We start from the raw sequence: 72,089 nt of genomic DNA, 5'->3' as shown, positions 1-72,089 counted from the left end.
TTTACCTATAGCTTCCAGTTCTGTCTAGGACAATATAGGTTCGCCTATATTATCCTAGGGCTGATCCCTAGTCTTAGTAGTACGCACTACGCTAGTACGCCCGCGTCTCGCCATTAGGTCAATAGGCTGCGATATAGTTAATAAATACAGGTCGTCTTCTTAACAGAGGGTTGCTGCTATATAGTCGTAGCCTTAGCAGACCACTATATTGTTGGGCCACTACCCCTAAAAAGGGATAAGAATTTAGTACTGTTAGGACGCCGAGGTCCTTAGGGTATATAGTAATATAACAATAGTAGCGGGATGTAAAGAGTATCTGGTTCTTAATAAAGTAGAACTATAGAACTGAATTCTATTGTTCTCTAATACGGGGCAACTACGTTTTGTAGGCGCCTCGCCTGCGCCTCGCCTACGCTAAGCCGGTTACGGCTAGTGCGTCTCTATAGCCTAACATAAAGTCTCTACTACTCTTAGGCATCTTATAGGCTCTACTTTATATACTTTTATTACTCCTCCTATTCCTAGAGGTATCCTTATACTCTTTAGTAGATATCTTTAGACTTCCCAGTAGGATCCTATAACTAATTATACGGCCTTAGCCAGTAATTATTAGGTATGCCATTAAACCCAAATAGTTAAACGCTATAGGCAATCTAGATTAGTGCATACTTATATAATATATATTACTTTAAATTATAAGCGTACTCCGCATATAAAAGTAGCTTATACTAGTTATCTTACTAGTAGTTTAAATATATCTATAGATAAGACTCTAGTTCCTAGTTCTGGCGTTCCGTTTACCTATCCGTCTATAGGTAAAAAGCCGTATTATACTAGTAATCTATCTTTAAATAGAAGCATAGGTCCGACCAGTATTGGCTTATAAAGACGCTGCCCCTATTAGTAATAATAGAGTATAGCTAATCTACTTTAAGAAAGCATTTTTCCTTAATTAGGTTAGCAAGCTCTTATATATTAATCATCTTATTAACGGGAAGGTATTAGACGTACTTTGAAAACCTATTAACAAGTATAAGAACTAAATTGTATATTCGTCCTTAGCTATCTTTAAATAGCGGAAGATCCGTAATAAAGTTTATAGCGTAATGTCGCTATAGCTTACTGGCGGGGGGAACTAATTTAAGTAGACCCCATAGCTTATACCTACGGATCTTATATACTTAACACTTCTTATAATAGCTAATATACTCCTTTACTTCCTAATTAAGCCTTAGCTAATAGTATTTACGCTAAAGTAATTCCACTATCTTTGCTTAACTATAGTAGCCGCCTAAAGGATTATCGTAATTCTTTATAAGAATCTTCTATTATAGATTTGCTTTTTATAGCACCTAAACCTTATTACCTCTATATAGTAGGCCTATTAGGTCTAGTTCCTAATAGTAACGCCTAGCAGCTTCCTTTTCGTTACGTTTCTAGTCTACTTCTATATTAAGGATAGCATAAAAAGCGCCCCTCTATTATACCTTACGGATAAGATCCGTTAACCTTTTAGATAATTCCCGGGTAAAAGCTATTTTGTCCTATACTACTCTAAGTATAAGACTAGATAGTACTATAGATCTTATAACTCTTTAATGCGCGTACGTTAGAAAGGCCGCTATAAGGTTAAAGTCCTTTAGTTATTATAGGGCTCCAAGTTCCAATTACTCTATAGCTTTACTATTAGCTTAAGGGGATAGCTTAGTAATTAGGGATAGTATATTATTAGGTTCTAAGAATATATTAGGGACGTCCTATTTAGGTATATTTGGACCCTTATCGGCAACAGACCGGGTACTAGCCGAAACGTTAGTAGAAACTAATAGGGCTTATACTACCTAAGACTTAGTATATAGAGCTATAGGTATTTAAGCATCCCACACCTAGAGCTTGTTCTGCAATATAGGGAGTAAGATATTTATTATCTATTTTCCTTCTCCCGTTTTAAAGCCTTTAGTATAGTCTGGCCGTCGTAACGGTCTATTAGTAGGGTTGTTTTCCCCTAGCTTATATTTAATCTTAAAATTAAATCACGTAAGCTCCTCTACCTATCTAGCTTATTAAGGTATAAGCTCCTTTATAGTTATAAAGTAGCGTAGATTATAATAATCTAAAAGTATATAAGTGGTATAGCTTACGTGCTTAAGGTAGTGTCACCACTATTTAAAGTAGTTAACTATAGCTAGCAGTTCCTTATCGTGGGTATAATACCTAACTTTAGGTCCCTAGAATTTTCTGCTATAAAATACTATTAGTCTCTAATAGAGCTAGGTAGTGTCTAAATGCCTATTAGATTATAGTAGGATACTAATAAGGGCAAAATTTAATACATTATTAATCATTATTAATGGCTAATTTAGGTTGAAATGCCGTAGTAATAGAGCTTTTATAAACTTTACGCGAAGTTCCTAAAAGGCCTTTTAAACCTTTCCGGGCCATAATTATAGCTTATACTATTTAGTTAGTCCCTTTTTAGTTTTCTTCCTTACCGCATTTAAGCTTTTTACTCCTTAGGTTAGGTCTTGGGAAGCTTTCGTAATATAGTTAGATAGGTATTAGGTAACGTCTAAGTAGTTATAGATAAAGCGCCTATAGAAATTGGCAAAGCTTAGGAATACTTAAATATCCTAGTAGCTCTCTAGCTCCGGCCACTCCTAAATTATCTATACCTATACTAGGTCCATAACTACACCTATAGGCGTTATAATATAACCTAGGAACTCGACCTACTTAATATTAAAGATATACTTTAACGCCTTAGCGTAGAGGCCCTAATTATCTAAACGTTCCAGCACTTCGCGGACGTGTTACTCGTATTAATCCTTATCTTCTAAGTAGATTAAGATATTATCTAAATAGATAATATATATACGGTTAACTAGTCCCCCTAAGGCTCTGTAAATATATAATTAGAATATTACAGGCGCATTGGCTAGCCTAAAAGGCATTACTAAATACTTAAAGTAGCTATATTAGGTCTTAAAAGCGGTATTCTACTTATCCCCTTCTTTAATACGGAGCCTATAGTAGGCGTCTTATAAATCTAGCTTTGTAAAGATCTTTGCCCTAGATAGTTAATCTAGCATTTTACTAACTAGTAGTAGTGGGTAACGGTTCTTAATTATAATCTTATTAAGACCGTAATAGTCTACATATAGCCTTATAGTTCCATCTAGTTTTAGAATAAAGAGGATCGGTGCGCCTAACAGTAACTTACTAGGCCGGATCTACCCCTTTTCTAGTAACCTATTAAGGTACTCCCATAGGATCTTAAGCTCTTTGCGCGAGAGGTTATAAATAAAAAAGTTTGGCAGTTGTTTACCTTCTTTTAGATTAATTACATAATTATATATCAAGTTCTGCGGTAGGACTTTAGCTCTCCTACCCAAAAATACCCTTAGTAAGTCCCTTAGGCCTACTAGAATATTTAACAAATTAGGGTCGCATTTATCCTCCGTATCATTATTAGGTAGATTCTAGAGCTCCCTTAGAATGCTCGCGGGTAGCGTTGTGCGCTATAGTAGTTACTTATATATAGTTGCCACTATACGTTAAACCATTTTATGCGGTAGCCAGTAGAAGGTAGGGAACTCCTTAACGCAGCGTTTAAGGTGCTATAGCATACTCTCCGCATATTGCTTAAGCCAGAATAACCTATAGCGGTTAAAGTATCTTATAAAATCCTTAAGATCGCTACCTCCCTATAATATCTTTACGACCTATCCGGTAGTTCCCTATAGGGTCTTTATTATAAAGGGGTTATCACCTATACTAGGCTCTATACCCATCTTACTATTAAATAGAGGTTAGGTTTAATACTCCTTTAGGTATAGAGCGTATACTATTTTACCTAGGGCTACATTCTCTAGAATATCCTTTAGGCTTATTAGTAATATACACCCTTCCAAATCTTTATCGTTCTACTATTTAAAGGCTCTAGTTTTAAAGCGTATCTTAAGATCTACTTTTATAAGCCAAGGGTATCTAAGAATAAGGTTATAACCTACAAAGTCAGCTACCTAGAAGGGTTGCGGGCCGACTACCTTAGTGTGGTTATACATATCGGCCACTAATACTGTAAGCTTATAGGCACTATATAGTTTAATCTAATGCTTATCTAGGAAGCCTATAATAGGTTTCCGCTACCTTTATAATAGGATAAGTTTATACTCTTTTACCAAATTATATTATATAAGATTGATTTCGGCGCCGCTATTGTATAGTGCTTAGAACTATCGTACCTCACCTATAGGGAGTGTTATTTCTAGCTTAATAGCAATACGGAGAGTCTCTCCTTTTATATCTTGCCCTAGTTGCAGCTAAAAAAGGTCTATAACTAGGGCTTTTCTTTTTTTTAGATTATTAGTGCGGTTATTACCCTACTTATTTTTCCAATAGAATCTACCTCTAAAGTTTTCTCTTAACTTCTTGGAGTGTTTTTATAAAGGTGCTAAATGGGTATTAGGTTAACCCTAGAAGTCTTTCCTATTATTTAAGGTTCCTAACTTTAACCCTTCTAAAGTTCTCTTTAAGAACGGCTTCTTTAAAGGTTAGGTCTACCCTATATTACTACTAGAGTACCTACACTTCTAGTAACCCCCTAGCTTCCTACTAAAAGAGGTCTAGTTCCTTACTATATCTTTAGCGTTTAGAACTGCTTGTTTAAAATCTATATATATAGTAATCCGCGATAGGGCTCCTACGCGCTTTATTTTATTATAAATTACTAGCTTAATTCTAGCCTAGATAAACCCGATCTTCTCCTTCTTATAAATACTACCGTCCTTATTTTTAAAGAGCTCTAAATCTATCTACTAAGTATAAGTTTCTATAAAGTTTATAAACTAGCGGAAGTTATAGCGGTCTAGCTGTATCTTATTCTAGAATAGCTCTGCATTATTATATTATACGATATACAGATTTTAAGTTCATTTCTTTAGGAAGGTTTGCAGCTATAGCTATATAGTAATTTACTCTTTATTAAGCTAATTAAGTATAATCTAGTTTAGCAATTAGTCTTTAATCTTGCTAATAATCTAGCGTATACACTCTTTAGTATTATCTTATATCATTAGCATCTTAAAGAAGTTATCTACCTTACAAACCCAATCGTCTAACTACTAGGCATTAGGTCTATAGCGGAGTTCTAAACTACTAAAGGCCTTAGCCAGTTAGTCCATATCTTTTTTTTATTTATAGCGTAGATAACTCTCTAAGTCTTCTATACCTTCTTAGGTAGGTATTAAGTAGCTCCTAAGAAGCCCTTAGCCTTAACTAGGTTATAAAAAAATTTACCTAGCTTAGATTAGACCCTACTAGATCTAGATTTGCCCTTAAAGGGTTCTAATATATTTATTAGTAGCTTCCTCCCGTATAGCTTCCGAGAGCCTTATAATAGCTTCCTAATATCTATCTTAAAGGAGATCGGTATAGGGCTCTTAACCTTCTAAACTTGGGCCTAGGGAGGCTCCTACTATAGAGGTAGTATTAGTACTAGTAGCTAGTATAGGCTTCCTAACAGGGCTTAGGTCTTAAGTTAGTAATTAGCTTAAATTATCTAAAAGGGTAGGCCTGCTTAGCTTATAAGCAGTTTATATACCGCTACTATACCAATTATAGGCCGGTAGTCTTCTGGGAGGGTTCTAGTTAGTTCCCTAGTTAAACGCGTTAGTATATTCCTCTAGCATTTCTAGCTTAGGAGAAAATCTTAAAGTTGCCTCTAGCGCTTAATCTTTTAATTAGCCTAGGTAGGGCTAAAGGGGTTCTAGCTACTTTTTAGTAGTATTATAACTATTATAGAGGGTATTTATATTTTCCTTAGTGTTACTAGTAACTATAGGTATATAAGAGTCTTCAAGCTCTTAAAGTATCTAGGTATTAAGGCTTATTCGGCCATCTTACTCAGAGGGTTATATTATCGCAATCTCTCGCTATTAAAGGGACCTTCCTGCCTTTACGCGACAGCTTTCTATAAGGTATCCGTAGAGTTTCCGTTTAGGTCGTCGCGAGATTTTAAGGGAGGATAGTAGTTATAAATAAAAGATATAAATAAACAATCTGGTCCTTAAAGCCAACTACCCTTCTAAAAAAAAGTAAAAAGGATTTGAATATAAGGGGATTTTATAGACAGGGGGCTATAAGGATATGATTAGAATAAAATAGATTAGTAAGAGAGACAAATCCTTAAGGAGGTAAGGCCTTTGGGATTGTGGAGACTATATACTACGGGCACGTGCCTCTGGCACGTAACCGGCAACTATTTAAGGGGCGTCCGGGGGTTGTCCTAAGGGCAACCTAAAGTGTTTATAATAATATCCCTTATAACTAACTCCTAGTAGAACGGCATCTCTAAATCTACTAGAAACAAATACTACACTAAAAGGACTTTAAGACGATATCCTAGATATAATTAAAGCAATTCCTACCTAGCTAAGTTCCCTAAAACTATTTAATAGAGTAACTAATATAGCTCCACGAGCTAATAAAGTCTTAGCTAAACCTTCTGCCAACCTTATCCTATTAGAAGGATTTAAACGAATTTAATATTAAGCGTATGCGATAGCACTAGCCAATCTATCTACCCTATTTAGTTACTACGCTAGATTTATTATAGGACTAGTAAAGGACATTAACCGAACTAGATCCTTATCTCTATATTAGGACAATCTTCCTCCTAAACTAAAGAACCTTAAAGAACTAAGAAAGTATCCTTTAACTACTAGCTTTTAAAAGGCTATAGAAAAAGAATATAACGACCTAAAGCGCTAAGGGATATTTAAGACTGTACTAAAAGCAGAAGTAAGCAATAAGCAGATCCTTTTACTAAAATAGGTCTTTAAATATAAGCCTAATAGCGACGGTTACCTATAAAAGCTTAAAGCTAGACTGTGTGTCTGCGAAGACTTATAGATTACCGAAGAAGAGACCTATGCAGTAACCCTAGCTGCTCGAATATTCCGTGCACTTATGGCTATAGCAGCTGCATTTAATTTGGAAATTCGACAGTATAACGCTATAAACGTATTTATAAACGCCAAGCTTAATAAGCTAGTTTACTACTACTACCTAAAAGGATTTAAATAAGATAAACATGTCCTAGAGCTACTTATAGCGCTATATAGATTAAAAATCTCACCACTACTTTAGTATAAAGAGCTTACTAGTACCTTAGCTAAATTTGGATTGAAACTAGTACTAGGCACTAACTACCTATTTACTAACGGACGACTTATTATCTTCTTCTACGTAGACAATATCGCCGTTCTATTTGCTAAAAAGGACCTTTAAAGATTTAAAGAATTTGAAGCTAAACTACTATACTAATACGAGATCCATATACTAGGAGACCTACAGTAGTTCCTAGGAATTTAAATCGAACGAGATCGACTAAGTTAAAAGCTCTGGCTTTGCTAAGATTCCTATATTAAAAAGATAGCCAATTAATTTAATATTTAACTAGGTAGATTTCCTAAGTTATTACTTCCTACTAAAGAACTAATTCCGTCTAACTAGCAGACGAACCCTTAAAGGACACTAGCCTACTAGTAGCGAGTAGGGTTGCTTATATACCTTACCGTATAGAAGACCTAATATTGCTAAGATATATTCTAAACTGGCCGAATTCCTTACTAATTTAAATTAAAAGCACCTTAATACGGCAAACTAAGCTATTACCTACTGCCTTAGAATAAAATTGACAGCTATTAAATATTCTAGTAAAGTATTTAGAGTATATATCTACTTTAAAAACCCTAAAGGAGAAGACATCGCCTTTTACAGAGCATTTAATATAGTATTTACGGATTATAAAGAGATTAGACGGAGCTCTTAAGGATACCTATTTATGCTATTTAAAGGGCTAATTAATTGGAAGGCGACCCTATAGCAATTAGTAACTCGATTAATTACTAAAGCAGAACTTCTCTCCCTATCTATTATTGCTATTGAGATTATCTAGTGGCAACGATTCTTTAAGGCAGTCGGCTTCAATTTAGAACGCGAATTTACCCTACTATACGATAATATGCAAACCGTACGCCTATTAAGACAGGACACACCAAAACCTGATACTAAGCTTTAATATATCGACGTTTATTAGCACTAGCTTATACAGAAAGTCTAAGACAAAAAGATTAACGTTTAATAGGTTTCTACGGCCAAAATGCCTGCCGACGGTCTTACTAAAATCTTACCTCGTTAAAAGCATGAAGTATGGATAAAGCAGTTGAATTTGGTGGATATTTAACATTAGATCAATTGATTCGCAATATCCGCAATATCCGCGATATTTGTAATATCCGTTATGGTTACCCCATTCTTTTACTACTCTTAAATTGTATCTAAATTTCCTATGTTGGTATAGTTTTGACCTTCATTTTTCTACAGCTTTAACTGCACTGTTAAATCTAGGGGTGTGTGTAACCGACTACCGGTACTATGCCGGAACGCCTATATATTACCTACGTATCGACTGCGTATTAACTGCGTATCACTTATATATTACGCTGTTTTAGTTATAAAGTAGTCTCCCCTTTTATCTTATTACCAACACCTTCCTTATATATTTATATTACTTGATTTCCATAGATCTATAATTAAGTTGTTTTTGCAATTCTTCCTATATTGCAAAGCTTATAGATTCTAATATTTAGCTATTACTTAAGAATATATATTTAAATAGGTAAAAACTTAAGCCCTTAGAAATAAGGATATAAAAAGTATAGCGAAGTTCCTTTATAAAGACGTTATTTACTAATAGGGAGTATTTAGACAGCTCTCTATAGTTAGTAAAGAAGAGAATGCTAATATTACCGCTACGCTTGTAGAGCCCTATAATATAAAAAGGGTTATAGCTTTTGTATATTACCTATAGGAGTAAGACTTTATAGAGCGAGGTTATATACCTATAATAAACGCTTTGGCGAAGATAGATAGCTTATAGCTAGATAATCTTTATACCGTCTTATAGGCTAATAAAATAACTATTAAGCGATTTATAGAAATAACGCTAGTAAGAGTTATATATGGGTATAAGCATATCCTTTTTATTAAACTCTATATATATACTTAGTAAATACTACCTTAGTAAATGGTCCGGACTACTATAAAGCTATTAGCACTTTATATAATATAGTTTAACTAAAGAGACGTAGATATATAAAAGGCTATAGCGTATATAAGACGACTAAGGGTAGTAAATAAGGAGTATTTTAATACTATCTATTATATTCGCTAGGATAGATTTAAGATTTAAGATATAGTTATACTCTATAATATATAGCTTAAGTAAGACTATTTTAGTAGTTATAAGTTAGATCTAAAATAGCTAGGCCCGTTCCGTGTATATAAAAGTCACCCTTATAAAGGATAGTACTTAATTATTACGGGATACTCCTATAATACCTTATATACGTCTACCTATTTTTACTAACTTAGTAACTAGAGACTAACTATAAGATAGCAATCTAATAGTAATCTACGGCAATTTAACAGCAGCTTACTATATTCTGCTATATTTTACTAAGTTCTACTAAGTTCTACTAAATCCTATTAAGTTTTGCTAGGACTACTACCTAAATCCTACCTTACTCTATATATATATTAACTAAGCAACTAAGTCCACAATATATACCCTTTTCTTCCCGTTTTCCTACCTTCTTTCCTTATATAACGTCTTAACTTCTTATATAGTTTATATATATAGCTTAATAATATCTACCTTGCTATATATTATTGCCGCTTATACTTACTCCGTAATACTATATTGCGTTAACTTTATATACTACCTCTAAAATATAGAACGACCCTAAAGCCCCTATAACGGCTGCTAGTATTATATCCGCACTCTAAGAATAACTAGTAGAAATATAAAAGTCTTTTATAGACGCCCTTATATAAAACTAAGCTACTTTAAATTAATAATAAGCCGAATAAAAAGCACGATACTAGTGATTAATTAAGGACTTCTAAGAAGAAATCCGTATACTTAAGATGTCTATATTAGGGCCTTAAGACTAAATACTATCCCTAAAGATAAATACGTAGAACGTAAGCCTTAAACCTATAATAGCTGCCTACCCTAAATTAACTACTATACTATAATAATCTGAACGGCTACCTAACCCTTTAGTATTTACTAGTAAACGGTAAGAGCTCTAATTATTTCTAAGCTAGCTTAAGAATAAGCTAACTAGTAACGCTAACTATTACCTAACTAAAGCTAACTAACTCTGTTACGCCCTAAGTTAACTAAGAGAAGAGATAGCTAATTTTATTAAACCCCTCTAACCGAACTTAGTATAAAGCCTAGTTATACTTCTTAAAGCTATATATAGTAACCCAAACCGCTAAGCCACTACTTAAAAAAGATAAACTATATAGCTTAAAGAACGGAAAGTTTCCTAGTATACTTCTCTGAATTTAACTATTACGTAAGGGAGACTAGCTAAAATGACTCTGCACTAGTTAACAGCCTTATTAAATTTTTAAGCCCTAAACTAAAACCCTCCCTAATAGGCATAGACCTAGTTAGAGCCCTTAATGTATACGTAAACGTTATTAATAAATAGTATAATAATATACTACGCCTAATACTAAAGCCCGCCCCCTAATATAATATAGTAACTCTATAAACGTTTATTAAGTTATTATCTTAGCCTAAGCACCCTAATGCCATAAATATTAATACTAGAACCCTAGAGTATACCTTATTAGGGTCCCCTAAATAAGAAAAATATATTAAGCTAAGCCTTTACTTTAAGTATGGAAGTAAGGACTATATCTTAAAATACTACCTTATCTCCTTACCTACACCCTAAAATAATTTACAAATAGCTAATATTAGGAACTATTTATCGCGCCTAACTTTAAGCTATTAATTATAGCCCTCCTTATCTAGTTCCAGCCTTTTATTTAGTAAGTACTATTTATAAGAACGAAAATCTAACTAACGTCTTATAAGAACCCCGCCCTAATTACCTTTAAAAGGAAAATTTTAGAGCTAAGTCGCTCCTTAGGACGGCTCTATTATAAAATCTTATTAAACGTATTTAACGTTATAAACTTTAAGTCTTAAGACTATAGTATAACTATTAACTACCGCCTCTGGCAGAATAGTTAAGAGTTTAATATTTAAATCCTAATTAATATAGAAGCTAGCAGCATAGGATTTATTAATAAGATCTTTGTATAAGATAATAGTTTTACCCTAACCCCCTTTAACCAGCATATTAACGTATTTAGATTTAATAGTAAACGTACTATTTTAGGCCGTATTACTTATATAGTAGCCCTAAGACTTTAATACCTAAACTATAAAGAACTAATTAAGCTCTTTTTTACTATCTTAGGTTACCTAGTAATTCTTAAATAATCCTAGATAAAGCTATATAAGGTAACTATTAATTAAAACAACCTTAAGCTTTTATTAACTGCCTCCCGTTATAAGTAGGAGTGCCTTATAATATATTATCCTAACCCTAAGCTAAAATTTAGGAAATCCACTAAAATCTATTAGCCTAAGATTTTTACTAATATCTACCTTATATTTAAGGAATTTACCAGATTTTACTAACCTAGGAATTCTACTAAATTCTATTAATATAAAATTTCTACTAATATCTACTAAGGATCCGAAAACTCTACTAAATTCTATAAGTTATTACTAAGCACTATACTACCCTAAGCTGAGTAAAAGCTTAAGCTTAATACACAAAAATACTAGGGGAACTAGTATTCTACTATAAAAAGGATTCTTAAAAAACCCAAACCTAAATCTAATACTAACTCTATACCTAATATTAAACCTAAACCTAAATATAAAACTATAGATAATCTAAGTAAGCTCGGCACCTTAAATATCCGTCTAATTAAAGCTATCCCGCTAGCGTAACTTGCTAAGAAATCCGAATATATAATCTTCGCTATTACTATAGCTAATATTAAGAAGGCCTTAGTACTGAAGAAGTATACTAACCCTACTATAAAGGTACTAGTAGAGTACTATACCCGCCTAGAGGTATTTTTATAGAAGAAAGCTAATAAGCTACTATAATACTAATTATATAACTATAAGATTATACTTAAAGAAGGAAAGCAGCCTAGAGTTAGACCCCTATACGGGATATCCTAAAACGAACTCTAAGTGCTATAAAGTATTTAGATAAGAACCTAAGTAAAGGATTTATTAGAGTAAGCTTATTGCTTATAGCCGTATTAGTAATCTTTGTTAAGAAACCTAGTAGCGGCTTACGCTTCTATATAAACTACTAAGCTCTTAATGCCGTTACTATTAAGAACTAATATCCGATCCTATTAATATAGAAGACACTAAACTAACTAAGTAAGGCTCGCTACTATACGAAGCTTAATATTATCTCTATATTTAACCTCCTCTATATAGCAAAAGGAGATAAATAGCTTACTGTATTCTATACACGGTATAGATTATTTAAATACTTAGTAATACTATTTAGCCTTATAAATACTCCAAGCTTGTTTTAATATTACGTAAATAATACCATACGTCCCTACCTAGACATCTTCTATACTACTTATATTAATGACATTATAATATATAGTAATAACCTAACTAAATATTAGAAATATATTAACCTTATTTTATAAGCCCTATACGGAGCTAGTTTATAATTAGATATAGATAAATATAAGTTCTATAAAACGGAAGTTCTATACTTTAGACTTCTTATTTTTATAAACAGTATATAAGTAGACCTAAAGAAAGTTAAAGTAATTATAAACTAGTAAGGACCTAAGAACGTTAAGGATATAAGAGCCTTTATAGGATTTACTAATTTTTACTAACGGTTTATTAATAACTTCTCCGCCCTAGTTTTACCCCTTATTACTCTAATCTAAAATAATAAAGCTTTTATCTTTAATAAAGAATATAAGAAGGCCTTTACTTATCTAAAGGTTATATTTACTGCTATACCTATACTTTAACACTTTAACTTAAAACGAATAAGTATTATAAAAGCCGACTTATCTAATTATATTACTAGAGGCATTCTGTTTTAATATAACAAAGAAGGAGTATTATACCCTATAGTATACTTCTTAAAGCGACTAAGCCCTGCTAAATATAATTATAAGATCTATAATAAAGAATTACTAGCTATTATTAGATATTTTAAGCAATAGCGACCCAAACTAGACGGCGCCGGATTTCCAATTAAGGTCCTTAGCGACTATAAGAACCTACAGTACTTTATAACCACGAAATAGCTAAGTTATTATTAGGCCTACTAGTTAGAATATTTATTACGCTTCTAATTCTTAATTATATACTACCTAGGCGTTTAAGGTTAGAAGCCTAATACCCTAACCTAATGCTTATAAGACGCGCCAGCCCTAAAAAAAGCGCGCTCTTACTAAAATTAGACCCTACTTCGCCCTAAACTATTTAACCCTCCCACTAAAGATCTTATAGTATACGTCCTTAAAATAACTAATTAATTAATTAAATAAATTATAGTTAACGAATACTTAAATAATAAGTTTATTTAAGAGATGCTTAATCTAATATAAGATAGTATTAGATGCTTTAAAAAGATTTCTTTAAGTAAATATAAAGCTTGCGGAAACCGCTTATATTACTAGAACTACCTAGTTATACCTAACTATAATAAACTTAAGCTTAAGCTCCTTAAACATATATATAATCTACTAGTAGCCAGCTACCTAGGCTAAGGAAAAACCCTAAAACTGCTTTAATGGGAATACTATTAGCCGAATATATATAATATAATATAAAGGTATATCTCTAGCTGCTATATCTACTAATAAGCTAAAGCTTTATATAAGATGTATAACAGCCTCCTAAAGCTACTACCTATTCTAGACTAAAGATAGAAGGATATCTTAATTAACTTTATTGTTAACCCCCCTATAAGTAAAGGCTGTATAAATATTATAGTAGTTATAGACCAACTATCTAAGATAAGGCACTTAATCGCCTGCCCTAATATATTAACGCCTACTATTACCTAATTATTTCTAAATTACGTACAGAAACTCTATAGACTCCCTAAAACAATTATCTCTAATAGAGGCAGCTAGTTTATCTTTATATTTTAGAAAGAACTAACTACCTAACTCTATATTAAAGTACTACTATTTACTATATATTATCTAAAAATAGATAGTTAAATAGAATATATAAACGCTATAATAGAATAGTATATCCGGATATATACGTTATTTATAAGATAACTAGATTAACTGGCTTATATTTACTAAGTTTACTATAAATAATTCCGCCTTAAAAACTATAAAGGTCTCCATATTTCTGGCTAACTACGGCTAGTATTTATAAATGGGGTTTAAACCCTTTAACAATATTCCTTACCCTACTTATTACGCCTTATAAGTTATAAAAGTAAATAAATTTGTAAAGAAGATAGAAGAATTATAACAGTTTCTTACTAATAAAATAATATAGGCTTAATCTATCTATAAAGCCGCAGCGAATAAGAAATAAACCTTAGTACTAGCCTATTAAATTAGTAACTTTATCTAGCTAAATATAAGGAATCTAAACATAAAATAACCTATTAAGAAGCTTAATTAAAAGAACGCTGGCCCTTATAAGGTTTAGAAGGTTATCTCCTCCTATGCTTACTAACTAAAGCTCCCTAATACGGTTAAAATCCACCCTATATTCTACACGTTAGTCCTCTACCCTATTACTTCTATATTAAACGCCCTACCTAAATAAATATAAGACCCTCCCCTACTAGTTAAAGTAAATAGTAAGAACGAGTACTTTATTATAAGAATTAATAATATTAAGTATAATAAACGGAAACGCTAATATATATATCTTATAAAATAGAGAGGCTTTATTAAGCCTTTATAGGAACCCATTAACTTTATAGGACTTATATAAACTATAGAAGACTTTTATAAACTCCACCTAGAACTACTATAGCCCTATCTCGCAGAAGCTTAAGTTTAAAGGGGGGTACTATTATGGGACACCCCTGTAATACCTTATATATATCTACCTGTTTCTACTAACTTAGCAACTAAAGACCGACCATAAGACGGCAATTTAATAGCAATCTGCGGCAATCTAACGGTAACTTACTATATTTTACTATATTCTACTAAGTTCTACTAAGTTTTACTAAATCCTACTAAGTTTTGCTAGGACCACTACTTAAATCCTACTCTGCTCTGTGTATGTGTTAACTAAGTAACTAAGTTTATAATATATACCCTTTCTTCCCGTTTTCCTACCTTCCTTTCTTATATAACGTCTTAACTTCTTACACAGTATATATATATAGCTTAATAATATCTACCTTACTATATATTATCGTCGCTTATACTTACTCCGTAATATTAATTAAGAATTTTAGCGGCACGCTATTCCGCAATTAAACTCTAGGGAATAAATTAAAGAAGTTTTATTAATAATAGATATCTAAAGTCCGCTAAAAGGACCGGCTTAACTGGTTAGGCGGAACTATATTATAAAAAATAACAGTAGAGCTAGAGCCTAAGGAAGATATATAAAATCTACTAATATTACAACGCCGTATAGTTTAAAAAGTGCGCATTTTAAAAAGATTGTTTAACAGAACTAAGCATAAGATATTTAACTAGGGGATAGTTAAGATTTAAGGTAAAATAGGAGGTATAGATAACAGCCGTATACTCTGTCTATTTATTTACCGTGTTTTTTAAAGCTCTTTTTATTACGCTTTTTTATTTACTTTTTTTAGTTATAGGAATCTAATGCGTGCCAATAGTAAGATAAGGGTAGAAGAATATTTGTGTATAACTATCTAGTATTATTTACTATAAAGATATTAGTTCCGCTTACCGCCTTTACTAAGCTTATAGCGATTTTCTATACCGGGCATAGAAAATTATAATTGGTCTATTTAATAATTAGAGCCGGTAAAACTCTACATCACTACCTAGATTTAATAGACCATTTAAATTAGGAAACCCTATTTAAAACCTTACCTTTTCGCCCTTAATAAACCTTAAAGATAGCTATAATTAATTAAAGCATTAACTAAGTAGAATTAATAATAGTATACTTATTATATCTTTATCTAGTAACCCGCTAGTACTATATAAAGGAGCTAAGTAATAGATTAGTAACGTCCTTATAGAGGTTAGAAGCTTCGCGGTTAATTAGCGCTAGGTAGTACTTATCCAAATCTATAATAAGATTTTGCTCTTACAAAAAAAAACTACGCAGATACTACTAATATAGTAGTTAATTTTATTAACTATAATAATAGACTACAAGCATCTTTAGGAAAAGACGTGTTTATATCAATCTTTAAGGATATCTTTAACATTAGTAAAATAGCTAAAGATTAAAGAAACTGGTATAATAAAGCTAAAGAGACCATCTAAAAGGCCTAGGAATAAGATGTTTTTAGTAGGCCGCTTAAATACGTAGTCTCTTATAACTTCCTATTCGCTATCTAAAAGCTCGCAGTTTACCTATTTTTTAAGGTTATAGTAAGAGTTAATAAAGCTCTAATCGAGAGGCTTAATTATCTAGAACGCGGTATTAAGACTACTACTTAATTATAAGCAGCCAATTTCGCGCTCGCGTCTATAAAGTTAGAAAGGGCAATATTAGACCAGGTAGTAAATAAGCATAGTTTAAAAAGATACTTAATTGGCTTCCTTATTCTATATAAGGACCTATTGCTAAGAAGTAGGAGACTGGCTACTATAGGACTAGAAGTCACTAATATCGTAATTAAATAAATAGGAAAAAGCTTAGCTCTTACACTATAAATATATTTACGATATACTTCTAACGTAATAAATCTCTTAGCTTTTTAGCTATCAATACCGATTTAAAAAGGAGGTAGTAGTATTATACCAAGCCCGTCCTAATAAGGATCAACTATATTAGTTAACTCGCCTTTATTATCTATAAATAAGAGCATTCTCGCAGCTACAACGCCTATTGGCTTACCCCCACAGCTACTAGTATCTTCGTTAAAAAGACATCTAAAAAAAAGGCTAATAATTACTTACCTAGAAGTAGGAGGGCTAGGAGTAGAATTAATGTTTAATAAGAATATTATTAAGCCGGGAGATAATATAAAGTATATTAAGGAGGCTATAGGCATTATAGCAGTACTCTATATAAAACGAGGATATAACTATAAGAAAACGTACCGGTATATCTTAAGGTGTCCCTAAACCAAACTATTAAAATTAAACCAATAGAGATTATAAAGCTCTTACGCAGATAATATAGGGCAGCTAGTTCTAATCTAGAGATATATAAGGACTACTAGATGCATAATTAAGTAATAAAAGGACGTATAGGTTTAGTGATAAAGGGTTTAAATTATACCGCACTATATTATAGACTCCGTTTAATATATTACGCTTATAACTACCTTAGTACTATAAAGACTAATCCTACTACGTACTCCTAGTTTAGAAAGGCTTATAAACCTCTAGTTCTATCTAATTCCTTAGGACTGTATAAATTTATTTATAATTTAGCGCTAAGGTTTTCCTATAACAGAGAGGCTTTGCTTAATTAGATAATATTACTAAAAAACTAAGAAGTATAGCAGTAAGAAAGATCTATAATTTTAAACGTATTTAAATAGTAGTAGGATTCTAATATCTTAGTAATAATTAATAAGGAAATATATATATATACCGCTATTATTAACATCTAATTAATAGGCGGCTAAATTATAGCTAGTTAAGAATAATGGTCTATAGTCTCTTTTTTTTCTTTTTTCTATATATATCTATTGTATTATACTATGTACAATACTGTGCATATAGCCTTAGACTATGGCGCTATAGTTCTATATACATAAATCCTTTTTAGGTAGCTTAATATATACTAGTAGCTATATCCTAGTAGTTTATAAACTTTTAAACTAGGAGTTTATAGTTCCTTAGTAAACCCTAAGTTCCTATAACTACTAGGGAATAAGAAAATAGTAAAAAAAACTATAAGAAATCCTAATACCTGTCCCTATCCTTTTGCAATTTATTTCTATTCTTTCTCTCTTATATCTTTTTAAGAGCTTAGTAGGAGTTGCCTCCTTCTAGAATCCTATCTATTTTATTCTTCCATAAAATCCTCTTTATATACTAGTTTAGCTACTTTAAGAGTCTTACAGTCTTTACTATTAGTAAAGTGTTTTTCTTTATAATTAATGTAAAAAGGGGTAGTATGCTAGTAAGGCTTGCCTATTATTATATAGGTAGGACAGGAATAGTCTTTAGATAAATATATAGCCGCATAGAATCTATAGGCCCTAGTAGAGCACCTATCTCCTATATAGCCAAATTTTTGGCAACTCGTACACTGCGTAGTAGGAGAGACTTTAAGGTATTTTACTACCTTAGTAGCTGTACCTACAATTAATATCTCTTTTTGCTTAAGGATTTCTTATCTTTTTTCTTTATTTTCTATAGTAAAAACTATAGAGCCAAATCTAGTCTATAGATTGTGTTTTTTTACTAGATAAGATCTATCTAGGTAATCCTTATATCCTTATAGAATTAAAGGTCTTAATTTCTTCCTTTAGGAGCTTAAAGCCTCCTTCTCCTAGAAAAGGTAGAGTAGGAACCCTATAGGCTATAATTTAAACCTATAGTTTTAGTTTTTATTCTTTTTAAAAGGTAAAGTAGTTATACTAGATCTCCTTATATTTAACTAAGAAATCTATATTATACTCTTCTGTAGTTATAAGGAGAATAATTTATTTTCCTCTTGTTTTAGCTATAAACGCTAAAACTAGCTTTTTTACTTACAATTTTAATGTAAATAGTTAATTAACTTTATTTCGTATAGAGAAGGTATTTAGGGGTTAGTCCTTTTAGTCTATAATTGGGACTAGCTTCCTTTCTTATAGCTGCTTTTTCTTACTTCTAGTAGAAGTTAAAGGGGCAGGAGATAGTAGTAAGGATAAAGAAGAAGGAAGTCCTTCTTTAGCCTCTCTATATAAGTTTCTTTAGTAGGGGTTACCTCCTTACAGAGAGCTCTTACTTCTTCAACTAGTCTTTTTAGGACTTCTTTTATCTTTTCTTTTCCTTTTATAAAGGGATTTTTTTTCCTACTAGGAGACTACGTGTATAGACCTTTAGCTATTAACTTATTCTTTTTTTTTCTTCTTCTTCTTCTGGCTTTTTATAGGCCTGGATTAGGCTTTCTAAGGCCTTTTATAGGTGTTATTCTAGAGAAAGGAAAGGGAAGGATATACTAGGTATACCAGCCGTAAAAGTTATAAGTTTTATTATCTTTTTTGCAGGTTTTTGGTTTTCTTTTTTAGCAGAAGACTAAGGATATCCTCTTTTTTCTCCTGTCCCAAATAGGCTAGGAGAAGGAGAAGGGGCAGAAAAAGTAAATATAGACTTATTATTACTTATTTCTATAGGAGGTTGTTTTTTTTATACCTATTAGGCTTCGGCATCTTATAGGGGAGTTCCCTAGTTTTTACTATCCTTATACCCTTTTTCCTTTCTAATCCTACTAGAAGATTTCTAGGGAGATTAGGCTAAAAGGTAGTAGCAAAACTAGCTCCTATTTTATAGTTTTGGTATTAGGGGTACGGAAGTCGCTAATATAGCCAATTACACCTGCCTAATTAGGCAGTTTGGCTTACCGCCAACCGGCAGAATATGAATTTTAACGCCAGACGCATTAAATTCGTTCTTAAAGCTTTAAATAAAATGCTATATATATATATTTGGTTAATTAGTTAATATGCTAGCTAATTAGAAGGTATTAAGCTCTGCGCTAGCGTAGCTTCCTGCCCTATAGAGGCTTAGGAACGTCCTCTACTGGTTAAATATAGCCCTCTCTATATTTAAGTCACTGCCGCCTTCCTACCTTCTTTAGAATCTTCTATATAGAGCCTTAGTATAGTAGAGCCTCTGGCGAAGGATCTATATAAGGCTCTACAGAGCTTAATTTAACGTTAATTGTCCTACTAGTAGAGGCCTTAGTAGAGGCTCTGCCCTTATCTATAACCCTATTAGATATAGTAGAGTCCTTCTTCCTTACCCACTTCCTTTTTAGATTATTAATTGTCTTCTACCTAATATTTATATCCTTCTGGTATTCTTTCTCCTGCTACTACTTCTGCTGCTTTTCCTGCTGCTGCTATTCCTACTGCCGCTCCTACTGCTACCTAATTTAAGGCTCTACAAAGCTAATTTTAAACGCTGCCTTTTTTATATTCCGGCCCTTTATATCTAGTTAATTCTAGATTAATCGCGGCTAAGGAAGAGGAGGAGGCTTAATAGGTGGTAGAGGCTTAAATGGAGGCTTAAGGGAGAAAGCTTTTGATTAAGTGGGCGGCTAGAGGGGGTCCCATTTATTGCGACATCGGCGGCAAAGCTTTAGATCTTAATCGTTGTGTAGAGGTTTTAAATTAATTAAATCGTAAGGTAGATAAGGGCCTATTTATATAAGCTCTAGAAGCTCTAGTGGCTCGGGCTTCCTTAATAGAGGCTTATTCTTATTAACTTAATTAAGGCTTAAAAGTACCTGCTGTTACATATAAGTAATTATTTAACGGCGATATCGATCTAGCTTCTTAAGCGCCTTCCAATCTCGTGCACAGTTAGCAGCGCCTTCGCAATAGTCGTTCCATCCTTTATAGCAAATAACCTCTTAAATATAACGTGGAATTCGCTTAATCTAAGCTTAAATTCGCCACTGTTTAAGCTCCTCTTACGCCTTCTACTAAGCTTGCTTAGCTTCTACTCGGTTCCTAAATACTCCCTTCTTTATAGTAACTTGCTTTAGGTAGTTCCAGTATAGTTCTATTATATTTAAATCCGGTAAATTACCTAGCTAAAGCAATTATTAAAGGCTAGCTGCGTTAAAATAGATGTGCTAGTGCTTTAATAAGTAAGCTAGAGCTTTATCTTCTTATATAAGCGTATCTAGACAATTAATCTAGTACTTAATAGCGAATGGGATAAGGATTGGAAGGAGGATTTTAGTAAGATAGCGATACCAATTAATACCGCCTTTTTAGAGTTTCGCTTAAAGGCTCCATTCTCCTTATTTATATGGAAGCTTAGCTTCCTGCCTAGCTTATTATAAAGGCCCAGTCGTTATAGGCTAGTGGTAAGCTCCTACGCCTCTTAAAGCTCTAGCTCTATTGCCTTATTTATTATCTTAAGTTCTAGCTTTAACGCCTTCTTCTTATTTGCTGTTTTAGGCCTCCAGATATAGTATAGACCTTTCCAGTTATATAAGAAACCGCCCTAGAATATAAATTTGGTAGCCTTTATAAATTAAGGATAAATAGACGACTTCTTAACACGTTCCTTAGCTAAGCGCCAGAGCTAATATCCACCTTTCCTATAGTGTAGAATAACGCCTATTTTATTAGTCTAGATAACGTTTTTCTAATCGTTAATTGTCTAATTTTAATACCGGAGAGCGAACTAAAGACGAGCTTCCTTTATCGCGGGTAAGAGATAGGGCTTTTTAGTTAGCTTTGTCTTTCTATATCCATGTAGCTTTGTCTTTCTATATCCATGACGTTATAGAACTCGCTATACGGTTTAGGCTAAATAGCTATATTCAGCAGTAATATAGGCGTAAAACTTTTCTCTACCGTATTAATTGTAGGTAACTTTTTTAAGGATTTACTGCTTAAATTTATAGGTAACTTTAAGCTTTCTACTAGCCCGAGGAGCGTTAATAATATAGCCGTTAAGAACAAGAGGATTTGTAGTAGGATTCCAGCCGCGATTAAGAGCGTGTCATTTAATTTAAGTAATATTTTGGATATGCTCTATTATAGCTCCTATAGCCTTTATAGCTAGGGATTACGCCCTAATTATGAGCTAGTAGAAGACCATAATTAATATAGGGATTTAAAAGCTTTAGAGTTACTTATAGGCTATTTTTATATAGATAATAGGGCTCTGGTGGCGTTTATTAGTATAATAGCGGGGTTAAAGCTGCAGAAGTTATTTTGCTGGTTAGCGGTAAGCCAAACTGCCTAATTAGGCAGGTGCAATTGGCTATATTAGCGACTTCCGTAGTAATAGTAGTTTTAGTATTTCTATTCGTGCCTCGCTTATAAGCTAGGGCCACCCTTAAAGAAATTTTTCTGTTAGGAAAAGGGGGTAAAACGACAAATAAATCCACCTCTAGCTCCCTAGGTAGTAGGAATTAGGTCTTAAAAGTTAGAAAATCGATTGTTTTTAATGGTAAGATGGGTATGCGTAAGTTTTAGAGTGTGGCGCTACCTTTTGGTAAGGTTATATATGCGGTAAAGGTTTGTCTATAGTCTCTACTAACAGCTAATAAAACAAGATCCTTAGTATTATTGTCTTTATTATACTCTTTAGTCTAATAGCTAGTGGCAACTTATTTTCTACCCTTATTATAAAAAATTCGCGATTAAAGGAGACTCTATAGCTTTCCGCCATATTAATATTAATATTCCCTTACTTCTAAAAAGTAAATATAGAGCTAATATAATCTAAGGGAGCGTTTCTCTAAATAATAAGACTAAGAATAAATATATAATTATTCTACCTAGTATATATTATTACTTAAAATTATAATAGGCAGATTTTAAAGCGTAAGGATTAACTAAGGGCGACGGATTCGTATATAAAATCTTAAACTATAACTAGACTGCTAAGGACGTAGAGAAATATATAAACTAACTAGGTAGCTTAGCTATATAAAAAAGGAAATATACGTATAACTATGCCTTACTTTCCTTATAGAGTAAGTAGACCTTTAACTAGGACCTAACGAATAATACTACTATAGTTTGTTAGTATTTAAGACAATTATAATAACCTTAACGTTATAGAAGGAGGAACCTAGGTAGGGCTAGTAAAGGCTTACTAAGACTTAAAAGCGCTACCCCATATACTATCTAAATATACTAATCTTTATAGCGTAATCATATACCGCTTCCCTACTATAGTTAAACTTATAGCTGCTAGCGCCTTATCTAACGCCCTTTTAGGTAGACGATAATAGGATTCTTTAGCGGTAATTTAAGTGTAATAAAGCCTTGTAGCAGGTACTATGGTAAACTTATTAATAGGCTAGGTATATAGGTATAGAATAGTTAACAACGTAATAACAACTAGTGGAGTGGTTGCCTAACAGATTAACTCTAATTATATTCTAAGATTCACTATAAAGGAGAGAACTATCTAGGTAGGGACTATGGTCCTTTAAATACACAACTATACTCCTAAGAAATCCCCTTTATACGTAAGGTACGTATTATACATATTATATATACATTCCCTTTATATACTATATATACTACGTATAACGTTATATAACCTTAATTACTATTCCTTATTATATAGCTCTATCGGCTCTATCCTAGACCATACCTAAATTAACTAACTAGCTTCTTCTAACTCTTCTCTAAGTAGTCGTAATATTATACTTAAAGCGTCTATAACACTATCTCCCTCCTCTTTATCTTTATCCTTAAAGATCCTAAATATCTCTAAGTTATTTACTAAAGGTATAATGTCCGTCTAATTAATTTGGTTAATATTATTGCTTATTATACCTAAAGCTCCTTCCTCTTTATAGGCGTAACGTTATACTCGCACTATTACTGCAATATTATCTCTTAGTAAGATTATACCGTCTCTATATTCTTATTGTTTAAAAGAAGGGTTAGTTTATATTATATTAGCAAACCTATTTTCGCGATAACCGTCCTCTTGCTTAGAGTGCACTAAAGTGAATATTTGTTTATCCTATAACGTTCGCTCTATCTTTAATGCTAAATATATATAACCTATTACTCTTAATAGTCGTCTAGTTCCCTAATTAATTTATCTTAGGGTCTTATATTTAATCTACTACTACGTAGCTAAATAGTAAACTGTCTTAGGCTCTTACTAAGCTAGAATATTCTTATAATATAGAGCAGAAGGCTCTTAAGGCCTATATCGCGGCGTCTGCTCAGTTACTCCGTCTTAAAAAAGTTTATAAAAAGGTCCGTTTTAAGGAGTAGAAACTTATAAAATAAGGTTTATAGAAACTTAGCAATAAAAAAACAGATTCTCTTCTAACCAAAAAGGAAATAGATCTAAGTAGCTCGGCAACTGCTCTTCTTAGGTCCCCCTTAGGTAACTCATTCTTTAGCAATCCTTCTTTATTAATACTGCCTAACCTAATCTCTTCTAATACTCCTATACCTTTTCTATAGCGTTCTTTAGATTCTCTAATAGTTCCTAAGTAGTCTTATTATAGCCTATCCACTTAACTTCGTACTATATTTTATCGTTAATGTCCTTATAACTAATAATCTTTAAAACTTACCATTTATCTTCTTCTTGTCCTCTATACGTATCTACTTTGTAAACTAGTAGCTTAATATTCCTATATACTAGCTCTAGCATTATAATATACTATATAGGGTAGATCTTTATTTTAGCTAGTAGGTTTAACTTAAACGTAACTAGTAAAATCCTCTATATAATTTTAAAGGGTCCTAGTCTAACGTAGTCCAACTTCTTACTTAATTGTTAATTCTTAAAATTTTTATATAGTAGCTATACTTTATCTCCCTCCTTAAGATCTAGTCCCTTAGATCTCTCAGCATTATAGTACTTTTTTATTCTTTTTTATACTTTCTTTACTAATTCTATAAGGTCTATATAAAGATTTATTAACGTCTTTATTCTTTCTTTAGCTATACTACTTATCTTCTTCGCTTATTAAAGTGATAATAATATTCTTAACTTATATCCATAATTTGCCTTAAATAGTAATATACCTATTCCTTCCTATAGTGTTGCATTATATATAAACTATATAACTAGTAATAACAATACCCAATTATTCTATATATAGTTAATATAATGCCTTAAATACTGCTCTAGCGTCTAATTCAGTCTTTCTATTTAACTGTCTATCTGCGGGTAGTATACAGTAGAAGTTACTACTTAAACTCTTTACTCCGCTAAAAATACCTCCTAGAATACTGTTACAAATCTTAAATCTCTATCCGATATAATTTTGCTTAGTACTCCATATCTTATAAATACTTCTTTAATATAGATTTTAATAACATCCTCTACTAAGATTTCTTCTATACATGCTATAAAGTAGCCCCACTTAGTTAACTTTTTTTTAATTTTTTTTATATCCATTGTATTATACTACGTACAATACTGCGCATACAGCCTCTAGGCTATGGCGCTATAGTCCTATATACATGAATCCCTTAGGGCAGCTTAACATGTACTAGTAACTAAGTAGACACTCTGGCCCGTTTTAAATGCTAGGGGAGTTTCGTCCTGGTATTTTGCTCTCTAATATTTAGTTTGCACCAAGGAAATAAAGAAATCCTAGCTCTTTTATCTATTTCTGCCGTATTCCGCCGTTCCTAGAGTAGAAAAAGCGCTCTAAAAGATAGATTTAGTAATAGTTTTGCATATAAAAACAAAGGGCTTTATATAGTTTGCCAGCTTGGAGATAACTACCAGTTATTCCTATACGACTTTTTTCGGTAATGTAACCCATTTCTTCTCCTTGCTTAAGAATAGGTAGGGAATTAGTAATTAATAGCTACTCTCCCCAAAAGTAGGCTACTAATAGTATTTTATAAGGGCGAACCTTGCTATATAAACCCACCCTAGTAGGAAAAATTTTCACAAGGTTGTCTTGTATAGGGTATAAACACCAATTCGCCTATACACCTTATATTTTACGTGCTAAAGTAACACGGGCCGGCCCTCTTCCCCCCCTGCTGTAGCTACCCTATCTGCGCATCTGCAGTACGCCTATAGTGCGGTGTTGTGTGGTATATTGTAGCGGTAGTGGTGGTGGTAGTGGTGGCGGTAGTGATAGAGGTCGTCTGCAGCGTGACGGCTGTAGACAGGTTGTGGAGGTCGTCTGCAGCGCGATGGCTGTAGACAGGTTGTGGTAGAGGTCGTCTGCAGCTTGACGGCTGTAGACAGGTTGTGGTAGAGGTCGTCTGCAGCGCGATGGCTGTAGACAGGTGATGGTAGAGGTCGTCTGCAGAGCGATGGCTGTAGACAGGTGATGGTGGAGGTCGTCTGCAGCGTGATGGCTGTAGACAGGTTGTAGTAGAGGTTGTGATGTGTCCGGTATTTGGCGTCCGGTGACGTGTCTTTAGGGGCTGTATAGTCAGCGGCGCCATAGCGACGACGACGGAGGAGCGAAGGGGGAGACGACTCTTAGTTAACTTATCTACTATTACTAAGATTATATCGTGATCTTATCCGGTAATAGGGTCTCTTAACTTTAGTAACTTAATAATAAAGTCCTATAATATAACCTCCTATAGTCTCTTTAGTATTTTAATAGGTTATAGCCCTTTATACGGCTTATACCTTATTAGTTTATTCCTTTAACAATCTAAACACTCTTTTATTACTTTTCTTACAATATTCTAGATTCTATTAATAATATATTCCTTTTAAAGTCTTAAGACTAAGCCTATTGCTCCATTATGTCCTTAAGTTATTCCCTTATAGAAATTTTCTATAAAATACTCTGCTATGCTTCTTAGGATATACTTCACCTCTCTATGCTTATATAGTATCTCTTCTTCTAGATATTCCAACTGTTCCTCTAGCTATACTTTAAAGATTCTTTATACCTAAAAGCTCTCTAGTGTCTTATAGACTCTTCCTAGTTCGTTATCCTCTTAAGTTGCTACTAGTTTAGGGTAGTTATATCTAATTAACCCGTCTTTATCTCTGCGTAGCATTACTCCTAATAGCTTCTTATTGTTTTACAGTTTAGCTTTTCTGCTAAGTGCGTCTACCCTTATATTCTTAGTTCCTTTAGTATACTAAATCTTAAAATAGTATTCTGTAAGTATCTCTGCCTATCTAACTTATCTTTAGTTAAGTTCTTTTATTATTAGGAACCCCATTAGGTTCTTATAATCCGTCTTAACTATAAATAGTTTCTCTACGCCTTATAAGAATGCTCTCTATTCCTTTAGTACTGCAACTATACCTAACAACTCTTTATTATAGACATTATAGTTTAACTCTAGTGGTGTTATCTTTTTACTATAGTATACTACTAGGTGTTATACATCCTTATACTTTTATAGCAAGCATACTCCTAATATATAGTCTAATACGTCCGTTTTTACAACCATATCTAGTCCTAGTTAATAAATCTTAAGGATTAGCTCCTGGGTAAACAACTTCTTAAGTTCTTTAAATAACTTCCTTTATTCGTCTCCCTATACCTATAGTTCCTCTTTCTTTATAAGCCTAGTAAATGGTTTAATATTCTTTAACTATTATACTATAAACCTTCTATAGTAGTTGCAAAACCCTAAAAATAACCTTAACTATATTACATTCTCTAGTTCTTACTAACTCACTATAGCTTTAATCTTCTTTAAGTCTATACTAATATAACCTAGTTTAATAATAAATCTAATAAAATCGGTCTTTCTTATAAAGAACTCGTATTTCTCAATTACTACTTATATCTATTCTTCCTATAGTCTCCCTAAAACCCATTTAACATATTCCCCGTATTCTTCCTTAGTTATTAAGTAGATAATAATATTGTTAAGGTATACCATAATAAACTCATTAAGGTGTTCTCCTAATACACTATTAATTCTTTTCTAAAATATTACGGGTGTATTTATTAATCCGAATTATATAACTAATAGTTTATATAGCCCTTCTCTTAACCTAAAAGCTGCCTTTTATTTATCGCCTTTCTTAATTCTAATCTAATGGTACGCCTATCTCAGATCTATCTTTATAAAGATTTACACATTACCTATCCAATCCTAGATTTCGCTAATTAAGGGTAAAGGATACCTATTCTTCCGAGTAATGCTATTTAACTATTTATAGTTAATACATAGCCTAAGTTTTCCGTTCTTCTTTAGTATAAATAGTACTAGATATCCTACTAATGACTATAATAGTCTAATATATCCCTTTTATAAGTTCTCTTAGACAAACTCTTTAAGTGCGCTTACCTCCTCTTAAGTAAGCTTATAGGTTAAAAAGAACCTTAAACTTATTCCTAGTTCTAACTCTATTTTATAATCCCATACTATATTCTACCAGCTTTTTACTTTTTAGTAACCATAGTTTCTTGCCATACTTATGGTATCTTTTTAGTATATAACTTAAGCCTCGCTTAGTCTCTTTATATATCGCTCCAACTTAGTACTATACTAACTTAGTACTATACTAACTTAGTTTGCTATCGCATTTTACAGCGTTAAGTTTCTCTAATATCGACTTAGCCTGTAATCTAATTAATCTTTAGATTGTATTCCTATAACTAAGGCATACCTAATACTGCCTTATCCCGTCCTAATAGTAGGATATTAAAAGACATCTTAATTTATCTTCCTTTAATGGTTAGCTAAATAGGTCCTATTTTAAGATTAATAATCCCTCCTCTATAGGTTATTAGATCTCCTAAAATTGTAACTAATAGGTAAGGTTGTACCTTCTATTTATATAGTAATCCCATTCTCTTAACTACTATTAGTAAGATATGGTTCCTTATTACTCTACTATCTATTAGCGCTTTAAACTGTTAATCTTACTATTTAACTTATAAATTTAAGTATTGTCCTTAAATTCCTTTAAGGGTCTAAGGGTCTACTACTAGCTCCCTCTAGTTCTATAGGCCTCCACTTTTCCTAACTATTAGCTATTTAATCCTGCTGTATTTAGCTTATCCTTTAACTAATACCTAGTTTGCTTTTTATTTTAATATACTATAGACATATATTCTCTAGGTATTCCCACCACTATTATCCGTCTAAGCATTTTTCCGTAAGAAATCTTCCTGGTTAAAGTATTAAATCTTCTTCTTCTTAGATTTCTACTAGATGCCAGCTATATATATACTTAGTATTTCTATACTATTGCTTATCTGGCGCCCAATATATCCTTATAGGGTATTTCCAATTCTTTTCTTTTAGATTCTTATATATTTTATATATATTATCTACGCATATAATCCATAATAGCGTATAGTATACTAAGTGCTTCGGGTTAACTCTTAATTCGTCTTTATTTTTAAGTTTAAACCTTTACCGTGTTAATCTAAACGTTGTGACTTTATTCACAAGTACTAAGATACATCTTTCGCTCCTTTAATCCTCCAATTATTCCTCTAGATCCTTTAATGTTATAATTAAGGCTCCTTTAATATAAGTTATGGCCTTCTCTATAATAGGGTAGTTCTAGATAACTCGCTTATCCAACTACATATAGAAATCTTCCTACTTATTATTGTATCGCTATCTATACTACTTTTAATATAGCTATTAGAGTATATACGGCTTATCCGTAAGAAAGTATCTTCTTATTACTATATTATAATAGCCTTTTATATATTATTCTTTAAACCTAGTAGGGATCCCTAAATCCTCTTTGTTTTCCAGTTTAATAAGCTACTTAGCTTTTAGTATGCCTACTCTAGGCCTATTAGTAATTCTTTATACTAGTGCTCTGTCCCTTATACGTCCTAATATACTAAATCTCTTATCTAGTTTCTATTCTTGCTATGCGATAATTCTCTACCGGAATTCTTCTATAGTTTCTTTTAGTTTACGTCTCGCGCTTAGATCCTTAAAGTCTTCTTACTTCTTAATCTTAGTATTAACATTTCGATCCTATTGCTAGATTCTATTCGCAATTTCTTTAGTAGTCCTTATTTATTTCTAAAAATCTTAGTTTTATAGGATTCTTAATCCTAAGCTTACTTCTATCTTAAGCTTCGCTCTAGCCTTAGTCTAACTAGGCTTTACTAGTGTTTTCATCTTATTTTAAGAGTCTTAAATCTCACTTATCTTATCTTAAGAGTCTTATATTCTTTAGAAACTTTGTCCTAAGCTTATTTATATATTACTAAACTAAGCCGTTACTCTACTCTATTAGTTATCGTCTGTTATAGGTCTTTAAGCTTACCTTATCTTATCTTAAGAATCTTAAGCCTTTGGCCTTTTACCTTTATTAAGTACCGAAGTGGTTTACTATCCTACTTCTCCTATATCTCGCGAAGCGATAGATATCATATCTAGTGAGGTCTTAATCCCAACTAATATTCCTTATTCTATAGTAGAATTATTCTTTACCTCTTATATAACATCTCTAAAGTCTATATACTTCTAGTAAGCTACTCTTATTACCTTATTATCATAAAATGTTTCGCCTATATTAAGTTTATCGTCTTTAAAATCCGATCTATAATCTAGTTTATTAGTTCCTCTATATTCTACAGTTTTTGGCTTTTATAGCTAATAGCTTACGCTATACTTAGCGTCTTTATAAATTTAGTATACATTATTGTAACAAAACGTAAAACTTTTAATTAAACATTCCTTTGTTCCTTATAGCATATTATTATCCCTTTATATATATATATCGTCTACTAGTCTTATTCCTTTTACTACGTAGTAATTCTAACTACTCTTATAGTCTTTAACGTAATAACCCTATTTTTCGCAATTTATGTAAGCTCCTTCTTTAACCCATTTTTCTTACTATAGAGTCCGCCTAAACGTCTTCTACTATTATAATTCCTAGTTTAGCCTCTACTCCTTAGACCTTTAATCACTTAATCCTTATCCTCTAGGTTTCCATAATTTCTTATTCCATTTTCTAGATTGTTTAGTACTACTTAGGTCTATTAGCTCTACGCTATACTATAGTTTTTAACTTTAACTTTATCGTTATGTGCCCTATACCTTATATAACTATAGAACTCTATCCTAACCCTTCTTAGTCTACTCTCTTTAGTAAATCCTATTATTAATTTTAATTACTTAATTAATTAAATTCCTAAGAGTGTCCGCATCTTCTATCAGAATAATTACGTCCTAGACTTTTACCTTAAGTCCCTATTTATACTGTGCTATAAGCGCCTTATCGTTTTATTTAACCTATATTACCAATATTTAAAACTGCGTTATATACTCAATTGCTGAAGTTCTCTATACTAGGTTTTAAAGCTTTCTTTCTACTATTATAGTTGCCTCTGGGTCTCTAAATATCTATATTAACCGTTCCGCGAACCTATTTTAACTTAAGAACATATATCGGACTTCTTAATTAGTAGTTATTATCCCATATTCTTGTATTTCCATAAGGTAAGATTTAAACCACTTAAGTGCTCTTCCCGTTAAGAATAATCCTATATAAGTGACTTAATCTATAGGCGTTCCTAGTTTAACTCCTTCTTATATAACCTTAAAGTGCATTTACGTAAGGAATTCCTTAAGTTTCAACTTTTCTTCTAAAAATCGCTTAATTAAGGGTAACTTAACCTTAGCTGCTCCGATCCCACTAATCCTTTCTTTAAGTATCTTATTATTGTCCGTTAATTAATTAACTATTTCCTATAGTTATCTAACGATAACTAACTAAAAGTCAGTGTCTTCTACTATACTAGTATCGTTACCTAATCTTAATATAGTTGCTGCCGTTAACGGCATTATAGCTAGTGCTTTTAGTGGCATATTATTTAACTTCTTTTACTATAACCTTAGTAGTAAATATATAACGAAGCCTTATAATAGGTACTACGGTGAACTTGTTAATAGGCTAGGTATATAGGTATAGAATAGTTAACAATGTAATAATAACTAGTGGAGTGGTTGCCTAACAGATTAACTCTAATTATATTCTAAGATTTACTACAAAGGAGAGAACTATCTAGGTAGGGACTATAGTCCTTTAAATACACAACCATACTCCTAAGAAATCCCCTTTATATATAAGGTACGTATTATACGTATTATATATACGTTCCCTTTATATACTGCGTACACTACGTACAATATTATATAACCTTAGTTACTATTCCTTATTACATAGCTCTATCGGCTCCATCCTAGACCGTGCCTAAATTAACTAACTAGCTTCTTCCGACTCTTCTCCAAGTAGTTGTAATATTGTACTTAAAGCGTCCATAACATTAAGATTATAACCTCCTTTTTAATAGTAATGGGAATGAAGTTAGGAAATAGATATATTTCTACCGTTTTAGAGCTATTAAAAACTATAAGGATGTGTTCTATCTTATATACATAACTAAAATAGAGCGCTTTAATAGCCGCTTATACTTCTACTACATTAGTAATAGAATTAATCCTTTAACTATTACAATAAACCTAAGTAAGGTACCCTCTATTATTACAGAAGGCTAAAGTTATATAAAGTTACCTAAAGAGTTATAGGATAGAATTAAGTAGATAGAAAGATATAAAAAAACTATTAGTCTAATACCTCTTATACTGCTTAAACAGGCGGATAAGAGCGGTCTCATTTAACCAGAATAGAGTCTCCTTATTTACTATCTTAGGTTTATAGTAAGGGTAAGGAGCGTATACGGTTACCTACTACGCCGTTATTTTAAAGATAGGGAAGTATAAGGAGTAAGGAGTTTTAGAAGTTGTTAAGGGATAATAACTTAGGTAGGGGAGGTATATAGTAGTGTAATTTAGCCCCCTAGATTTAATATCTAGATTAGGTATAGCTTTAGGTAAGCCTAGGCCTTTTATAAGTTATATAGATTAGTTTAAAGCCCTAAAGTCCTTAATAACTTACTTAGGAAAAAATAGACCTATAGTTTTCCTTTAATATACTCTTTTCTTTTCTTCTTACCAATTGCTTTTTTACCAGCTAACTAACTACACCGTGACTTCCTATCTGCGTCAGGAAAAAATTTACCAGCATTTTTACAGCATTTGGCGGCATTTAGCGGCCAAATGCGCAATCTACGCACTATAATATATAGCGTATAGTATTGACTTAGGTACAGCATACTGCCATATCTAATAACGCGGTGCAGCATACTGCCGCATCTAATAACGCGATATAGTATACTGCCGTATCTAATAACGTAGTATAGCATACTGCTGTATCTAATAACGTAGTATAGCATACTGCCGTATCTAGTAATGCGGTATAAGTATACTACCGAATCTAATAACGCGGTATAGTATTCTACCGTATTTAATAATACGGTATAGCATACTGCTATATCTAATAATATAATATAGTATACTACCGTATTTAATAACGCGGTGTAAATATACTACTATATCTAATAACGTGGTGTAGCTAATTATGTATTTATAGCTACCCAAATAAGTAGTGCCTTTATTCTATTAAGCTCTCTCTATACTTAATATATAATTAATATATAATACCCCCCTTACGCATTCTATATATCTGACTTACTTTAAATAATAGATAAGCGTTGCTCTTCCCGCGTACTTAATAGTATTTACTTAGTTTACGTAGTTAGTAGTATTTACCCATTCCGCGTAATTAGTATACTTTACTTAGTCTACGCAGTTAGTACCCTTTACTTATTCTATACAGTTAATATTCTTTACTTATTCTACGCGCCTAGTACACACTATATAAAGAATATATTTTAACCTAATAGTAGTATAATATAACCTTAATACGCCTAATAACGCCCTTTAGTTAACCTGCTATTTTAAGTTTAATATTTATATAAGTCCCGCTATAATAGTAGTACTACACCATTAAACCCCTAATTGTCTTTATTTTTGCTATTATTTTCCCTATTTATCCCACTGCCTTCTTTACTCTTATCCTTTTTATTACTATTTGTCTGTATAAGTAGAGGTTGTAAATCGTATTACGCGTAAAGCGTATGCGGCAGGGACCGCATGGCGTAGCGTAGGTCACCTGACTGCCTACGGCCCGATAGATAGCCCGACCTTTACTACCCCTTTCTTTTCTCTTTTGGTAGACGACAATAAGACACGAATAAAACCCAAAGAACCAGAACTACTTATTGCAATTGCAGTACCCCCGGGTGATACCCACACTGATCAGTGATATCACAGATCAGAATCCGGTGTTTATTACGAAGAGAGGAGACACACGCGATCGCTCCTACCAAGGCCCGTCGATCACGTCGCGTTTGCTAAGGAGAACCCTTCCTACCAAGGCCCTGGGAACTCAAAGAACCGACTCCTACCAAGGCTTGTTTTGGGTTCGCGTCCATCACGCAAATTTACCACTGACAGGGAGAACCCTTCCTACCAAGGCCCCTGGGAACTTAAAGAACTGGCTCCTACCCAAGGCTTCGTCCCGGTTCGCGTCCATTACGCAAATTAATACCCAGTACGACCTCTTTACTGAGCGCCAGTACACCCTACAACCCAGCAGCTTCAGCAGCACCCCCTACCTCTACTACAATCTACACCCGTTATGTCCAACACAGGAACCCAACGTCTAAACTTGGGCCAACGGAATAACCCTAACCACGGAGACCACTGCGGAAGGATATCACTAACTATATTGACTTTAAATATAAAGAGTTATACCAAGTATAACCTTTAAGGATAAGAGCTTATGGGAATTTACCAAGAGGACTTTGATAATTTTACGGTGCAGACATTTAAAGACGCCGACAGGTCTGAACTTAAGGGACTTAAACAACTACTCCGACGTAATAGAGTATGGGTCTTTAATTATAAAGAGCAAGTCAGTACCACAAGCACTGTACGACGTCGCTCAGAGTGAGGGCCGTACGGAATGGTCAGATGAAGAAATTAGACTATTCATTTAGTACTGAAGGCCTTTTAATTTATATGTCATTAACCGCCGTCTTAATTACGTCCATTAACTCTGATGTCGTCTGCCACCCCAGCTTCAGCTGTCTTAAATAACCTTCCTCGCCGAGCTCCCCTTGCCTATAAACGTTATAGCTCCGCCTACCAAACGTTACGGCTCGGCTGCACAAGCTCCGCCTACACAAGCTCCCGTCCGCGCAAGCTTCCGTCCACCCACAGCTCCGCCCGCGCAAGCTCTGTCCGCGCAAGCTCCGCCCCCACAAGCCTCGTCCGCGCAAGCTCCGTCTACGCAAGCCCGTCCGCACAAGCTCCGCCTGCACAAGCTCCGCCTGCACAAGCTCCGTCCGCGCAAGCTCCGTCCACACAAGCTCCGCCCGCGCAAGCTCCTGTCCGCATAAGCTCCGCCTACGCAAGCCCCGTCCGCGCAAGCTCCGTCCGCGCAAGCTCCGCCCATAAACGGTCACGGCTCCGCCTATAAACGTCACGGCCCCGCCTACAAATGTTACGGCTCCCTCTGCAAACGTTACGTTCCCTCTACAAACGTTATAGCTCCCTCTACGGAATACCCCTGTGACGCCTTAACCACCTGTTGCATCTATACCCTAGCAACCTAACTAGCAACAGTATAATTTTCAGCAGCCTGCCCAGCAGCAGCAGTACGACCCTCGGCAACCTGGGCCGACAACAGCATACCCTATTGCAATTTTACCCGACAACAGCAACCAGACCCAGGGGGAGGAGGAACAACCTAGATACTTGGACCACCTCAGTAACACCCTGCACGCGCTTACCTGTCTCCCCGCAATATCCGAATGTTCACGATAATCCGCAATATCCGCAATATCCGTAGCGATATCCGCCAATATCCGTAACGATATCCGCAACGTCTGCAATATCCGTAATATTTCGCAATACCCGAGACATTCGCGCGATTACTGGCCCTGTGCGACCTGTTGACCTATATACTTTTCCTTTATACTTCTTACCTTCTTTCCTTTTGTAAATGGTCGCCAGTATCTGTATAAGTAGAGGTTGTAAATCGTATTATGCGTAAAGCGTTATGGGGCAGGGACCGCATGGCGTAGCGTAGGTCACCTGACTGCCTACGGCCCGATAGATAGCCCGACCTTTCTTTCTCTTTTGGTAGACGATAATAAGACACGAATAAAAACCAAGAACCAGAACTACTTATTGCAATTGCAGTACCCCCCGGGTGATACCGACACTATTATTTTCCCTATTTATTCCGCTACCTTCTTTACTTTTATCCTCTTTATTAGCAAATTCTAGTATTACTAGTCTATCTCTACTTTATAGGCGGGCCTTTATATCCTCTAGTATAGCACTATCCGTAATATCTATAACCTTAAACTCGCTGGCGAAAGTATACTATAAGATATAGTAATTAATTCCTGTTTTCTGTTTATTATTACCTTAAATTTATTTAATGCGCGCTTAAATAGCGTTAATATTATAGTTATATAGCATTAAAATTATCTTATTAGTATACTGCGAAAAGGAGACCTTGTATATGGTTTTAGGGTTTATTCTTTATAATAAATATACTAGGCTACCGTTATCCTATTATATTATCTTTATTAGCCCGCATATAATAATTAAAATAGCGCAATATTATAATAGAGGAAATGGTGGTAAAGTACTATAGTATATAGCAAGTATTATGATATAACGTTGCGATGCGATTAATATAATATTATGTGTTTATACTTATAGTATGCGGTTATTAAGTAAACCTATTATTATACTTAGGATCTAGTTCCTCTAGATCTTTTATAATATCCTTAAATAGATTACTAATTGCCTACTAAGTCTATAGTATCTTATCTCTAGTTATATTCCGTATTTTATTAACTTATTATAGAAGTAGCCTACATAACCTTTTATTATACTTAAGTTAGTAGCTCTTCTAGGTATTCTATAGTTACTCCCAACTATATATAATACGCTTTAGTAAGTATAGTAAAAGGCTTCCTATAGATTTACCTATAATTATAGCGTTGGCTTTAAACTTATAAATAACTTATATTCCGCTTCTATAGTCCTTAAAAGTATATTAAATTGCTACGTATATAAGCTATATTATATTAGCTATAATAGGCGAGAAGAGATTAGTACTATTTTTATTAAGGGCAAGTAACCTTAGCCTAGTATTAAAGAATACGCGCTTAATATAACGTGTAATAATTAGCGCCCTAAATCTTGTTTCTCTATCCTAGCCTTAGTTAGTTAGGTATAGTAAAAGGCAGAGTACTAATTAGGCTACTAAGCATAAAGCGGTTATCCTTAAGTAGTTCCGCTACTTCCTTTACTATAGCCTTAGTATCTAGTTTAAGGCAGTAATAGCTCCTAGCAACGGTATTGCGTACTATATTTATTATATAATACTAAAATACGCTAAGCTAGTTATATAGCTAGAAAATTGGTTAGTATAGTACTATTAAATTTAAGGACTACGAACCTTATATACTACTAGCCCTAGTAGCATACTTAATACTCTATAATAGTAATTACCTCTTTCTATATCTGCTTTATTAGTATATTTAGACCGCTTATATTTAGTTCTAGCTAAGGAGAAAGATAGAGCTCTTTAGGCATAGAGCCTGTTATTACTTATATAATAAGACATATCTAAGCGATACCGTATATCTTTATATTAACTAGGCTAAGTAGCTACTTTATATATTATCTAAAGTCATCCTATAGCGGTTGTTTATTTAAGTAATATATACGTTTCTTTTAAGTATAGGTTTTAGATATCTTGCGGTTGCTTAGGGTTTATAGGCTTTCGTCTAACAAGAATAGGACTATCCGTTAGGATAACGTTATTAAAATTAATAATAATAGGTCGTACTATAGCACATTAATAACAGCCTTACCTTTTAATAGAGATAGTTACGGTATAGAGCCTAATATTATCCCCTTTAAGATCTAGATTATCTTAGGAGCTACTACTTAACTTATAGCGTCTTTATTTACTTTTCTATGAGATAGGTAAAGGATAAGTATATTAGTTTAGTAAAACTATTTAGCTTTTGCATACACCTTACTTTCCTAAAAGATACTAGATAGTCTAGAGTCTTATATCTAATATACTTTAAATAACGACCTAGTTAACTTTTATAATATAAATTAGGTATTTTTTACTAAGTATATAAAAAGGAGCTTTAATAAACTTATAATAATAAGTTAGGAGGGCGGCCTAACTGTTTATTAGGCTTTATAACGGGGCAATTAAATTGCCTTGCTATAGTATAGGGTTCTACTTTACGTAATATTTTTTCTATACCGCATAGAAGCCTAATTCTTCGCGATATTTACCTACTCTTAAGGTAGATAGTACAGTATATAGGATATAAAGGGTAGCTAGCGCGTAGAGGGTAATATATAATAGTATTATATTTTAGTTTATTATAGTTACAGTAATCTACCCCTTTATTATAATCTGGCGCTGCTAGTTATAACTTACTACTATTTTAGCTAAGTTATATTTATTTACCGCCTAGTATAAGCCTATTTCCTTATATATATATTAACCTATACCCTATTTATTTACTTAAAATCTTTATTATATATAATATTATATATATCCTAATTGCCATAGTTATTTATAAAGAAACAGTCTATAATGTCAATATCTATTAGTATAAGTAAGATAGGCCTTACGATATAGTTAATGTTATATATCTAGAGGGCATCCAGCGTACGTTTTGTCCTACTATTAAATAGCTTTATACTTTATACTCTAAGTATTCTAGTTCTTGCGTTAATTTTACTACTATTATAAACTTAGAGGGTCTCTACTAACGCACTAGCGTATTTTAAGTATTTGCCCTTACTATCTAATTGCCTAGTATTCTGGATTATAAGTAGCAGATAAAGCCTCCCTACTTTATTGCTATAGAGGCTATTATTTACCCGCTTATATTCTCGCACTATTATAGCATTATAGTAGGGGGCTTTAGTATTAGCTTATAATAGGGTATATTAAGTAAATACCTTATTAAGCTTATTAGTATTAGTAGCGTCTTTCCCAAAGCGAATATAGTATATAACGCTGTAATAGATGCTTAAAGGCATTTTTAATACCCAATTATTATCGGGCTTTAGTTAGTTAACGTTTTAGTTTATTTACTAAATTCTATTAATCTACTTACGGCATTCCCTTATAAAGGGGGCTAGTTTAAATATAAGGTTAGTAATCTCTATCCGGCGCTATACCTCCTTAACCATACGCTAAATAGATATATTAATTCTTTAATCTTAAAGTGTCTAAGTTATATAGTCGTCAAAGTTCTATCCCTTGCATTGATAAACGCGTCCTTAGAGCTGTGCTCCGTGCGCACCAATCAGGAAGCTACATACGCAGGCGGTCGATCGTTCTGCCAGATAACTAAGACCGGTAGATAACGCTATAAACATGTTAATTTTCGTACTATGTTATATATAGAGTTTCATTCTTTAGTGTTGAGTCGATCTACGTGCTTCTGCTAACACAGCCCTGTCTTGCAAAGAGGTATGCGACATAATCTATACCCAAATTTGGTTCGTGGAAACCTTTTGACGTAAGAAAGTTGATGTTCTTCGATCGCGTGCACGGGCCACATCTCTAAGTACACTATCAATGCAAGGGATATATACGAGCGATATGCGTATATATTAACTGCAGGGCCTAGTTATATTGTCTATATTACACTTATTAGGTTTACTATATTAATTATATTAGTTAATACCTATAGCTTAAGTTCGTTTTAAAGCATAGTGTTAAGATATATAGTATTATATCGTAGTATCTACTCTTTATAATTGTTCCGTTTATTAGTCCTACGGTAAAATACCTTTTATAGCTTATATACTTGCTCCAAATACTCTATATTTATACCTCTAATTACTTTTAGTTGCTAAATACTCTTTAGATAGTAGGTAATAGTATATAGCTTAGGATTATTAAAGTGTAGTAGTTCTATTTTACTTAGTTAAAACGGAAGGAATATATCCTTTATCTTATCTATTCTATAAATAGCTGCTACTAGGTACTAGATGGTTGATTTATCGTATAATATATATTAAAATAGTATAATAAAGTCTATAAACGCCCGGATAAATAGTATAGCGCCTTTATTCTATTTTAGTAAGGGTGCTATAGTAGGGACTAATTATTATAATAGAGATTTATATATCTTTTCTATTTATTGGCCGATATTTACCTAGCTATCCCATACTATTATATTAGTAAATCGTTCCACCTATTCAAAGCGGGTGGTAATAAGTATATTAATATTTAATATCTTTTAGCCATAACTATTTATGCGCGGAATGTTAAGGCCCCGATATTTTCTAGCCTATATTTCGCTTTATATAAGCCCCTTAATCTAGTATATAAGATATTTACTAGTAAGGCCTTTAAGTACCTAGTATAGGAATTTAGGCGCCATTATCTTGTAAATATTAGATAAATTATAGCCCTATATAAAGTTGCGGAACGGTTAAATATAATTTAAGTTATTCTTCTTATTAGTATCGCAACCTTCCTACTACATTTGTATTTAGTCTTTTGTTAATTAGTATATATAAAACGGCTACAGTCGCTAGATAGTAGTCGTTAGATTATATCGTTTATTTATATATATATAATAAGTTAAATATTTACAGCTACTTTTAATACCTATAAGCGTGACCTGTACTTTATAATCAGCTATAAATATAGCTAAAAGTAAAAAGTAGTATTAATCCTAGCTATCCGTATATAGGAGATATACTCCTTCTTTACTAGCTTTCTTTAATGCTGTAGGTATTATTGTGGTGGGGTAAAATGGCTTACGCCTAGTACCTTGGCATTTTCTTGTATTTATAGAGCCTTCGGCTTCCCTCCTTCTTGGCCANCACGACCTACCGGAATACATTCTTTCCTTTCTTCTTACTGACTGCTTTCCTACTGATTGATTACGACTGACGACCGACCGACCGACCGACCGACCGACCGACAGACAGACAGACGGCACTGTGACTTTCCTATCTGAGAGTGGTCGTACCCTCCCACATATTTTATGGCATTCCACGTGGGGATGACGGCAAGCTCTTTGGATTAGAAGTCTGGTATTTTACACACAACTATATATATAGGAGATACGCAGGAATATACTACAGCTATAGAAGAACCGCTAGCTGTAGAAGAATAACTAGCTATAAAAGAACCGCTAGCTAGACCAACGAGACAGCAGAAGTAGAGAACTAGGCAGTATCGGACAGCGAGGGGAACCAGGTAGTCCCTAAACAGAAAGATAGCAGAAAAGATAGACATTAGACTCAATACATAGGCTAAAGAGTAGCAATAGGAGGCAAAAGAGTGTTACGGAAATTATAAGCAAGGACGTCTAGCGAACAGGCGAGCTAATTAGACGACTTCAACCGGTTGGAATTACCCAATATTTCTACTACCCGCGCACGAGCATGGCTAGAGCTTTATTAAAGATATAGAGACAACAAGCTAAGAGCTAATTAATTAGATAGAAACGAGATCTAAGGTATCTAGCGGTAGAGGAAGTTAGCGCTGCCCTTTAGGAACAGAAGAGAGAATACTAGCTAAGGTTATAAGTACACGAGATTAGATCTGCCCTTAAAAGCTTCCTATTCTGGCTTAGCTTTATCTTCTTTTAAGTCATCCGGATTGTATCTGCGGCAGCTCTAAAGGCGTTCTATAAAGAAGTAGATATAGGCGGAAGTATAAGGCTTAGCAGCACCCTACTATGCGGAGCAACGGCAGGCCAAAATAGATGGACGTATTAAGACCCAGCAGTAGTGAAAGATGGCGATTCTGTGCTCTTCTAGGAAGACCGGCCTCTAGGCGTTAAGAAGTAGCTAAAAAGAACCGAAGCCTATACTTCTTTTGCTGAGTATAAACCAACACCAGGACAGCTATCTAGGACACTATTACCTTAGGTAGTAATGCAAGCAGACTTACTATAGCGTTTACTTATAACACCTAGGATTAATGACTCTTAGTAGATAAAGGATAGGAGCCGTAAGGATCACCTATAAGCTCCTAAGGAAGCTCTAGATGTACTATCCTATAACTAGCAGTCGACGGCTTAAGACAAGATCTATATTATGGTTTAGCCTATGCCAGCCCCAGGAACTATTGGAACTCCCTACTTTGTAGGACAGAACGTATTACAGTTTATTAAGTAGTATAAACGGCTATGCGTCCGATACCACGCAATAAGTAAGGAGAAGCACCAGGGCCTTCTAGAGTACTGCAATTACTAGATAGGGATGTAGATCCAAAGCTTGCCTAAATTTACAGCTAGTGGCTGGACGGAGCTTGTAAGAAAGCTTAGGGCAGAATACTAAGGAAGTGACCAATTTCGACAAATGGAAACGGTAGAATTCTTAGAAGCCTATATACAGCAGTATAGGGACAATCCGTTAAACAGCATACGCGAGTACTATAAACAGTTCGCATTAATCTCTTAAAAGGCTACTAAAGTAGGTAACCTAGAGAACGGTTAGCGAGGATACTTATTTATAAAAGGACTTCCGCTTAAGTATTAAAGATATGCTATGGCTAAAACGGAAGCTGATCCAGATAGACGAGAATTCTTTAACTTTTATCAGCTATAGAGAGCCGTAGAGAATAGGCTTAGTTTATATAAGGGCGCAGATTATCTATTAAAAATGGACCCTAAGGAGCAGAGCCTTCGTTAGCTGGTTAAGCAGTTCTGTAATTAGCAGCCAGCCATAAGCAAAGATGCTGCTATATAACCACCTACGATCTTCTAGCCAAGTAAGACAGCCGATGCCTGTTAAGCCAATTAGGAAACGGGCCCAGAACTTAAGGAGCTCGGCCGCTAAAGGGAAGGAAGACGTTAGGACCTAGGTAGACCAGGTATACATAGAGGAGCCCTAACGCGGTAGCGGTTACCCCCTACCATAGATTAAGAAATTGGTGAAATGGAAAGCTAGCTAAAGAGCCTAAGGCTAAGTAAGACGGAGCCTGCAGTAGCTATACGATTAATGCCGTTCCTTAATTAAATACGGATAGACCTAAAGAAGCTTATAACGCTATTAAACCAGGCTGCAGCTTAAGGCCTAGTATAAGGATATAGCCTAGTACTAGGATATAAAGACTAGCAGAACAGCACCCGAGCTCCCTTTACTCTGTAAGACTTTCAATATCTGCAAGATTCTACTGCCTTTGGATGATAGTAGTGGGACGTATAGGGTTAGCAGGATGGCACGCGATCTAGCCCAGGCCAATAGACCTGTTTTAGATGCGGAGGAAGTTACCGTTTTACTAAGTATGAGTATTAAGGCTTAAAGGATCTTATTTAGTAAGGACTTGTATATCTATCTAATTAAGGAAGACTAGTAGCTGGGATACGCAACCGACCTAGACCTAAACTACCTTGGCTTAGCAATAAAGGACGGCTAGAGGGTATTAAGAACTAGCTCTATATGTATTAGGGAACGGACTTAGAGAGACTAAGAAAAGAATAGACATAGTAACGGGCCTTCTATAACGGAGTAGTACTAGAGATTAGTAACAAAAAAAGCACGAACTAGGGGGACTACTATTAGAATCGCCTAACCCTTAAAGACAGCCGCGTAACCAGGACAGCTATTAAGCCATAGGAGAGTAATATATGACTAGAAGACTATATGCAGATTAGGTTACGGCCTATAGAGAAGGCAGCTAAAGCTAGGGAGGACTACTATCAAAATCGCCCGACCCTTAGAGACGGTTATTAGAGACGGTCATTAGAGGCGGACGCTTAAAGTAGACTCTATAGTAGGTGTAGAATATTTAACTAGGGGATAGTTAAGTTCTAAGGTGGGGGAGGGGACGTAGGTAACGGCCGTATAAAAGATTTCTATTTATCTGCTTATTTACTATATTTCCTAAAGCTCCGTTCTTATTTACTTTCTTAATCGCGACGTGTTAAGACAACCTGCCGTAAAGATATTAGTTCAGCTTACCGCCTATTGCCGAGCTAATAGCAATTTTCTATCCCGGGGACGGAAAATCCTAATTGGTCTATTTAGTAGTAAAGCCGGCAGAACTCTATACCGCCCCTAGAATTTAACGATGCGCCAGCTATATAATAAAAACGGCACTAGGAGCCTTAATTAATTGCATAGATATAGAGCCGATTGTATAATATAGAGCTAGATGTAGAGCTAGACGTAAAGTCTTAATTAAATAACTGCATAGAAGCCTTAATTAGTTAAGCGACCGTATAGAAGCTATAACTAGTTAAAGAGTCGAATTAAGCCAGAGCCTCAATGTTAGCACGTTGCCGTTACTGAATTAAATTAGTCAAACGCTGCCTCTATAGTTAAGTTGTTAAATTAGAGTCTTCGACCGGGCCGACCTAATACCCTATTTAAACGTTAGACGATTATACACTATCGCAGCCAAATTAAATCAGTTACCCGTCGCCAGCTAACTAAATATCTTTAACCGCCAGTAAAAGATACTAGATATTAGCGTAGGTAGTAGAGCAGGCCTAATTAGGAAACTAGTATACGGCTAATAGAACATCAGAAATACGGCTAATTAACGTCTTAGAGCCTCTGCGAGAGCCTCTTCCTTTAACCCCTTAGTTAATTAATTGCCGCACGTCTTAACGCCTATAGATTTATATTAGAACGATCTTTCCTATAGATATAGATACGGAGCTTTATATAAAGTTTTATACGGAGTTTATAGATATAGAGCATACAAGTGCAGAGCCTTAATTAGATAATAGTACGGCAGCTTAACTGGACGCCTATAGATGCAAAGCCTTAATTAAACGGTAGATGCGGAACCTTAACTAATTGGACGTCTATACAGAAGCCTTAATTAGCTGTCTACGGATATAAAGCCTTAGTTGTACGCATAGTAGAAGACACCTTGAGTTAAGCCAGGGCCTTGTTGGATCTTAATTAGCTGAACGCCGTCTCCGCATTTAAATTAGGACAATTAGAGCTTTCGACTAGGCCGACTTTCTACTTTAATTAAATAACCAAACGATTAGTTGCAGTACGTTGTTGCCAACTAATTAGATAGTCTTTGTCCGGCAATTAAAGTAGGCATATAGGCACGCATATAGACACTAGGCCTATATAGGAAAACAGTATACAGTTAGTAGATCGTCGGAAGTATTATTAGTTGATGTTTTAAAACCATAGACGCAGAATATGCAATACAGAGCTACTGACGCATAGTTAGACGCACAGTCAGCTGCAGAGCTATGCGGACGTAAAGCTTAACGATATAGGGCCTAATGCAACGCCACGGATAGAGCCTTAATTAAGAGCTGTATACGATGTAGATCGATGCAGAGCTAGATACAGAGTCTTAATATTAAACGGCCAGCCGAACGATCGAGTCGGGTTATAGCCTCTGCCGTCTTAATTAACTGCCCTACTACTGCTGCCGCTGCTACCGCTATTCCGTCCAGCTATTTCATTCTTGCTGTCTTAATTAACTACTATCTCTACCGTTCTAGATCTGTACCGTTACTAGATCTATTTTACTGCTAGATCTGCTAGATCTACTATAACGCCCAACTATTCTAACCGACCTGTTCCGTTCTACTATTTCCACTAAGCGCTACTTTAACTAACCGCCGCCGACCGACTGTTCTACTACTACTATTACTGCTACTACTGTTCCGACTAGCTATTCTGCTGCTACTGTTTAACTATTCCGTTCCACTGTTCTAATTATTCTACTACTGCTATTTTAACCAACTGCTACTAACCGACTGCTATCGACCGTCTGCCGTTACTAAGTGTTCTTCTATTAAAAGTTCTACTACTAGATATCCTATTGCTTGCTATACAGACCAAGTTCTTCTACTAACTATTTTATTACTAACCGTTCTACCGCTAACCGTCCTGTTTTATTTTACTACGCTAAATACCTACTTTTATTACTATTTCTATTGCCGTTACTACTACTACTATTACTGCTATTGCTACTGTCGCTATTATTTCTGATTTACTGCTGTTCTAGTTACTCCTAGTTACTAGGTCAGATCTTAGCTATAGATAATAGAAGGACGCTATAGAACAGTTCTATAGAAGCTAAGGACGAGGTTATCTGCGTTCTTTTAGGGATATGCTTTCCTTTTTCTATTCTACTTTCGCTATGCTTTCTTTAGGCTATTCTTCTATTGTATAGAACGTTAGGGGACAACGTTCTTAGTAGGGGAGGTATATAGTGGGGTAAAATGGCTCACGCCTAGTACCTTGGCATTTTCTTATATTTATAAAGCCTTCGGCTTCCCTCCTTCTTGGCCACCACAACCTACCGGAATATATTCTTTCCTTTCTTCTTACTGACTGCTTTCCTACTAATTGATTACAACTGACGACCGACCAACCGACCGACTGACTGACCGACAGACAAATAGACGGCACTGTGACTTTCCTATCTGAGAGTGGTCGTACCCTCCTATATATTTTATGGCATTCCACATAGGGACGACGGCAAGCTCTTTAGATTAGAAGTCTGGTATTTTATACACAACTATATATATAGGAGATACGCAGGAATATATTATAGCTATAGAAGAACCGCTAGCTGTAAAAGAATAATTAGCTATAAAAGAACCGCTAGCTAGACTAATAAGATAGCAGAAGTAGAGAACTAGGCAGTATCGGATAGTAAGGGGAACCAGGTAGTCCCTAAACAGAAAGACAGCGGAAAAGATAGACATTAGACTTGATGTATAGGCTAAAGAGTGGCAATAGGAGGTAAAAGAGTGTTATAGAAATTATAAGTAAGGATGTCTAGCGAACAGGCGAGCTAATTAGACGACTTTAACCGGTTGGAATTACCTGATATTTCTACTACCCGCGCACGAGCATGGCTAAAGCTTTATTAAAGATATAGAGACAATAAGCTAAGAGCTAATTAATTAGATGGAAACGAGATCTAAGGTATCTAGCGGCAGAGGAAGTTAGCGCTGCCCTTTAGGAATAGAAGAGAGAATACTAGCTAAGGTTATAAGTACACGAGATTAGATCTGCCCTTAAAAGCTTCCTATTCTAGCTTAGCTTTATCTTCTTTTAAGTTATCTAGATTATATCTACGGCAGCTCTAAAGGCGTTCTATAAAGAAGTAGATACAGGTGGAAGTGTAAGGCTTAGCAGCACCCTACTGTGCGGAGCAACGGTAGGCTAAAATAGATAGACGTATTAAGACCCGGTAGTAGTAAAAGATAGCGATTTTATACTCTTCTAGGAAGACCGGCCTCTAGGCGTTAAGAAGTAGCTAGAAGGAACCAAAGCCTATACTTCTTTTGCTAAGTATAAACTAACACCAGGACAGCTATCTAGGACACTATTACCTTAGGTAGCAATGCAAGCAGACTTACTATAGCGTTTACTTATAACACCTAGGATTAATAACTCTTAGCAGATAAAGGATAGGAGCCGTAAGGATTACCTGCAAGCTCCTAAGGAAGCTCTAGATACACTATCCTATAACCAGTAGTTGACGGCTCGAGACAAGATCTATATTATGGTTTAGCCTATGCCAGCCCTAGGAACTATTAGAACTCCCTACTTCGCAGGACAGAATATATTACAGTTTATTAAGCAGTATAAACGGCTATGCGTCCAATACTACGCAATAAGTGAGGAGAAGCACTAGGGCCTTCTAGAGTACTGTAATTACTAGATAGGGATGTGGATCTAAAGCTTGCCTAAATTTATAGCTAGTGGCTAGACGGAGCTTATAAGAAAGCTTAGGGCAGAATACTAAGGAAGTAACCAATTTCGATAAATAGAAACGGTAGAATTCTTAAAAGCCTATATATAGCAGTATAGGGACAATCCGTCAAACAGTATACGCGAGTACTGTAGACAGTTTATATTAATTTCTTAAAAGGCTACTAAAGCAGGTAACCTAGAGAACGGTTAGCGAGGATACTTATTTATAAAAGGACTTTCGCTTAAGTATTAAAGATATGCTATAGCTAAAACGGGAGCTAATCCAGATAGACGAGAATTCTTTAACTTTTATCAGCTATAGAGAGCCGTAGAGAATAGGCTTAGTTTATATAAGGGCGCAGATTATCTGTTAAAAATGGACCCTAAGAAGTAGAGCCTTTGTTAGCTGGTTAAGCAGTTCTATAATTAGCAGCCAGCCATAAGCAAAGATACTACTATTTAACCACCTACAATCTTCCAGCCAAGTAAGACAGCCGATGCCCGTTAAGCCAATCAGGAAACGAGCCCAGAATTTAAGGAGCTCGGCCGCTAAAGGGAAGGAAGATATTAGGACCTAGGTAGACTAGGTATATACGGAGGAGCCCTAACGCGGCAGTAGTTACCCCCTACTATAGATTAAGAAATTGGTGAAATAGAAAGCTAGCTAAAGAGCCTAAGGCTAAGCAAGACGGAGCCTGCAGTAGCTATACAATCAATGCCGTTCCTTAATTAAATACAAATAGACCTAAAGAAGCTTATAACGCTATTAAACCAGGCTATAGCTTAAGGCCTAGTATAAGGATATAGCCTAGTACTAGGATATAAAGACTAGCAGAATAGCACCCAAGCTCCCTTTGCTCCGTAAGACTTTTAATATCCATAAGATTCTACTGCCTTTAGACGACAGTAGTAGGACGTATAGGGTTAGCAGGATAGCACGCGATCTGGCCTAGGCTAATAGACCTATTTTAGATGCGGAGGAAGTTACCGTTTTACTAAGTACGAGTATTAAGGCTTAAAGGATCTTATTTAGTAAGGACTTATACATCTATCTAATTAAGGAAGACTAGTAGCTAGAATACGTAACCGACCTAGACCTAAACTACCTTAGCTCGGCAATAAAGGACGGCTAGAGGGTATTAAGAACTGGCTCTGTACGTATTAGGGAACGGACCTAGAGAGACTAAGAAAAGAATAGACGCAGTAACGGGCCTTCTATGATAGAGCAGTACTAGAGATTAGTAACAAAAAAAGTATAAACTAAAGGGACTACTATTAAAATCGCCTAACCCTTAAAGACAGCCGCGCAACTAGGACAGCTATTAAGCCATAGAAGAGTAATATACGACTAGAAGACTATATATAGATTAGGTTACGGCCTATAGAGAAGGCAGCTAAAGCTAGGGAGGACTACTATTAGAATTACCTAACCCTTAGAGACAGTTATTAGAGACGGTTATTAGAGGTAGACGCTTAAAGCAAACTCTATAGTAGGTATAGAATGTTTAACTAGGGGACAGTTAAGTTCTAAGGTAGGGGAGGGGACGTAGGTAACGGCCGTATAAAAGATTTCTATTTATCTACTTATTTACTATATTTCCTAAAGCTCCGTTCTTATTTACTTTCTTAATTATAACGCGTTAAGACGACCTGCCGTAAAGATGTTAGTTTAGCTTACCGCCTATCGCCGAGCTAATAGCGATTTTCTATCCCAGGGACGGAAAATCCTAATTGGTCCATTTAGTAGTAAAGCCGGCAGAACTCTATACTGCCCCTAGAATTTAACGATGCGCTAGCTGTATAATGAGAACGGCACTAGGAGCCTTAATTAATTACACGGATATAGAGCTGATTATATAATATAGAGCTAGACGCAGAGCTAGACGTAAAGTCTTAATTAAATAACTGTATAGAAGCCTTGATTAGTTAAGCGACCGTATAAAAGCCATAACTGGTTAAAGAGTTAAATTAAGCCAGAGCCTTAATATTAGCACGTTGCCGTCACTGAATTAAATTAGTTAAACGCTACCTCTATAGTTAAGTTGTTAAATTAGAGTCTTCGACCGGGCCGACCTAATACCCTATTTAAACGTTAGACGATTATACCCTGTCGCAGCTAAATTAAATCAGTTACCTGTCGCCAGCCAACTAAACATCTTTAACCGCTAGTAAAAGATACTAGATATTAGCGTAGGTAGTAGAGTAGGCCTAATTAGGAAACCAGTATACGGCTAATAGAACATTAGAAACACGGCTAATTAACGTCTTAGAGCCTCTGCGAGAGCCTCTCCCTTTAACCCCTTAGTTAATTAATTGCCGCACGTCTTAACGCCTACGGATTTATATTAGAACGATCTTTCCTATAGATATAGATACGGAGCTTTACACGGAGTTTTATACGGAGTCTATAGATATAGAGTATATAGGTATAGAGCCTTAATTGGATAACAGTACGGCAGCTTAACTGGACGCCTATAGATACGAAGCCTTAATTAAACGGCAGATGCGGAACCTTAACTAATTAGACGTCTATATAGAAGCCTTAATTAGCTATCTACGGATGTAAAGCCCCAGTTATACGCATAGTAGAAGACACCTTAAGTTAAGCCAGGGTCTTGTTAGATCTCGATTAGCTAAACACCATCTCTGCATTTAAATTAGGATAATTAGAGCTTTTAACTAGGCCGACTTTCTACTTTAATTAAATAACCGAACAATTAGTTACAGCACGTTGTCGCTAACCAATTAGACAGTCTTCGTCCGGCAATTAAAGCAGGCATATAGGCACGCACATAGACACTAGGCCTATATAGGAAAACAGTATATAGTTAATAGATCGTCGGAAGCATTACTAGTCGACGTTTTAGAACTATAGACGCAGAATATGCAATACAGAGCTACTGACGCACAGTTAGACGCATAGTTAGCTGCAGAGCTATACGGACGTAAAGCTTAACGATATAGGGCCTAATGCAACGCCACGGATAGAGCCTTAATTGAGAGCCGTGTATAATGTAGATTGATACAGAGCTAGATACAGAGTCTTAATATCAAACAGCCAGCCGAATAATCGAGTTGGGTTATAGCCTCTACCGTCTTAATTAACTGCCCTACTACCGCTGCCGCTGCTGCCGCTATTCCGTCTAGCTATTTCATTCTTACTATCTTAACCAACTGCTGTCTCTACCGTTCTAGATCTGTACTATTACTAGATCTATTTTACTACTAGATCTACTAGATCTGCTATAACGCCTAACTATTCTAACCGACCTATTCCGTTCTACTATTTCCACTAAGCGCTACTCCGACCGACCGCCGCCGACCAACTGTTCTACTACTACTGTTACTGCTACTGCTGTTCCGACTAGCTATTCTACTACTGCTGTTTAACTGTTCCGTTCCACTGTTCCAATTATTCTACTACTACTATTTTAACCGACTGCTACTAACCAACTGCTATCGACCGTCTGCCGTTACTAAGTATTCTTTTATTAAAAGTTCTACTGCCAGATGTCCTATTGCTTGCTATACGGACCGAGTTCTTCTACTAACTGTTTTATTACTGACCATTCTACCGCTAACCGTCCTGTTTTATTTTACTGCGCTAGATACCTGCTTTTATTGCTATTTCTATTACCGTTACTACTACTACTATTACTGTTGTTACTGCTATTACTGCTATTGCTACTGTCGCTATTATTTCTGATTTACTGCTGTCCTAGTTACTCCTAGTTACTAGGTCGGATCTTAGCTATAGATAATAGAAGGACGCCGTAGAACAGTTCTATAGGAGCTAAGGACAAGGTTATCTGCGTTCTTTTAGGGATGTGCTTTCCTTTTTCTATTCTGCTTTCGCTATGCTTTCTTTGGGCTATTCTTCTATTATATAGAACGTTAGGGGACAACGTTCTTAGTGGGGGAGGTATATAGTGGGGTAAAATGGCTTACGCCTAGTACCTTGGCATTTTCTTGTATTTATAGAGCCTTCGGCTTCCCTCCTTCTTGGCCANCACGACCTACCGGAATACATTCTTTCCTTTCTTCTTACTNACTGCTTTCCTACTAATTGATTACGACTGACGACCGACCGACCGACCGACCGACCGACCGACCGACAGACAGACAGACGGCACTGTGACTTTCCTATCTAAGAGTGGTCGTACCCTCCCACATTATTAGTATAACTATACTAGTAGTAGGGTTATCGCTAAAGTATACATTTAAGGATAGCCGTGAGGGTCTTATATTGCACTGCTAGTTATATTATTTAGTTGCTAGGTATATAGACTAGGAGGTATATAAGTAGTAATAGGGCTAGTTAATTTACGGATTATTAAATACGCAGTTTAATATTTCTAATTAAAATATAAAGCAGCTATACTTTCTTGCCGCTAGCGTATTGTATTAGTTAGGTCTTATTGCTAGCTAATATAATTAGCACTATAGTTACGCTAAGCGGTAGCTACTCTTACGTCTTTTACCACTAGTTTGCCGTATCAAGCCCATTATATATTCTTATTCCTACTAATAAGTACTATCTTACTAGCGAGAAAGTTATATCTTCTTAAAAAGGGCCGTAACTAATAAAAAAGGACACAATCTTTAGAGCATTTTGGTAATATACTAGCAGCTACTAGTCCCCTACGGTTATAATTATTTTAATCTACTACGGTTAATTACTCTTAGATTATATCTATTTTAAAAGTAGTTTTGCTTTAATATTGTTAGCACTCTAGTAAGAAAAATAGTTAGTAAACATTCCCTAAAGCCTAATATCGTTAAACTACTCATTAATAGCGCGGCTAGAAGTCCTGTAGCTTACCTACTATAAAACCTATATATATTCTACCTTACTACTAAATAGATAAAATAGGGGAGGTGTCTTATCTAGTGCACTGCTAGTACGCTTAATACGCGGTATAATATTGTATACTACTGCAGTATTATCTACAGTTTGCGGATTTCCTTAGTTCCGTCCCAAAGGCTTTTCTATAGCGCGGCTAGTGGCCTCTTTAAATATTTTAGTCTAAAAGACGTTTATAGATATTCTAGTTAAAGTTTACCAATCGGTCTTAACTATCGCTAGGTTATATACCCTATTAAATATTACGGAATTATTATTATAGTGCATATCCGCAGCCCTATTATTTAGTTTATTAATAATATTATTGCCTAAAGCTTATATAGGTGGCCACTTATTACCTTACTCTAATTCGGCCTTATAATTAGTTATATAATGCCCTTCTAAGGTTTAATAGCATAATAGTATATCGTCGTCCATATATTATGTAAGTGACTACTTATTATATTACTCTAGCTCGGCCCTATAATAGGCTATCTAATATTCCTCTAAGCTTTAATAGCGTAAGAGTATATTATTATTTATCTCTTTAATATTAACGCCCTTATATCTACCCTTTTTCCGTTTCTGTTATCTTAAACAATATTATTTATAACAGGTTAGACTGCCTATGCTTTTTACTTTGGTCCTATACTTTCTATATTACCGCTAAATAGAGCTTATTTATAAATTGCCGTATTAAGCTATAATTTGCTATAGTTTAGTTAAAAGGGAGCCGAAAATAATATCTGTGTAGAACTATATATTTAAAGTAGTATTTATAGCTTATACTATATTATAAGCTAGTTAAGATAGAAGGAGTATAGTAAGAGCATAGCAATGTCCGTAGATATTAACGCGCTAGATAGTATAACCCATTATAGTTTACGCTAATTTACACTAGATCGCGTTATATTAGGCTAGGAGACTCTACTTATTACTAATATCGCGCCGCCTCTCTGTTATACTAAGTATAGGATTTTAAATACTACTATTCCCTACTTAGGATACTAGACTGTTTTTTTTACAATGGGACGTAATATATAATAACGGTATGCCGTAAATACGGTGTAGTATAACTCTGTAAGCGCTATAGACCTATAAAAAGATATATAGCTTATTACTGGCTTAGGCATTACTATAGAGAGACTTAATATTATTAAGCGGACTTTTAAGTAGGTTATTATTAAGGACGGCATCCTATACGTTTTATTTCGCAAATAACTAAATAATTTACTACGCAAGCAGGCGATCTAGAAAGTTATCTATTAGGTAATAAAATGCGAAAAGGCACTAGCGCTATAGGTATATAAGGCTATATAGAATATACTAGCCTGTATATAGTTAAATATATATAAGAAGATAAAGGTGCTAGGACGGCCTAGTATTAACTATATAGAAGATGCGGAAAGGGGGTATACAGCTACCGTAAACTCGTAGAGTTTATCCTAGCTTAACTATACGCAGAACTGCGGCTATAATCTTAAATAACTTATTATACTACTTTATAGGCGGAAACTAGATGGTATAAACTTAGTTCTAAGTATAGACGTAGCCTTAAGTCTAATGTTACTGTCTAATACGCCTTAAGACCTACGTATAGTTAAATATTAGCTACTAGTTAAGATGTTTTTAGAGGCCGGGGTAGATTATAATAAGGAGTGGATATAGGCCGCCTATATAGACTATACCTATTCGAAATAATAGGGCCTTAAGGGCTACTTTATTAAGGGCAGTTTATTATAGGGTAGGCTAGGTTATATTTACGGCTATCTATAGAGATAGTATATAGGTATCCGTTATAATTGTAATATATTACTAACGTTTATCTAGCCATATTTTTAGCGTAATATATTTTACTAGGCGGGCTAGAAGGTATTAATTAATTATAGTTAATCTAATCTATATAGAGATAGTGACTTTAATTAAGTTTGCCTTATAGTAAGACCTCCCATCACACTAGGAAGCCCTAAGATTATTACCTATATATATAATTTTAGGTTATCTAGATATAGTATAGCGAATTGCCTTTACTATAGGCTCTTTTATTAAGGGTAACTATATAAACATTATATTTATTCTATATTTTGCTAGCTAGTAGCTAGTATAGTAAAACAGGTATTATTTTAAGGGCCTATAGTATTAGCGATAGGTTTCTTAAAATATGGTAACGGTATACTAATACTAGGAATAGCATACCTAATATAAGTAGGAGAGGGCGTTAGGTTACGTTGCCTTAGTAGTAGCTATAGTAAGAAAAGGATTAGATCCTATTTAAGGTTATTATAGTTTAATAAAAATAAAGGCGGCCTATACTATACGGAGAGTAATTAATAATAGTTGTAGTTGCTAATAAGATATCTAGACTATAATCTAACTAATTAAGTACTTAGGGAACATTTAGTTATAAATTTAGATTAAAATAAGGCCTTTAAAATAGAGTTAATTTAAAGCTCTAATCTAATTCTAAGGCAACCGTTTAGTTATATTCTAGTTTAACTTAACTTTAGCTATAAATTTTTGATGTTCTAAAAAACATGCTAAAAGTTACTAAAAAGTTAGTAACTTTACTATATATAGAATCTAAACTAAGGTCTTAGCGTTAGTTTAAATCAAAAGCTTAAAGCTTCTTATTTAAACTCTAGATTAAATCTAAAGGCTTTAAATTACATATATCTATATAACCCGTAGAGCTATAGATGTATATTAAATTGGGAAGGAACGCGTTCTTTTTACTAGACTTTTAGTTTAAATTTAAAAGCGATAAATTATAACTAAATAACCCCTTAAAATCTGGATTATGGATTAGTATTAATTAACTACTAGCCTATAAGTGATAGAAACTAGGATCACTAGGCTTTATAAATTAGGCTATCTTTACTATAATACGCTTATCTATTTTAGAGATTATAATTATTAAGAGTTTATCTTATATAGCTGTAATATATAATGTTATAATATGCCGTATTTTACCTAGTACTGCAGTAAAATTATAAATATTAAAGGCCTATAGCTACTACCGCTCTTAACTTCTATCTAGTATCCCTATTTAAGGGTCTCGCTACTAGTAAAGTCTATAATATCTATCCTTACTACCCTCCTTATATTTTAACACCACTAACATCCTCTCCACTATTATTATCCTTATTATTATTACCGGCACCGCCCTAGCTATTATTATTAGCGCCCTCTCTATTGGCCTTATTCTGCGCTTTAGTATAATTACTAATACCGCTAATATTTACTATACCCGTAAAGTTAGGGATAGTAATATTAAAGTCAACGTTTATACTATATAAAATGGGCGTATAATTAGCTATATGCTAGCGGTAAATATACTATATAGTTTTATTAACATTAAACGAGGCAATAAGTTGCTAGAAGTGCTTTTTCTGCTTAGAATTCTTAAGGTTAATAAATACCTTATTATCCTTATACCACTTCTTAATTTTATAATATACAGTATTTATAAAGGTTTTATCGCCGGTATAATAATTATAAACTACTTAGGGACTACCAATAATAATAAGGCCCGCTTATAGTCTAGTAATTATAAAAAGGTTCCTCGCCATATTCTAGATAAATTTTAGCTGGCTAGCGACTGTTATATTATATACTAATAACTCTACCTAGCTGCCTTAGATGCCGTTAACAGTAAAGACCTTAATCTCGCTAACTACTAGTGCAAATTCCCGCTACTTACTGCTATCTTACTAGGCATAATACTATTCTTTAAGCGTATACAGCGCTGCGGAGTAAATAGCAAGTTAGACTATATATAAAACGGTAAGGCTAACCTCTAATAGCTTAAATCTAAAGTCTATTAGCGCTATAGCTACTTAGAATACGCGTTAAGCGTAGACCAGGTTATACGTTAATTGGCTAAGCTCGTTTACCTATATAGTACTATTAACAGCAAGGAAGGCAATAGGGTAGTCGCAGCGCAGTATATCCTTAAAAAAGCTTACTACTAGCTTTAACTGCTTTTAGTCCTTAACTATTAGGCTTATCTAAAGCTAGCTATACGGTAGAACGGCATTTATAAGATATGCAATATCTTTAATAAATTAATATTATAGTGAGAACTACACCATATCCGTACTAGCCGCGAGGAGACGCGTATAAAGGGAGATAGATTTCTAATAGTGGAATAGATTATTAAAATTAGGACTAAGAATTGGTTTTAGTTAGTATATATTACTAAAGAGAACTTAAGGCACTAGGTTGCTAGCCTAGATTTATAGATCTCCCTAAATTAAATATAGTTTACTCTAAGCGAACCTAGCAAGACTACCTAACTTAGACGCCTTCCTAGCCTTGTTATAGAAAACTATATATATAGCGCTAATAAAATATATATAAGTCTGCAAGACTATATTAGGTATTATAAGAATAATATTAGCCTTCTTAGCTAGGTTTATAATAACTACGTTAACCGCAAGTATTAATCCAATTTTATTATTTTGTGTTATATTATTACCAAGCGCAAATTAGTATAAGTATTAGCGGAATTTGGCGTATTTAGTTATATTAGGGTCTATAATAAGATATAGGTTTCTATCGCTGTCTAAGACACCTATAAGGCGTAATAACTACTAACCTTTAGATAAATCTATAACCTATAACTGCTTATTAAAGCCGGTGGCATTACTAGCCTTAAACGTATAGTAGAGCAGGAATGCTATATTTAGTATAAACGCGTCCTTATTAATTATAGCATAGTTATCCTATTCTTTAAAATACTTAGGATAAGTATTAATACCTACCGCTGTTTGCTATATAACGGTATCCCGCTTATAGACCTTGGTTTCCGTTAAGCGCATATAGCGGCAAAGGACGATAGGAAATTTAGCGGGACGGCCTTACGTAATTAGTGCCTTATAGTCCTCTATAAGCGCATTATTAATCGCCTTAGCTAGTATATCTAGTTAGTAATTAAGTGGCGATAGGACCTAGATTCTAGTAGGATCCTACTAGGGCAACCTAAGTTAATACTAGTATTATACTAAAATAGTTAAAAAGGTTAATTTCCTAACACCACTGGGGCATTATATTAGTAAAATACCGCCTATTATATATTTAAGTGTAGTACAGGTACCCATTTACTCTTTATTAAATAGCGGTAAGACAGCCTTAAGGGCATTATTAACCAAGTTCTTCCTATACTTAGTAATATTATAGTTAAAGTAATTAATACGCGGAAGATCTATAAATTTATTAGATAGCGTAATTTAGCGCTTAATATAGAAACTGTTGCCTCCTTACTACAGGTAGCGTAAAGTATTAATCTTTTAGGAGATTCTAACATTAGGGACACGCTTAGTTATAAGATATTTAATGCCCTATACCGTAATTAGGGCCTTACTTAGGTTACTAACTATTATAAAGTCGTCGCTGCTTAGGATATACTTTAGAGCAAATACGGGGTTTAGTATAAACTTATAACCTACCTATAGTTAAAAGATAAAAGTATAGTAGTTATAGCCGAAGCTGAAGGAAGTAGTATTAATAATAACTCCTTTCTAGCTGGCCTAGCTATTTACATCTTTATCTAGAAATAAGATATTAATAATAAATTTAGTATAAAGGGTAAGACTATTAACCATCTAGATAGCAGCATAGTAGACTTAGTCTACACTACCTAGGAAGGTAATAAGATAAATAATAATAAGTACCTTGGGGTTTTAATTAACGGCCTTAAGGCTTATAACTACGGTATAAAACTAGACCGTAAAATACTTAAGAACGCTATTAAACTAATACCTTACGGGGATTTTATATAATAGTTAGTCTTCTACTAAGAGCTACATACTAAGCTAAATATTTATATTATAGTTCTTCCACTAGCGACCTAAAGGATTATTAACACTCTACTATTATAGGCTTGCGTTTAGGCTTACAATATAACTATTAAGCTATTTAGTGCCTGGTGTAAAGAAGTAGATAATAACTATAGGACTATTTAATAGTATATCCTAAGCTTTATAGATTTACGGCGTAAATAGGCCGAAGTCCCTATTAATAAATAAGTACTTACTAAGTAACGTGCGCGTACCTAATATAAGTTTATTAGAGGCGATAACAAACCTAATATAGTAAAGTTATAGGGTTATAGCATCTTACGGGAGAATATAAGTAAGATACTTAAGCGTAGTTAGATATAACAGTTATTAAGTAACTAGAGAAGTAGCATTAGTAGTATTAACTTTAACGTCGCTGGCGATATTAACATCTATAAATTGGACAGACGCTATCTTATATAAATAATAAGTAGGCATTTTACTAGTCTTATAGGACACCTAAAATATAATGCTATATGCTGTAATATACTCTTTAATAATTTGTATAACAAACTAAACTATAAAGTAGTTATTATTTAGAAGCTGGAGTATATCTAAAGGTTTGGCTATTATAGAATTGCTATCCTCTATATAGGTGTCTAGATTATCTACTAGGCTATCTACTACTAGATAGAAGCTGGCTATATTAAGAGGTTTAGGCAATAAAGAGGTAGTAGCTATACTTAAAGCGGTAGTACTTAGTATATCTACCTTGCCCAGAGCGGTTACGGCATTTATTACCCGAATTAAAGTAGGTCTACTTATATAATTATTAATATTATACCCTATAACTCTATAGTTCTTATATACCTAACTATAGAAGATAGTTTAATAATTTAGGGAGCTATAGTTTAGGCAAGTCCGCTTCTTCTTACTTAATAGCTAGGGATAGTCTCGCTTTTTATAGCCTATAGCACTATATTAGTTATATATTATACTCGGACAGTTACTCTTAAAATAACCGGCTTCCCTATAATTATTATATATAGGGTTAGGGTAGTTAGCTTTAAGATAACTAGCCTTATTATAGCTATAATAAAGTTAAGAAGCTTTCCCAAGTGAATAATTAGCGTATATATAGCTGGTGAATAGATAAAGATAGTATTTTAGAGCGTTATTAGCTAAGAGGTATAGACTGCCAAGCTTTAGAAGAAGAGACTTATTAAGCGTAGGGCCCTTACTATTACCTTATAAGACACCAGAGCCTATAACTACTATAGTTAAGGCAATCTTAAAAACTATAACGCCCTTAGTAAACTTTTTATAGTTATAGATGTAGTTAACATTATAAGTTATAAAATAATTAGTAGGTAGGTCTATTTTAGTAGTAGGCTATACTAAGCAGTGGTTTATATAAACGTATTAGTAAATATAGATTCTTTATTATATAGCTAAGGCTAAAGATAAAGTAGCTAACTTACTATATTATAAGGCTCTATAGCTTAAATAAATCTATAAAGGTACCAGTTATAAAGGTAGATACTAATAGGGTAGGAGTAAGGGTAGGTAGTTAGTAAAGTTAGGTTAACTAGTAAAGGTAAGGAAATAAGGCGCGCCCTAATAAAATTGTATAAGTAAGGCCTTAGTGGCAAAGTATATAGTTATATACTCTATAGGTTAAACGCGTATAAGGGTAAATCTATAATAATAAGACCAACTTATAGAGGAAGACGCGGTATAGTATAAGTTATAGGGACTATCTTACCTAGCCTATCTTTTAATATAGGCTAGGCAATAGTCTAGCACTATTAAACTCTTATAGTTTATAATACGAGTATATAAATGTATAAAAGGGTTAAAAAAAAAGAGAAGTAAGTAGTAAAGTAAAAGCACTTTACTATAGGCAGGCTAATTACGTTATAGGTAAACAAAAACTTAAACACCGTAATCTATTTAAAATATTACTAATAAGTATAGCCTACTACTACTAGAAAGTATAAGTCATTTCCTCCCTTAATTAGTAAGAGAAAAGGTATTATTAACTAAATAATCTCTTACTAGAGTACTAGGCGGGAAGTAGAATATTATAAAACTATATATAGTTCTAAATAGATCTAAAATAAAGATATTAAATTTAAGAGACTTTAATATAATAAATACTATAGTAGAATACTAAATAGATAAATAGTAAGATAAGTTAATATTGCTAAGTAGCTAGATGCTAGTATATACAATATATCTATTATTCTAAAATGCCCTAAAATGCCGCAAAATACCGCAAAATGCTATTAATTATATAAACTTATAATATAAGATATAAAACCTCCTACTACCTTTTATAGTAGATATATATTAAATAAGCACTAGATGTTTATATATAGACATAAATCCTATATACTAAATAATTATTATTTTAGATAGACTTATCTAGTAGGCCCTTAAGTACTATATAATATAATAATAACACTAACGATTATAAAGTAAGTATAATATGTTGCTGTCTATTAGAAGTACTACCTATTATATATTAAGCACTTTATAGCGATAGAGTCCGCATATATAGATGTAGGCTAGCCCTTTAACTTTAGTAGCGCGTATATCTACCAACTTTATATAACAATAAGAAATATAGTAACGCCTATAATAAGTGTAATATATTACTAGTTACTAAAAATACTACCTATTATATAGCAAACACTTTACAGTAATAAAGCCCATACGTATAGATATAGGCCAGCCCTTTAACTCTAGCGGCGCGCATATATACCGACTCTATATAATAATAAGAAATATAGTAACGCCTATAACCTCTTATATTCTATTATACTATAATAACTAGTTACCCCTTTATAGGCACTTAATAAATTACTTATATTAAAAACTATAAGAGTTTAGTAGTATTAAACTGCCACCTAGCCCTAAATAGGCTAGGTAGGGTAGTCCCTATAAGTTATATAATTATACCCTTATTTAACTATATAGTATTAAGTTTAGCCGTATTTACCCTAACTAGTAGTAGCAAACTATAGCTAATTTTATCTTTATGCGGGCACGTGCAGGTAATTACAAGATTTACTTCTTTATTTCTTCTTAATTAACTTTACTTATCCTACCTTTCGTCTCTTATAACTAACCTCTAACTACGTCTAATACTAGAGTTATACTAGTATAGTGCTAGCTAGCTACTGTATAAAGCCCTTTTACTTTAATAGTTACCTTCTACTTAATATATACCGTAATATTACGCATACCTAACTAAATAAGTGATTTAATAATAACGCAATTATAGGTAAAGCTAAACGCGTAGTATAAAGCGAACCTAAAGCTAACTAAAGATACGGATATTACTTAAGGCTTTAAAATAAGCATTAAAAACTATAATAGACTAAAAAAGAATATTAAAGATATTATAATTAAAGTTAAGCCTAAGTACGTAATATATTGCAGTAACTCTATAATAATAAAAAAAGGGCACGTTAAGGAGTTTTATAAGTAACTCCCACAATTTACTAATACTCTACTAGATTAGAAACTGTAGGTAATCCTAAAAATTATAGGAAGTACTTATTTTAATCGCGCAAGGAGGGCACTAAGTACCTCTAAGAGTGGGTATGCTCTATATAAATATACGTTACCTCTAAAGACTAAAGTATAAGATAAGACGACGCTACCTTAGCTGTTATATGCGATATAGCCTATAGACGTTACTATAACCCTACTATATAGTATCCCTTTACCTTAGCTAGTAACCCTAGCGGCAAGCAACGTAATTAATATAAAAGATATTAAGATTAAAATCTAATCTATAGGCTTAATAGGTAAGTTAATAGTTAGGGTAGTTTAAGTCTTATATCTAATAAGCGGAAACCTATATATAGCTCTAGGTAAGCTATAGGAGGAACTGCAAGCCTATATAGAGCTTAATATTAACGGTCTGCCTAAAAAGAATATCTATATATTGCTATAAAGATATAAAAACCTTATAATATAGTTAGAGGGCATACTTATTATAGCTCTTAGCAAAATAGCAAGAAATAGCACAAAGGAGGCCGTATTTATAGCATTACTCTCGCCTCCTAGCTTAAACTCCTAAGTCGCTGCCACTAATAATATACCGCTAGCTATCGAATCTAAAGCGCCTAAACGTAATAGATATAGCGTAAAAGATAGCTAGTAAGTCCTAACGCTATATAAGGCTAGCGGTAAGAGTAAACTAGGAGAAGGTAAGAAGCGGAGTTATTTAGGATTAGTAGTATATAGCTCTAATAAAAATAGTAAGGGCAAGCCTATTAGATATAAGAAATTAAATAATAATAAAACTAAATCGGGTAGATATAATAAGTGGCCTTAACTAAAATTAGTAATAAGTACTCTAGCAGAGGATAATAAAAGTAAGCTAGCTACGCTTAGGAAGTTAAATAGTTATAAAGCCAACCTAAATAGAAGTAGGAAACGCCCTTAAGTAGAATTAGCGGTAGGCATCTTTATAAAAAACAGCAATAATAAGCCAGTTATGCGTAGAAGGTAATTAGTAAAGGGAAGACGTAACCTATCTACCTATAAGCCTATATTAGCGAGTAATAGCGGTATTAGAGAAATTGCCGCAAATAATAGTAAATTGCTATAATCTATTACCAAACCTAAAGGTATATACTAGCCTAATAATATAATAAACAACCCTACTACTATATTACTAACCATTAATATCCCTTAAAATATTACTATAAAGGATAGTAAATTGCCGTAACGTGCTAATAGATATAATAATTAGTTCCTATATTACACTAACTCTAAGGATATAGAGAGTAGAGACTGAGATAAGGATTTAGTTAATAATAACAACTAAAATATAGACGTAGAGGAAGAACTTAACTAGCAAACTTTCTTAGCCCAGCTCTATAAGCCCGGGAAGGATAACTTAGATAGTATACTAGCGTACGTAATAGATGTGGATTTTCTACTCACTCTAGAGTATTTCCTACTTATTTTATTAAAAGTACTTTCCGAGACCGCCCTAATCGAACTCCCTAATTAGGGCCTTATATTAGGCTTTAAATTTAGCCTATATTAAGTAGTATATATAGCTTAGGTATTTAAATAAAAGAGGATAATTAAAGGAGGCGGTATCTATACAGACGAACCTAGCGCGGGCAAGACTATATAAATAATCACTTAATAGCTAATAAACTATTTTTATTATTAGAACGTAATAGATATTTAAGAGGCCTAAGCTACTAGAAATATAACCTACTACTTACCTAAGATATATCTGCTGGATATAAAATACCTATAAGTAGCAAAGCAGCCAATTATATACTACTATAAAGACAACTTTAAGAAGCTATACCTTATAGACCTATAGTAAGGCTACTTAGTCGTCCTTACGCTAACCCCGGGCCTACTAAGATTTCTAAAAAACGCGAGTATAATATTATAAAACGGCGCGATTATAAAGCGCCATAACCCACCCTAGATTACAATTCTCGCCCCTAGCTATAATAAAGTTAAAATATTTAGTAAACTAAAAAAGGATAAATAGCCGCAAATCCGTAAGGCTTTTAAGTAGACTAATAAGGAATAATGGGAAAATAATAACGATATATATCTAGTTAGTAAGGCTCTTTTATTACACCTATAAAGTAAAGCTAGGTTTAAGAATAATTATAGCCCTACCCCTAATATAACGGAACTATTAGTGCTAAAATACTTAACCTAATTCCTTCTAATTACTACGCGAAATTGTATTACCACATAACTAATACGCGGGTTTATTACTATATAAACTAGTATATAGAAATACCTAAATAACCAATCCCCTAGAATATATTAGAAATTAAAAAGTGTAATATAGGTTAGGCGTATCCTCTAGGACGAATACCACTTAGACGCGACCGGTAGAGTCTTAATATTGTTTATTAAGGATATAATTAAGGAGTACCGCATTATATATAATCGCAGCCCTAATATATAGGGTGTATTTAGTACGCCTAATAACGGAAACCTAATGTAACTAATGCGGTTTATTATAGTAGGATTAAAAGGGCCAGAGTAGAAAGAAGCTAATAAGCTAAAGGAACGGAGTTTAAAGTACTGCTTAAGCTTAAAGAAAAAACATCTAGCTAAAGAAGAAGAAATTTAACTATCTCTATAAGGATACGAAGACTAACCTAGTTAGAGTAATAATAGATAGGAAATTCGGCGAACTAGCTGCATTTTTCCGTATAGTTATTCTAACGTTTTAGATATATGGAGGGGAGTTAACACTTTAGTTTAACTAGTAAAAGCTTATCCTAAAGAACAGCTATTTTAAATTAGTTATATTATAGGCCGACCCTAATAATACTAAGGCGGCTATAATTACAGCCATAGAGGACTAAGTAAGGATAAAGTAGAGGCGCTAATATAAGGAACTTCCAGCTATATAAGAGAAAGATAGTAGTAATTTAAATACTAAACCTAAGATACTAAAACTTACCTAAGCCAAGTTATACACTAACGCGAAAACGGTAGTAAGCGTAGCCTAGGTTATCCAATACTAGGACTAGTATGCCCCTATTATAATTAAGTCTAATAAGTCTAATAAGTCCAATAACAAACGCCTAAAAACTTAAAGTTGCACACTTAAGAACCCAATTATTACTAAGTGGACTACTAACCCGCTTAGTAAGGAGTTTACTAATATACTTAACCGCTATTTTTAACAGAATATAAAGTTCTTTTAAGCTAAAAAAAATCTATAATTACGTTTATATTAAAAAATAAACGGATAGTTTAGCGTGTAAGATTATTATTACTACTTACTTACCTCTTATACTAGCTTATTAGTTTAATAGGCTATATAAAGAATATAGTAAAGATAAAATGCTCTGCTATATAGCTAGTATATCTAATATTAAGAAGGCTAAGGCTAGGTAAACCTTTAACACTAATAACTCTAAGTGGATCCTACTTTGTACCTTTATATTAATTAGGCTATCTATTAACCTATAGCGCGTAAATTATACTATTATAGTTAAGCTAAGCTATAAGCTCTTAAAGGTAAAGCAACTATTTACTTAGATAGATTAACAAGGATAGACTAAGCCCGTTTACTATAATACTATTATAGCTAATTAAAAGTTAAGTATTAAGTAGAGGATATTAAAGTTAACTAAATTTATATTATTACTACATAAGTTAGTATATAAGGAGAAGGCCGATTTAAGCTTAAAAGCAGGCTAAGGTAAAAAGGAAGACACTAAGACTATCTAATACTAGTAACGATTATAAGAGTATAATGTAACTATAGATAATTCTAAATACTATATATAGCCGCTATATGGCAAAACCTATTATAATTATATAGTGGCGTATATATAGGCTAAGGGATATATCTTCTAGTAACTTATAGGTAGTAGCGTAGCGTATATAGTAAACTTAGTTAACTAAAATATTTTTAGTATTATTATTTCTAAGAGAGCATTAAGCTGCAGCTTATAGCACTTTTATTATTAAGGCAGCGTTTAGCTATAAATTATAGTATTATTATTAGCGGTGTAGTATATAGCCGCAAAATATAACTAAATACGGCTAAATACTAAAATTGCTTAATTAGCATAAACCTAATTTAAGATACTAGTAAAGTTTTTTATAATACCGCCCTGCCCCCTATGCTTACTAATATTAATAAAATATATATAAAATATAAAATATATACTTTTTTATATACTTAGTAATATTAATAAAGTGTATATAAAATATTAAAATTATAAAAATTATACTTTTATATACGCTTAGTAATCTTATAGTTAGCACTTAGTAGCTAAATGCTAATGCTTAATTATAAATGCCGTATTTGGCAGCTAAATGCTAATACTTAATTCTAAATGCCGCATTTGGCAGCTAAATGCTAGGAAATGCTAGAAATGCTAGAAAATGCTAAAATGGCAAAAAAGTAAAATTAAATGCTGGTAACTTTTTTCCTAACGTGAGAGAGGTCGTACTCTTTTATAATAGTAATGTAGGTTATATACAATTGCTATTATCGCTATTACCACTATTATTATTATTGCTACTATTATTATTAAAGGCTCTATACTAGCTTCCGCTTATTAATACCTTAACTATTTTACTTATATCGCCTATTTCTCTAACCTAGTCTATATTTTTAGTGCTATCTTCCTTCCCTAATAATAGGGTAAGCTCCGCGCTTTTAGCTAGTTATAACTAAAAATATTTATACACTAAAGATAGAGAGTAAGTTAACGCTATTAGCTGCTGTTGTGCTACTCTATCCATATCTACTACCTTATTATCCTTCTCTACTAATATAGCGGTATTATTAGGTATTAAAAGGGTTATATATATATAGTTACTAACTATAACTAGCTTAGATATTGCACCTAGGTAGATTAATTTAGTGGCGGTAATAGTGTTAAGACTTTAGTATAGATACTTAAGGATCTAATATTTAGTAGTAGTAGCTTATCTATATATCTACTTTTAGTAATAAGAGGTATATTAGACTAGATAGGCAGGCATATTAGTAAATTAACCTATTAAATTAAATTTAAATTAAATTAATTATAAAGCAATTTAATTCTACACTAAATTAACCCTTTATAAATATTAAATCAATTAAGTCTAGTGTTTTGGCGGATTGATTTGAATTAATTAATTCTAGTATAGATATTTCGTAGATATGCTTATAGGATACTTTAGGGTATACTCGCCAAATGCTTTAGCTATGACCTTTTTGGTAAGGAACCCTATAAAACTAGCATTTTCCACCTATTTACTAAACCGTATTTGGGCATTATATAGTTATATTTACCTGCTAAGCCTAGTAAAATTTAAGAATTATACGTCTGCGTAAGCCTTTAATATCCTACTACTACTACTTAATCTTATTAAATGGAAACTAATTCTGTTTCTACTAAACCTTTTATTTCTTTTAGTTAATTAGAGGTACCTACCGAGCTCTAGAATACCGCTAAACTTAATAGCCGCGCCTTTAAATGCGATATTACTAAAGATATATTATTTGATAAAGATAAGTACGAAGGCCTTATTTAGGCTACATTTCCCAGCTTTAATATACCCCCTATCTTAAAAAGAGACGAATAATCGCATATTTAAAAACGTTGCTATAAAGTCCACTAAATAGAAATAGAAAAGATCTATATAATATATAAGCTTTACTACTAAAAGTATAATATAAAATACGGTACCAATTACTGTTAGAGTAATGCATTAACTAGTAGAGCTTCCGAATACCTTTAAAGGAAACATTTTATTGGTAAAGATGGGCTAATTAAGCCTCTAGATTAAGGCAATTTAGTTATTATAATACTAAACAGAACTCTAGAAAAACAGGCCGTAATTAACTTATAGCGTTAAGCTTTAAATAAGATGTAATTCTAAAAGCTCCTTACCCAGTAGATTATTTAAGACAGTATTGTATTTAATTAAGTTAAGAGTATATACTTCTAGGAGCTTATCTTATACCTTAATAATAACGCCTAAAGTATTCTTTCTACTTGAAATACACTACGCGATTAGATTATTAGGGACTTTAAGTAATATAAAGGCGTAGTAATAAAGCTTTTTAAGAGCGCGTTTAATAAAATATACGTCTTATTAGATATATAGACGTCTTATAGCCTTTTAAGTCTTTACGGTATTGTTATTAATTTTATTAATAATAAAGGGGGTATAAAAGCTTCCTTCTTAGTATACTAAAGCTTGCTAGCTAATATACTGGCGTTAATATTACTAACGGCGTAGCCGTAATCCTTGCTGAGTTTGATATTAGTAACAAAGTTAGACACTTTATATTAGACAATATATTGAACAACAACACCTATATATAGGCCCTAAGTAAGAAGCTTAGCTTTAACTAAAAGCAGCGTTGCCTTTAATATACCAGCTATATTCTTAACTTAGTGGCTAAATCTATACTATATAGAAAGGATCTAAACGCTTTAGAGGTAAAAGTTGAAGATATAAAGGATAAGATTAGCCAATTAGAGCTTTAGAGGAAGTAAGGCCCTATTAAAAAGCTTTATAATATTATTGTATATATTATAGAGTCCTTATAGCTCTAGTAGTAATTTAAGGAGTTTTAATGTCTTTACGGAACCACTATACTATTTACTTTAGATAGTATAGCTACGTAAATAAGCTAGAAGCTTATACTTAACGTTAATATAAGGTAGAACTCTATATTTAAAATAATTAAGCGCGCGATCTACCTCCATAATGCAATTAATGCCTTTATTAAAAAGGAAGCACGAGATTAGGAGGCCTACTATAATTAAGTTACTAGGAACGGCATAAAGCCTTACCCTAAAAAGGGCAAGAAGAAGCCCTTAATTATTAACAACGCTTTAAGTAATAAGGATTAGCAGGTCCTAATAGAACATGTATAGATCTTAGCGCCGCTAAAAGATAAGGCGTAGTATAGTAAGCTAATTTGGTTAATCTATTTACTACTTCCTACTAACTAAAAGGATTTTAGGAAGGAATAGCTCTCTATAGGAGGTCCTGCCCTCTATAGAGTATTTAATTAACAAACTAGCTTTACTTACTTAGTAATATAAATAGAATAGCGGGTCTTATTTTTATAGTAGTATTTAACTTAGCTAGGAGAAGCTTAATAAGTATTATAAGCTTACTAACGAATCTGCTGCATACGTCGCCTTAATTATTCTATATCCGCGATATAAATGGAAGTATATTAAATAGAAGTGGGCTATAAATATCGTATAGATTAATGCCGCGAAAGAGCGCGTTAACTAGGTATAGGCTTTATATAAAAACCTTATAATATATTAAGAAGCTAATAAACTACCCATTAAGCGGTAGTGACGTAAGCAGTAGGGCTTAGCGACAAACTAAAAGACGTTAAGGTAGAAGATAAGTATAAAGCTTAGATAAGGAGGTTTCTAAATTGTAAGAAGAAAGTTAATAATCTAATTTAGTATTGGTAAAGCCTCTAATTAGAATATCTACGCCTTTTACGCTTTGCAATTAATTTATTTAGTATACTAGTAATAAGCGATAACCTAGAACGAGTCTTTAGTACTACTAGTTATATAGTGCGGCCAAATAGAGCACGACTTAAAGCCGACGTAATTGGAGCCGCTATATGCTTAAAGTAATAGAATATAAATAAAGTTATAGATTTAAGTTGCTAAAGTAGGTATATAGATATGGAGGCGTTTAAGCAATATATAAGACACTAATATATATATATAGGCGACGGCTTAATTCTTCCTAACTACCTTTAAAACCTACACTAAAACCTCTACTAAAACCTCTACTAAAACCTCTACTACTACCTCTCCTACTATACTGGCGACTTTATATATCGCGAGATCTATATATAGGCGGTAGGGGTATGTAAAAGGACCCTGTTTAGGACCTTTTTGGATAAGATTTAGATAATCTCTACTAAACCTAGGCTATAACACTATGCCAAGACTTTATATATATAATTACTTATTAAATCGCAAACTAAATCCTAGTGGAGCCCTCTAAACTAGCTCCAATTTAAATTAAACTAAGTAAATTAGGCGCCAAGCAAATTAAATCTAGATAGACCTATTTAGAAGATTTAAAAGGTTTACTAATATACCCATAGATAGGTTTATAAATTTAGTATTAATTATAATATATAAGCAAGGAAGCGAAACGCTAGAAAATAAGGAATAGGAATTTATTAAAATTAGAATAACTTATAAAGGGCCTTACCGGCCTACCCACTTACAAAATTAAATAGTTAAAAAAAGGTTTAAGTAAATAACTACGTTTAAACGCTCTTCCTACTCCTTATTACTTATATTACTAAAGCCTTTTACTTAAATCTCCTAGTTAGGCGCTATAATTTATTTACCCCCCTTCGGCCTAGCTTATTAGAGGATAGAAACAGTGTCTAGTTAAATTTAGAATTTAGTATAACTACTAACCTATTAGGCCTAATGTTTTTAACGGCAAGATTCTTAACTTGCTATATTAGCTACTTCCCTTTTCTCTTTTACAGTATAAAGCTTTTTTAGCTAACCGCCCTTATTTGCTTTAAGTATTAAAAGATATATAGTAAGAATACTTTTCTTATAGCATTAATATAATGTTTAAATACACTAGTTATAAAGTGCCATTCTCCCCCTAGTTTAAACCGCTATAACTAATTAAGGTTTTTATATTATTTATAAAAGGCGCTAACCTAATTAAGGTTTTTATGTCATTTACTAATAACGCTAACCTAAATTAGGGTTTTTATATCCGTTAGTTAATCAAGGTATAAGTTAAATTATACCTAAATAATACTATAGTATTAAAATAATAACGTTATAAACGTTCTTAATAACGGTATAATAGCTATAGGCGTTATTATAAAGTATCCGTTCTATTTACTAGGTAGTAGAGCTATACTAAATATAAAGTATAGAACTACTAGATTTAAAAGTATATACACTAGATCTTAGGAGATAAGTCTCCTTAATTAACTAATTAATACCTTAATTATATTTAATAACCTAAAGGTAAATATAAGAATAATATAAGAATAATATAGAGGATTATAAAAAACTATTACAGATTATAGATTATAGATTACTTAATAGTTAAAGACAATAGTAAGCTATATACTAAATGGTTTTATAGAACTATATTAAGAATATATTACCTATAATACTTATAATTAATTATAGACTAGTATAAAGGCTTAAATATAAAGTTATATAAAAATCCTTAAGTTAGCCTAAGTAGTTACTAGTAGGCTTTTAATAGGCTTTTAAGGGGTTTCTAGTAATCCTTATAACTTTTCTCTACTTATATTTTTTCCTTATTAAGGTTTTTTAGGAGTTTAAAATAGGGGTTAGATAGATAGATAATATATAGTGGTATACTAATATCTCTTTAATATTTCTTTAAACCTCTTCTGGGATAAGCCCTTATAATCTCCCTCTACTATAAAGTAATGGCGATTAGGCGCTAACTATAAAAAGGGGGGGCAATATAAGGGATATTATTGCAGTTACCTTAAATTGCCCTTAGGACAACCCCTAAATACTCTTTATATAGTTACCGGTTACGTATTAAAGGCACGTACCTATAGTATATAGTCTCTATAACCCTAAAGGCCTTACCTCTTTAAAGATTCGTCCCTCTTACTAATCTATTCTATTCTATAATTGTGTTTTTATAGTCCTTTATCTACAAAGTCCCCTTATATCATCTCTATAATAGATACCTATTTATAGTTATTTAGTAACTATATAAAAGCCTTCTCTTTATAGGCATCCCCTATAATAATTAAATTTATATATACACTTTCTATAACTTTAAATTTATTTATATTTTAGGTATTTTCCACCTATATATTAGTCTTTCTTTATATAACTTTTATAAAGTTTATAAGGTTTTAAATTTACTTTAATTATACCCTATTAATTTATATACTTTCTATTAGCTAAGTAAAAAAAATTATATAAAAAGTATATTTAAGATAGCTAATTATATATATTTTACTACAGGGACTAATATTGCTATTTTAATTAAAGATTTATATTACTATTTTCTTATAATTACGTATATAAGAGAATAAATCTTTATAAGCCATATCTTAGCATATAATTAATAAGTAAGGCCTCTAATATAGGATTTATTTACTATTTATATTAGTGCATAAATTGCCTTAGTAGCTTACTCTTTAATTAATTGCTTAAATTAATAAAGGGATACCTTATATAAGTATAGCTTTTTATATATACTTATAAACACTAGATTTAAAATCTACGGTAGCTATTTATAAGTTCTACTTATTTTAGTCCATATTTATCGACTCGCTATAAAGAAGATAGGTTAATAAATCAGTGGTTAAATTTTAGCTAGGTTGCCGAGTTTAGGGGGTTCCTGAGTTTTAGGGGCCTAAGCTTACTTAAAATAGCAATAGTATATCCATAGTTACATTTATATAGCAAAATCAGCGGCTAAGTCACGATTACGCGGGCGAGGAGGCCCGTGCGTTTAGCGACTATAGATATTACCCTATATCTACAGTCGATTTTTAATCGCTAGTAATACTGCTCTCTTAATACCTATTAAGCGCTATACGTAAAGCCTACTAAGCGCTTTCTACTTATACTAGAATGGTAAGAATTAGCTATA

General features: G+C 33.3%; 1 protein-coding gene across 1 annotated transcript; it reads right to left on the bottom strand.

Annotated features, from left to right (window-relative positions):
- Positions 1–40,571: 40,571 nt before the first annotated feature.
- Positions 40,572–46,352, bottom strand: K441DRAFT_664052 (uncharacterized protein; the record flags this gene model as incomplete). Its single annotated transcript, XM_067649288.1, has 3 exons — positions 46,234–46,352; positions 40,777–40,829; positions 40,572–40,755 (listed from the first exon to the last, which is right to left on the bottom strand). Coding segments are annotated over exons 1-3 (182 nt in total), but the record flags the coding sequence as incomplete, so codon positions are not given.
- Positions 46,353–72,089: the final 25,737 nt, after the last annotated feature.

Source organism: Cenococcum geophilum, assembly GCF_001692895.1.
Source record: "Cenococcum geophilum 1.58 unplaced genomic scaffold K441scaffold_36, whole genome shotgun sequence".
NCBI lineage: Eukaryota > Fungi > Ascomycota > Dothideomycetes > Gloniales > Gloniaceae > Cenococcum > Cenococcum geophilum.
The sequence above is the reverse complement of the archived record's forward strand: the minus strand, read 5'-3'. Positions and strand labels throughout refer to the sequence as shown.